The 72,089-nt window shown below is 40.7% G+C and overlaps 2 protein-coding genes and 1 non-coding gene across 9 annotated transcripts; all 3 read right to left on the bottom strand.

The window, feature by feature from the left end:
• Nucleotides 1–31,245: 31,245 nt before the first annotated feature.
• On the bottom strand, nt 31,246–36,046 carry RDH14 (retinol dehydrogenase 14). Of its 2 annotated transcripts, none has more exons than XM_047069535.1 (2): nt 35,607–36,046; nt 31,246–32,326 (listed from the first exon to the last, which is right to left on the bottom strand). In XM_047069535.1, exons 1-2 carry the CDS (start codon nt 35,994–35,996, stop codon nt 31,709–31,711), a joined length of 1,008 nt encoding a protein of 335 aa, XP_046925491.1. In that variant the 5' UTR covers nt 35,997–36,046; the 3' UTR covers nt 31,246–31,708. The 2 variants fall into 2 exon arrangements, with proteins under 2 accessions (XP_046925491.1, XP_046925492.1); XM_047069536.1 differs by having other exon boundaries at nt 35,637–36,046.
• Nucleotides 36,047–39,096: 3,050 nt separating this feature from the next.
• NT5C1B (5'-nucleotidase, cytosolic IB) lies at nt 39,097–58,294 on the bottom strand. 6 transcript variants are annotated; one of them, XM_047069528.1, is made up of 10 exons: nt 58,262–58,294; nt 56,171–56,260; nt 55,600–55,833; nt 54,903–55,040; nt 53,134–53,565; nt 52,626–52,793; nt 51,140–51,269; nt 48,596–48,718; nt 48,023–48,207; nt 39,097–39,429 (listed from the first exon to the last, which is right to left on the bottom strand). In XM_047069528.1, exons 1-10 carry the CDS (start codon nt 58,292–58,294, stop codon nt 39,097–39,099), a joined length of 1,866 nt encoding a protein of 621 aa, XP_046925484.1. The 6 variants fall into 6 exon arrangements, with proteins under 6 accessions (XP_046925484.1, XP_046925485.1, XP_046925487.1 ...); XM_047069529.1 differs by having other exon boundaries at nt 53,134–53,567; nt 54,899–55,040; nt 55,651–55,833; XM_047069531.1 differs by having other exon boundaries at nt 55,651–55,833.
• On the bottom strand, nt 51,651–51,753 carry LOC124504454 (U6 spliceosomal RNA). The gene has a single exon (XR_006960431.1). It is a non-coding gene; the product is annotated as a U6 spliceosomal RNA (small nuclear RNA).
• Nucleotides 58,295–72,089: the final 13,795 nt, after the last annotated feature.

Genomic DNA, 72,089 nt, shown 5'->3' with positions numbered 1-72,089 from the left:
TCTCTAATGTTATTTTTGACTTGAGTTAACGAGTCCCAAGTTCACGTTTGCATGTTAGCTGTGACCCTCACTCTGTGCTCACCCACAGCCCTGCCCTTTCTTTAGAGGGGATGTAGGGAGACGAGCCTTGGGGCCAGACCGCTCCTCTGCCTCCTCCAGCCCTCCCCTCCGGCCGCGGGTCCCATTCTCAGTCATCTACAGTTTGCATTTCTGTTGTGTCTGTATTTACCTCAAGGATTTGGGGCTGCAGATTTCCCCTACTATATTGGAGGTAAACATGCAACGTGATTTCATCCTGGAGCCTAGGGGAGCACACCTAGTGTTGCTTATAAGCAGGTAAAGAGGAGGAGGCTAAAGCCAGCTCTCTCTGCCAGAACCCGGCACTGCTCCCTGCTCTGGTGGACGCACATGCTCAGAGTTATGTTTCCAATAAGAGGCATGGATTTGCACCGCCTAATGATCAAAGTCAAAGTCCTAAGCCTGGAATTCGAGGCTCTCCAAATCTGGCAATATCTCCCTTGCCTTATCCTCCCCCATCTCCTTGTAAGCACCCCGGGCTTCAGGCACCCCGCAGCAGCCCCCTTCCACATACACATTCCACATTTCCTCACATCAAGCCTTTATACATACGATTTCTTCTGCCTGAAATTCTTTTCTGGACTGTCTGCCCACTGCATTCATGAGCATTTTTAGGAAGAAATGCTTATACGCCCCTCATATTTCCACAGAGAAGGAGAGGCAAGGTGGAGAGTTTCAACACGCTCTCCAGGAGAGGAGAAGTAGAGGGACGTTTCTGCCCTTCTCTCCACCTTTCACGGGGAAGGGATGATGGGGGACCAGGACCTAGGCACACTGGCTCAGCTCTCCCTCCCTCTTTGGAGGGCCCCCTTGCCTGCAGATCAATGCCTTCCTGTCTGGTCCCTACCAGCTGCCTCCTAGAAACAGTCACTAGTGCTGTGCATGGCCATCCACTGATCTCTGTGCATGGCCATCCACTGCGGCATGGCTGGCCTGGACTGGTGATGCCCCTGCAGGAGACAGCGTTAACACATCTGCTCTGCAGGCCCAGCTCTGGCCTCACAGGAGCCTCCCAAGCTGCAGACGCCAGGGCAGGGGGAGTGGGCCCTGTTCTCCCATCCAGAGGTAGCAGGAGGAACACTGATGTGTTAGCTCCTTTATCTGACTCGATCCCTCATGCCTGATCCGTTCTGAATCCCGAGGGTGAAGAGAGAAGTTATTAATTATATCCTCAGACCTCAACACCCAAATATCACATCTTCAAAGAGGTCTTCTCTGACTCTCTTACCAGATGGAGCAATCCCCTCTCTTTCTCCTCTTAGCTTATGTCCTACACAGTTTCAATTTTACTTCATTTGCTTATTCTTACGTTCAATGCCTGTTTACAGGTGTTTGCAGAACTGGGATTCTCCTGAATTTCAGAGGTGATGAGAAGTCACATTTTAAGTGATTGCCTCTGAAAGTCCAGTTCTCTCAATCATGTGGTTTAATGAAGACAAAATGGGCAGAAGGCCTAGGTTTGGGTCTCAGATGCAGGCCCATAAAATATCGAGAGCCTGTTCGAGGCCAAGCAGTGCCTCTACTGCTCTGGTGGTGGCTAGGTGCTTTTCGAGACCCAACTTTGAGTTAGCTGAGCAACATTATTATCTCCTTTTTGTAAGAAAAATAACTAAAGCTCAAAGACAGAAATAACACCAAAAAGAGCAATAAGGAAACCGTGGCCTGTAGCCAGCAGATGGCAGAGCCAGGCCGAGAGCCAAGGCTCCTGACTTTGAACGCTATGTCCTTTGTGCCCCACCCCACTCACCCTCTGTGCCCCTTGTCGTCCCTCCACAGTGACAGTACTAATCTATAAAAATTGCCTTTAAATTTTTTTTTAAATGTTTACTTATTTTTGAGAAAGAGAGGGAGACAGAGTGCGGGTGGAGGAGGGGCAGAGAGAGTGGGAGACACAGAAGCGGAAGCAGGCTCCAAGCTCCGAGCTGTCGGCACAGAGCCCGATGTGGGGCTCAAACTCACAAACTGTGAGATCATGACCTGAGCCAAAGTCAGATGCTTAACCCACTGAGCCACCCAGGCGCGCCTATAAAGCATGTCTGTAATGACATAGGCAATAAATGATAACGCCAAAATAAGTATTTCAGGCTTCGAGTGTGTGGAAGCTTCCACACAGAGCCAATCCCGTGGCCTTCCACACTTGAGGCAGGTTCAGTGGAAGTGGCAGGATTGAGCTGAGCCCTGGGAAGAGATCTCTGGAGCAGGCAGAGAACCCTTCGAGGAACACTGCAGGCAGGAGGTCCCACAGGGACAAAGAAGCAGTGGCTGGGTACGACAGGGACACTCAGAACGCAGTGGCTTTACCAGCCCAACCTGACCCATGGCTGACAGGGATGAGATGGGAGGGAGCCAGAAAGGACAACTAGGTTTCTACTTGACCAGATAGCAGTTGTCAGCCTCGGATGAACCACAGGATCACCATTTTGAAAATACATATCCCCAGGCCCCAGACCCACTGAATCCAAATCTCCGGGGATGGTTTGGAGCAGTCATTTTTTTTTTTTTTTTTTTAAATCTCCCACAGAGACCTCTGATGCTGCACAGAAGGGAAGAAAGGACATAAGGCAGATAAAGAGCCCTGGATTTGGATTCACGAATCTGGTTTTGGCATTCACAATGCTCTGGGACGGGGCAAAATACTGCCTGCCACTCAATTTCCTCCTAAGATAGGGGCCATAATAGGGTTGCTTGCCTCCCTCAAAAGATGCTTATGACAAAAAAGCAAAATGGTGCCCTTGAGAGCCCCAAGCAGCGCATGCCCAGAGGAAAACCTGGGTAGACGTGCACAGACGCTGGAAACTGGGAGATTCTGCAGGTTGCTGATAAAAGCACGTGGGGCCGGACGGCGTGCAGGGAGAAATAAGCAATGAGGACTGGAGGGCACTGGATGGCGGCTGATGCAATGATTCAGGTGTGAGCTGATAGAGCACAGCAACGGTGAGGCCTTGGGGACATCTGTGTGGCCACAGGCCCAAAGCATCCAGATTCTCTGTGGGTGAAAGGCAAGGCAGTATCCTCACCTAAAAATAACTCCAGGCTTTCCCAGCACTGCCCTGGGTGCCTGGAAATGACAGGAGGGCAATGAGGTACAATTCTAATTTTGGAAAAGTCGGCTCTTTTAGTACAAACTCAGAAGCAGTTTTGCTCCGGGGGGGGGGGGGGGGCGGGGCAGGGGGATGTCCATGTATTGTATCTTCCAGAGTATTGTCAGCGATCCCAAGCAGATGTTAAGTACAGGAGTCCTGGGAGAGGGGCTGCCCAGGCAGGAGATCTGGGGGTCTCTGGTTCTAGCATCTTTCAGCGGGAGGTAGGAAAGGACAGAGAAACCCAGCTCTGGGAGGTTTAGAAAGGACCGAGCTGTGAAACCACGCTCCCGAAGCTCCACCTTGGTCTGACCTGGAGCCGTTTCCTGCTGATCCTGAAAGAGTTACTACACCCCAGGGTGGGGGCAGGGGCGGCTGCTCCCCTTCCTCCCCCCCTGGCAGCTCCAAGATCCATTATCTCATGAACTTTCCCCATATCCCTTGGAGATAAGTATTTCCTTATGGTAATGATTGTTATTCTCATTTTAACAGCTGAGCACGTGCAGACAGAGGGATGGTCCTGAGAAGAGGGAGACATTTTCTTCCTTTTCTCTGGACTCTGTCAAGTTCAAATCATAAAACAGAAAGCACAAGGAAGGTCTCTGAGCATTTTCGAACCCGAGGTGGCAGGGTCAGCACTGGGAGACGACGGGGGACAATGTGGGTTTGCTGCGCCTTAAAATTTACGTTCAGTCTCATGGGGGGTTGGGGGGGGCGGGCAATAAATAGCATCTTTTTATTTTCATATGCCCATAAAGAAAGATGGAGTTTCAGAAATAATCTCGGGCAGTTTTTCTCTTGCATGTGAGGAAATGGAGGCCAAAAGATGAAACAGGTTAAACATGTTTCAAGGGCAAAGCTGAGACCCATGCTCCGGGTTGCATGTATGCCCCGTTGCTTCCAGCCCTAAACTCTTTCACATGCTCCGAGGGCTGATTCTCCCAGCAGAGGCACATCCAAGGGTAGTGCTGCCTTTCTTCAAGGTCATTTTGAGAGCCTGGCTGGAGGCCGGACTTATCTGTGAAGTTTGAGAAACATATTGAAATTATCAAGACTTGGAGCACAGCCGCCCCTTGCACTGAGCTTTCACCGCCTTATCGAGTTCCTACACTTGAACTTCGCAAGGTTTAGCCAGTCAGTTTTATTTGCCTCATCGGAAGCCCTGCAATCTTAGGCTTGTCCCCCAGGCCCCGGGTGAGGATTCTGGGAGGTATGGGAGCCCTGCTCGTTCCGTGGCCCTCCGACGACTGAGACCGGAGAGGGGCTCTGGGGAGGCTACCCATGCTAGGAACTACCCCAGGCATGAAGATGGGTGGCCAGCACAGAGCCAGGGCCTGGGTTACAAGAACCAACATGGAAGTCAATACTGGATGACACCCTTCTTTGCAAGTCACATATTACTGGAGACTTCCCACAATGACAAATTTGAAAAATCCAAAGCTCATTTTCTCATGGGCATAAGGAAGGAAGGATGTGTCGTTGAGACTTACAAATTTATAATTATGGTAAAAGCTATATTTTTTTTACTTTGAATTTACTTTTAAAATAATAAATCTATAATGTAATATATAAAGACTTTCAGGAAATTTAGAGATGCTTATTTAATACTGCTTTTATTGTCTTGGGGTTAGCATTAGTGTTTCCCTAAATGAATTTTAAATCAACTGCTTGAGTTATCCTGGTGGATATTTGGTCATCTTCATGGTATTTTATCACATCTACATCTATTTCCTAAGGTTTTATTCTCAGGAATGTTTCTCAGCAAAAGCACTCTCCCCGCTGCTTAGTGCACCCTTGGATGACATTGATACAAGAGATGGGGGAAAAATTAAATGATGAGAATACAGAGTACCGAAAGAAATGGCAGCAAGAGTTCCCTTCCCCCACCTTTTTGGGTAAACAGCAGAATGGACAGGGGAGGGACTCGTATGGGCTGACAAATGTAGCGTTGTCATGGGCAATAGTGAGCCCAGCTTACAACTGAGTCAGCGCTATTGATCATCATGCAATTCTCAACGTTTATAAATTTTGGAGATTAGAGTTACTTTGACTTTTGATCATTTGGTGTACTATGTTTAAATTCATCTGACTTCCTACCATACTTTATAATATACAAAATAGTGAAGAAGTTCAGAGAACGGAGTGAGGGGGCGGAGATTAGAATAAGGACTGAAACTTCATATGTGATTTACTCACCAAAGTATCCTCTAATAATGTGCCATTCTTACATTCTTAGCACATTTGACACACCCCATTGCCTATTTGGGGGGATATCACTGCTGAGAAAGCATTGTATTTGGCACACTCATTTTATTCGGTTCTATGACGATACCATGGTATGGGTACCCTTACGGTCAGGTGCCCACAGAGTACTTTCCTTTTGTCTCTGCTGTCTCCAGAATTGTAGCCCCCTAGTGGCCCGGGCTGCTTTGTCAGTTCCAAACTCCAGTGTTCATCTACCTAGGCTGTTAAGATTTCCTCTTAGTAACTCCCCTCCGCCAGGCTTCCCCGTCTCTCTCTCTGCACCAAGAATTGGCAAATGCACCATATCAAAACAGTGTTTAAAATATCATGCACACAACTGAGCCCAAAAAGTCTTGGCTGCTTCAGTAGCTCTCTGCTGCCTTTTTACTTCATCCACTTTTCTTATTCTCGGCTAGAAAGAACAGTGGTTTGCTACAGCTACTGCATCATGACCAGAAGTGGAGGTTAACATATGTTTTTGAGATTTGTATATATATATCTGGATCATTCTTTTTAACAGATGAATAGAATTTACATATATAGTACGTTGTATTTATTTATTTATAGATGGACACTGGGGTGTTCTCCAATTTTTCTCTGTTCAGAACACTGCTGCAATGAGTATTCTTGCACATGTTTTTTTGTGCACATCTTTGAGAATCCCTTTGGAATAAACATCTGGAAATGGAACTGCAGAGCCAAGGAGGATGCTCATTTTTAATTTCGTTACTTATTATTGCCAATTTGCTTTCCAAAGTAGACGAACCACTTTACATTTTCCCCAGCAGTGTGTGAGTGTTTGTATAAAACGTTCCACTAGCTTTGGTGATGTTTGACTATGAGACCACTTCATTCTTGCTCATCAAATGGAAATGGATTTGTATCTTCTTATTTTGATTGTTAGTGGGATCCTCAAGTTCATTGCATTTTAGGCTTGTTTTCTGGAAATGCCTATTCACGTCTCTGGTCTATTTCTCAGTTAGGTGTTTGAGTCCACTGGACCACAGACCTGACCTGTGGGAGCAGTCCCTGCAGTTACAAATGTCAGGGGAGAGTTCCTCAAACAGGCTACATCAAAAGCCCACAAGTGCTCTCACCCCTTCATCCTAAGCAAGAAATAAATAGTGATCATTTCAGGTTTTAGTTTCTTTCTGCGGCTCTCCTATTATCTTTTCCCAACACTCCAACCAAGCTCATTTCTGGTTTACTCCAGGAAGGCTTTCCAGACACATCTCATCCATAAAGACCTCTCCTTCCTCTGACAACCATCCTCCACTATTCTCAGCGCCTGCTGCACATGGTACAGAACTGTATTCTGTCTTCTCACGTCCTCCGAGATCAACTTGAAGCCCCTAGAGGCCAGGACAGTGGAGTGCTACAGAGCTTGGAAGTGGACAGGTCAGACATATGGGCTCGGCCTTTACCAGTGTGTGATCTGGAACAAGTCACATAAACTCGTGGCCTTGTTTCCTCAACCGTACAGTGAAAAAATAGCAATATCAACCTCAGAAATATTGTGAAAACTAATGCCTTTACGCCTTTAGCAGAATGCTTGACTTAATAATCACTCAAAACATCTTTGTCATTGCCACTAGTTAAAAAAAAAATAATATTTATTCATTTCCGAGAGACAGAGAGAAACAGAGTGTGAGCAGGGGTGGGGCAGAGAGAGCGAGGGAGACACAGAATCTGAAGCAGGCTCCAGACTGAGCTGTCCACATAAAGGCTGATGCAGGGCTTGAACCCACAAACCATGAGATCGTGACCTGAGCCAAAGCTGGACGCTCAACCGGCTGAGCCGCCCAGGTGCCCCTTTGTCATTTCCATTATTATCATGACTTTGTATTTCCCTCCACCCTTGTGTAACACTAGGTCCAGAAGGGAATCCCACACACACTCGGTCAGTCCTGACTCCCATGGAATCCTCTTATGTACTGATGTTCACTTTCTCTCCGTTACCTCCTGTCCATTTGGTATTTGTTTGCTCGTACTCTTGCCCCAGACTGCAGGCAGTGAGTTAAGTGTGCCCTAAAATTTGGGCAGTGTGGGACAGCAGATAGGGAGCATGCTTGAGGGTGCCAGTATGCTTACAGGTCCCAGGTAGCACATGGAACCCATTCCATGGCAAAACTAAGATGGAGGTCCCATGACACGCTGCCCCGGTATGAAATATTTTTTAGCTTGGGGGCCCCAGGCTATGAATAGCTCAGTTCTTGGCTGCGACTCTAACTGTGCCAAGTCTACGAAGCATATTTTTCCTTTGTCAGTTTATCCAGATCAAAAGCTTTTGAAAGTACACGGTCTCCATGAGATTATTTGCTTTGTAACAATAGGAATCCCATATATTTATAGAGCACATTTACAACGTGCAAGATACTTGCACATCTATGATGTCACACAGTCTCCCAAATAATGCTTGAAGGTAGTCAGGAATCGCTGACCTCGTGCCACAGATGATTCAGAGAAGAATAACTCGGTCCATAAAACCGAGAAGGGACAGAACAGGGCTTGAGTTCAGGACTTTTAAATCTAAAAGCTTATTAAAACATTTAAATGTTTTTAAATCTAAATCTAGTGGTGCCTGGGTGGCTCAGTCGGTTAAGCGTCGACTTCAGCCCTGCTGAAGTGAGTTCGAGACCTGCATCGGGCTCTGTGCTGACAGCTCAAACCCTGGAGCCTGCTTTGGGTTCTGTGTCTCCCTTTCTCTCTGCCCCTCGCCTGCTCACTCTCTATCTCTCAAAAATAAATAGACATTAAAAAATACAAATTTAAATCTAAATGCTTTTAAATCTAAATGCTAATTGATAGAGTTAATATTCTATGTACTGTGTGCCATGCCTTACATTGAGTTTTTTTCTTATGTCCCACTTACACTCATTTTCACGTCAATGAGATAAGTTTAGAGAGATGATGTGACTGGGCTCCAGCATACAGCTGTGACAGCGGGTTTTACAGCCACTGCTTTTGTCTCCACACCGGGCAGCTTCCAAATACCAAGGTGATGTGTATCAGAAGGCAGGAAGACACCTTACCTCAGGCCCTCTAGGCTGAGCTGACCCTAATGGCCAGCCTTCATTGAGTCACCTCCCACCTGGCCACCTCCCTCCCCTCCAGACCAGGCCCTCTGCAGGCGCTGGCCCAGCTCTTGAGGAATATTTAGCTCACTGAGGGTAGAGACCTGGGCCCGAGGAAAAGGATAAGTTTTCGACAATAATTATGCCAACTTGGGCATAGAACAGTCATTCAGATGCAGGCTTCCTTTTCCCACAAAAGAACTTAACTTCTAAGGAGAATATTGGAGAACTTTTGAATGTGTGATTTATCTAAATGATCTTCATAATGATATTCTTTTCAATGAAATACATTGTAAAACATCATTTGGGTATAAAGGAAAGTAAGAAAAATGTCTCTATGAAAAAGCAAAGAGGGTTCTTGAAGGAAACACAAAAATCCATTCATTCTCAGGGGAATTAGGCTGGGCTGGCTGGGCTGGACTGGACTGGGCTGGGCTGGAGACCTTTCACACATCCACTGGCCATGAACTCTTGGTTACCTAACACCCTGGTCGGAGGATGAGGCAGGGCGGGGCCACTGAGGCATAGACCCTACTAAGTACAGAACATCTGACTGTAGATTCTCAATACACATCCCCACATTCATGGGCTCCAGGCCCTCCATTTACAGTAGGGTCTGAGAGCTCAGACTCCAGTGTCAGAGGAAACAGGGTCCCATCTACTCAGAGCTACTGAGCCTGCTCAAAAGAGCAGTAGCTTCCCACTTCCCTTAATCAAAATCCAAGTCCTTTGAAGGGTCCCCAAGGCTCTACCCAATGTGACCCCTTTGCTCATCCCTGCTGCTTGTGCACTGACCTCTTGGCTGCTGTTCCTTAAATGATGCTGCACACAGTCCCCGCTTTATAACCTTTGAATGCTCTTCCCTCAGCCTGGCTAGCCGCTTCACCTTCTTCCATGTCTTTACCTAAATGTCACCCTCTTAGCGAGATGTGCCCTGTGAACTTCATTTATTATTACCACCATTTCAGCAGGCACCCCTTCATCCTCCTCAGGTTTTTCCTACCACCTTCATAATATATAATTGATTTATTTGTGTTATTCCTACAATTTTATTCTTTGTTGATGTCCTTGTCAACTAGAACTCAAGCTTCATTAGAGTCTTAGTTTCGTTCATTAATTGAGTCCAAGTTCCTAGCACAGTGCTTGGCATATAGTCAGAAATTATGGTTGAGTAAAGTAATAAATGAATAAATAATGCATGGCGTGGAAGCCACGTAACCTCTCAGAATCTGTTCTCTTCTCCAAATAGGAGTGACAATAGTGCTGCAAGGAGCAGCTATTGCTTTCCCCTGCACGGTATTCCTTCTACGTGCAACAACCCAGCTGCTTCTTCCGGTGGTAAAGCCATTCCACGTGGTTTAGATGGTATTGACCACGGGGTTCGTATTGTCACCCAGGCTAGCCTGGCTCAGGAGCACCACTTCCCTGGCTATGGTGGTGCACAGAGGGGGGCATGTGTTTCAAACAGGGCTCGTCTGTGAGATTAGCTCCGTCTGGAGGGACCCAGGCTGGCAGGGCCGTGCGGGCTGGAGGCTGTCAGCAGCCACCTTGCATACACGTGTAGGCAGCTTGCCTGAGGATGAAACCAAGCAGAGGCAGGCAGAGCAGAGCCCGGGGCCTTAAGGAAGATCAGGCTTTGTGTTCTCTCTCTTAGTAATGACTGGCTGAGGGTCCTTTGAGGCAAACAAAACCTTTACAAGGCACCAGAAGACTAACGTGGAGAGAGGTACTGAGAGCCAGAAAGAAGGAATTCCTCTGCCCGTGATGTCATCCTTCAATTTTAGCTTGGCAAACTGAGCACCTCACTGAAGAATTTATTCCTCCCCTAGATCTCCCAGGCTGAATTGATCATGATTCCCTTGTGCCCCATGGTACCAGGTTTATACTTTATCACACTCTTATCATCGTAAATTTCAGTTATCTAGTTTATTAGTCTGCAAGAGCTGCCACAACGAAATACCAAGACAGGGTGGCTTGACCAAAAGAAACTTATCTTCTCACAGTTCTGGAGGCTGAAAGTCCAAGATCAAGGTGTCAGCAGGTTTGAGTTCTTCTGAGGCCTCTCTCCTTGGCTTGCAGATAGGTGGTCTTATTTTCTCTGTGTCCTCACATGGTCTTTTCTCTGTCTGTGATGTCTGTGTGCTGACCTCCTCTTTTTGTGGGGACACCAATCATATTGGATTAGGAAATACCCATATAATCTCATTTTACTTTAATGACTTCATGAAGGGTCCTCTCTTCAAATATAGTCACATTCTAAGGGCCTGGGGGTTAGGCCCTCAGCATGTGAATTTGGTGGGGGGACCCAATTCAGCCCATAACATCCATTTAGCTGCCTGTTTTTTCCAAGTTCATTGAAGTCACATGGAATCTGCAGTGCAAACATTTGTTGAACAAAGGAGTGGGAGAATGAGTGAGTGAATGGAAAACATCATACTTCCCCAGAACAAACAGAGCCTTCATTCATTGGCAATGGCCACTTCCCTAGTCTCTCCTTCTCTGGTGGGTTTGGGAAGATCCTTGTGACCTCACTCAAGTCTACCAGAGAGAGGATTCTACCTGAGGTTATCAGAGTTCCTTTGGTCCCATTTCAGGTGAAAGCAGTGCTGAGGGGATGCTTGTATCTGAATGGTCAAGAATCAAATTAATTATTTTAATCCATTGAAGGACTTTCTCACCACCACTCTCTAGCTCTCTTCCCACATCCAGTAAGTCTCCCCAAGCTGTCAATTCTCCCTCCAAAGTAGCTCTCAGTCCTGACTAGCTCTTTTCCTGGATTAAGAGCTGCAACTTCCAAACTGGTTTGTCTACACCACTTCCCCATTTCAATGACCTTGTCCTTGTGATCACAATCTATCCGAAATACGGAGCTAGCTGTGACATTCATCTGCTTAAAAAACTCCAATGACATCCCATGGTAAAAGCCTAGGTTACCTTTCTGTCCTTCACAGGCCCTTCACGCCAGCCACGACCCTTGCCTCATCCATCTTTCCCGCATCTTCCTTAGTGTCCACCCTCCTGCCACATCATGGCCAAGTCCCCGTGCCTCAGCCTGTGCATCTCCCACTGCCTGTGATCTTCTTCTGTCCCTTCTTCCACAAGGAACCCACGCTTCCAAGGCCAGCCCCAAACCGCATGCTTACCTAAAGCTTTCCCCTTTACTATTGTTAGTTGTCCTGTGAGTTGTCACAGATCCAATCTAGTATTTATTTATTTTGTATGCACATATTCATCTACACCTGCCAGACTGAGAGTATCTTGAGGGGCAAAAATTGGTCTTATGCATCGATGTATTATTTCCAGCACCCAGCACAATACCTGGAATATGATAGATGGTCAAAAACAGGAGAGTTTTTCGGGACGTCTAGTATGTGCCAGGCATAGAGATGCACGTGGGCCTGACCTAGAGGCGGCATGGGATCTGGGGTTCATCACACGGCTAGTGATTTTACAAAGGAAGTGAAAAACAACCCCTGGCCCGTGGAGGGTGAAAACAAGGGGAAGCATTCCCGGCAGAAGTGAGTGGCCCAGTTGGAGGAAAATAAGAAGCAGCCAAAAAAGCTTCAAGAATACGGAGTGGCTGAAGCTAGCTGAGAAGTAAGTTATCGTTTGCTGAAAGTCTTCATGTTGAAGTGAAGGTCCTTGGCTTGCAACGCAGGTCACCTGTTTTCGTGAACTTCCAGAGAGCAGAATAGAAGGCGAGGGCCCACATATGGGGTGACTTACATTGGTGCGAGGGAATGTGTATGTCACTCTGCTCAGGGGTGGTATGTGCTGTGTTATTAGGCCCAGGCTGAGGCCACAGTACAGTCATAAATCAAGAAGCGGGTGTTTAAAAAACAGTGGAAGTGTTAAGGGAACATGAAGTGGCTGACCTGTGGGGCTGGCTGTTACTCCCTACAAGAATTTCGATGACTAATGATGTGGATAAATAAGTGCTTAGCTTTCTCATAACCGCACGTGTAATTTATTTAATTCTGGGGGTATTATGCAGTTCTGGAAGCCCTTTAAGATGATGGTGATCCGTTGAAAAAGGTTTCCCACTCTTCAGAAGAGGCCAGAGCCTTTTTCTCCCGACAAGTTCCCCCCCCCCCGTAACTGGGATTAATGCACAGAAGGATGGGATTTAAGGGTAGCCACCCACCTTTCTAGTTTAATTTATGGTTTTTGAAGTTCTACCAGCAGATAATCATTCACCTGGGTCTTTCAGAGCCTTTTTGGAAAAAAAAAAAAAAAAGAATAACTGAGAAAGAGGTGAGTCTCCCCTTAAGATTTATTGGATCGCATTGACAGAGGTTCATGGATCTGCTGAGCGAAAGGCCTAAATGCTTGTGAGGTCGAAGGATGGCAGGTAGCGGAAACCTGAGACTGCCTGCCCTACCGTTTAGTCGCTGCCACTTCACACCTCCAAGCCTCGATTTCCTCATCTCTAGAAGGGGCTGAGGTGGGGCGCCCGGGTGACTCGGTCGGTGAAGCGTCCGACTTCAGCTCAGGTCATGATCTCACGGTCCGTGGGTTTGAGCCCTGTGTCGGGCTCTGGGCTGACAGCTCGGAGCCTGGAGCCTGCCTGGGATTCTGTGTCTTCTTCTCTCTCTCTTCCCCTCCCCCCACCAGCGCTCTGTCTGTTTCTCTCTCTCAAAAATAAATAAACATCAAAAAAATTTTTAGAAGGGGCTGAGGATACTGGCCTCGCAAAATATTGTGAAGCTCAGAAGACAAAATAAAGTCAGATGGCTATTTCCATATAATATGCTTCTTACAGGTGTATGAAATCCTAATATAGATATAAGGAATGGTTGATCCAGATAATTATAAATGACAAAATCTCACATTGGCCCTGTTGTGGTATAATATTCAATGTAATATTTCTAGTATTTTGTTTATATTTTTTGGTACATTTTGATTTATAACTGGGCACAGAGATAATGAACTTAAGCCCAATGAACATATAACTGATGTTGTAAGTTGTTTGCTTTCATTACACTTATTTCACTCATTCATTCAACAAACACAAATAAATGAGTATCCATTACTGGACAATTTAGTCTCAAATGTGTCAGGATTTTGAGATTTATATTGATTTATCACTTCCTTTTAAAAAAAATCTCGAGCGATTTTTAAAAATGTATTGATAAAATGCAGTCCATATCAAGTAAGTTTGAAAACTTCTAACACTCAACCTTGCTTTTCTTATCTCTTTTTATGAAATAAGCACTGTCCAATAAGCCACTTGCCTGCTTATCTCTCTACTTCAGAATCTGCTTTTCAGGTGATGTGCAAAAGACATATAAAATGGTATTTTGGGGTAGTCAGAAATTGGGGAATGTTAACATAGATGGATTATAAATTTTAGAGACAGAGTCTATAATACTTGTGACCATTCTGATGTATCTCTAAATAAAAATAATCAGAGTTTTAATTTTCAGAATACTATAATTTAGGCTACTCTAGGAAGGCCAGTAGAAAAAATTATTCAGATTAGGCAGAAGGGCTAATATGAATCATTATTTATAAACTAGAAATTCTGTTTCAGGGGCACCTGCGTGGCTGAGTTGGTCAGGCGTATGACTCTTGATTTGATGGTTCAGGTCATGATCTCAGGGTTCATGGGATTGAGCCTTGTGTCAGGCTCTGCACTGACAGCACGTAGCCTGCTTGGGATTCTTTCTCTCCTATCTCTCTGCCCCTCCCCTTGCTCGTGCTCTCTCTTTTTCAAAAATAAATAAATAAAATAAAAAATAAATAAATAAATAAAGACAACATTAAAAAAAAGAAATTCTGTTTCAAATATATACATATCCACCAAAGGCTAATTTTAAATGAAATATGATGATCTTTAGATTTGTCAATTAATAATATGGTTAAAAACAACTTCTCTTGACCAGGTGGTACATTGCATTGCATGTTCATTTGCTTGGGATATGCTTTGTCTTGAGAGAATGTGAAGGCAACTCATTTCATCTTCAAACATGCTATTACAAAATCCCAATTAATTAAGTCACAATAATGAGGTTTTATTTCATTTACAATTACTTTTTTTTTTTTTTTAATTTTTTTATTTCAACGTTTATTTATTTTTGGGACAGAGAGAGACAGAGCATGAATGGGGGAGGGGCAGAGAGAGAGGGAGACACAGAACCGGAAACAGGCTCCAGGCTCTGAGCCATCAGCCCAGAGCCCGACGCGGGGCTCGAACTCACGGACCGCGAGATCGTGACCTGGCTGAAGTCGGACGCTTAACCGACTGCGCCACCCAGGCGCCCCTCATTTACAATTACTTTAAGAAAAGATGCATTTCTAGGGTACAAAATCACAAATGTATTTAGCAATAGTTTTAGTAATTTTAAAGCTATCCGGTAAGCATCTGAAAGCTAACCTTAGTTCTAAATTCAATTACTTTTCTTGTTTATGTTTTATTAAAAAAAAAACCGCGTGTACCAAAAAACAAACAAACAAAAAGAAAGCATAGCACATATGCAAATAGTTTTAAATGCCTGTACCCAATCACCCAAGAGATAGAAAATTCCTAGACACCTGGATCACAATTTCCTCCCTCCCTCCTATAGTTATCCACTATCCTTCCTTCTGTGAGGTTATTTCCCTAGTTTGCTGTATTGTTTTATCACCCACATATCACAGATCATTATGCTCCCTCCCTTGGAATCTGAATGGGATTACAATTAGTGTAACTAATAGGATCCGACAAAACTAATGCTATGCTATGCAGATTTCCAGGCCCAAGTCTTAGGACACAGCAGCTGCCACTTGAAATCCAGATGCCATGCTATAAGAAGTCCAAGCCATCACTCAGAGAGGTCCACAAAGACAGAAACCATGCCCCCCACCCAACCGTCCTATCCGAGCAACCAGCTGACAGCCAGCACCAACTATCCAGCCACGTGAATGAACCATCTTGGAACCGGATCTTCCATTTCAGGCCAGTTGCCCACTTGGGGCTGGCTACTTAATGTGTGGGGCTCAGTGCAACTGAAAATTCAGACACCTTTGTTCTTAAAGTAGGAGAAAAGCTTTTTTCTTTTATTAATGGCCTCTTGGTTGACCTGCCATAGGTTTTTCGGTTGTTGTTTGCTATTTCATATTGTGCACCCTTTGGGACAGGGATACATGCCAAGTGAGTGCCAACCCTCAAAGGTTTCTCAGCACCGTGCAAGAATAGGGATGGTTGAGGCAGGTGCCTGATAAAGGTGGGAGCCAGGCAGCTAGGAATCCCCTCTGGGATGCTAGAAGGTGTCAGAGGGCTAAACTACATGTAACCTTAGGCCCCAAGCCTTTACTGCATGTTCCATTGTCCCATCAGATTTTATTTACAAAACACAGATTCAAAGATAAAATTATTAAAGAGTTGAAGAGACTGTGGGCCCTCTTATGAATATGAGTCCCTCTGCACCTACACATATTGCATACCTCAAACCAGCTCAGGTCCCAGCTAATGTGAAGAGGAAAAGTGATGAGCCCCCCATGCAGAGCCTGGTCCCAAACTGCCAACTCATGAGCAAAATACATGGTTGCTATTATTTTAAGTAACTGCATTCTAGAGTGTTTTGTTTCACAGCAGTGGGGAAGCAGAACAAATTTTGATACCTAGAAGTGGAATAATATTAAATCAATCAATCAGTCAATATAAAGGCAACACGGTTTTCGGACTAGACAGCAGGCAGAAATTGGAAGAGCCTCACAGAGATCATTAGTGAAAGTAGGTAAGATCTTAAAGAAGATTCTGCCATTGAGGGCTTGAAGGTCAGTGAGTGACATTGTCTGTTTATTTGTGCCTTCTCTACAAAAGGTAGGCCCATTTTATAAATCTTTTCAAAGAATCAACATTGTTGATTTTCTCAATTGTAAGTTGATTTTCTATTTCATTAGTATCTGCTCTTATCCTGAAAATTTTTCACTTTTCTCGAGCTAATATTTGCTGTACTTTAACCTCTAGATATGAATGCATGCCTGATTGATTCCCAATGATTTTCTACTTCTAATATATTCATTCAAGGCTATTATTTAATCATCGTATCTTTTAAAATATTTAAACATCTCTGTTTTGCTTTCTGATTTGACCCATTGATATTTTAAAAGTTTATGTTTCAATTTTGAAACATAAGAGAATTTCTGATTATTATTCCTGATGTTTATCTTAACTGCATTGTGATTAGGAAATACATTCTATATGATCTCAAATTCAAGAGATAGTTGAAACTTGGTTTAAAGTCCAATATAAAATCACTTTGAGGGGCTCCTGAATGGCTCCATCAGTTAAGCATCTGACTCCTGAGTTCAGCTCAGGTCATGATCCCATGGTTTGTGAGTTCAGGCCCAGCATTGGGCTCTGAGCTGACAGGGCAAAGCCTGCTTGGGATTCTCTGACTCCCTCTTTCTCTGCCCCTCCCCCGCACTCTCTCTCCCTGTCTCAAAAATAAATAGATAAACATTTAAAAAGTAAATAAAATGAAATCACTTTGAAATTCTTCTGTACAAGCTCGGAAGTTCATGGATTCTTCAGCTGTTGAGTGCAATGTTCTCTGTCTATTAAATTAGCTTTGTTAATCAAATTATGGCTCAGATCTGCTACAGGCTCATTGACATCTGGTCAGCTTTGGGTATCAACTACTGAGAAATGTGTGTTTAAAAAAAAAGATACTGGGGTGCCTGAGTGGCTCAGTCGGTTAAGTGTCCGACTTCGGCTCAGGTCATGATCTCAAGGTCCGTGAGTTTGAGACCCGCGTCGGGCTCTGTGCTGACAGCTCCGAGCCTGGAGCCTGCTTTGGATTCTGTGTCTCTCTCTCTGACCCTCCCCTGTTCATGCCCTGTCTCTCTCTGTCTCAAAAATAAATAAACGCTAAAAAAAAAAAGATACTATGACAGACAGTAGATCTGCTTTTTTGCTTTTTGCTTTATATGTTTTGAGGCTCTATAATGTTTAATTTTCACACAGTTAGGTTCATGGCACATTTGAAAAAAACAAAAAAAAACAAAAAACAAAAAGCAAACTATCATATCTTCCTGGTGGACTAAAAGTGTTACCGCTAGGAAGTGACCTTCTTTATCTACACCAATGTTTTTTGGCTTAAGTTTTACTTTGTCCTAAAAGAGTTATGTCCGTTTTCATTTGGTGACTTGTCCTGATGCAGCCTTTTCCTTTCTTTTGCTTTTAATATCTTCATACTTACATGTAAGGTGTATCTCTTGAAACAATGTACAATTGGGTTTAAAAATTTTTTAAACATTTATTCATTTTTGAGAGACAGAGCACAAGCAGGGAAGAGGCAGAGAAAGAGGGAGACACAGAATCTGAAGCAGGCTCCAGGCTCTGAGCTGTCAGCACAGAGCTCGATGCAGGGCTTGAACTCACGAACTGAGAGATCATGACCTGAGCTGAAGTTGGACACTTAACTGACTGAGCCACCCAGCTGCCCCTACAATTGGGTTTTTAAAAACCAGGGCACGTGGGTGGCTCAGTTAAGCTGCCGACTTCTCAGGTCATGATATCGCAGTCTGTGAGTTCGAGCCCCACATCGGGCCCTGTGCTGACAGCTCAGAGCCTGGAGCCTGCTTCAGACTCCATGTCTCCCTCTCTCCCTGCCCCTCCCCCACTCATGCTCTGTCTCTCTCACTCTAAAAAATAAACATAAAAAAAAAAAGTCCAAAAATCTTTGTCTTTGTTATAGGAGTATTTAATCACTTACATTTATTATAACTATACATTTGGTGTAAGTCTACCATATTATGTTGTGTCCTATGTTTGTCTCATATTACCTACTCTTTTTCTTAGTTTTTATATTCTTTTAGAAATATTTTTTAAAACTTTTTATTTATTTAAGTAATCTCTACGCCCAAGGTGGGGCTCAAACTCACGATCAAGAGTCATATGCTCCTTTGACTGAGGCAGCAAGGTGCCCCTAGAAAGATTATTTTTATTTTTTTTCCTGATGTATTAGTTTGGAGATTATACCTTTTAAAAATTATTTTGGTGATTACTCTATAATACACCATGCATCCTTTACTTAACAAATTTGAGTACCAATCTTGACTTTTTAATCTTACTCCTGGATAATGGAAAACCATTAGAACACTTTAACTCAACTTACCACTTCATGATTTCAATCTACATCTTATCAGGTGTATTAAGTCTATTCTTTCACGTTATTATTTTATATACATTATTTTTATATAATAAGTGTTCATATGATTCTTATTTTCTAATATAATTATCAGTTTTACTTAATATTTTCTTTGGTCTTATCTCCTCAGGACTTCCATCTGGAATTACTTTCCTTATGCTTGAAGTGAATTGTTTAGAATGTCCTTTGATGGGGTTCAGCTGTGGCTGGTTCTCTCCATTTTGGACTGTTTATGTTTGTTAACATTTTTATTTCACTTCCATTCTGGATATATACTTTGATTGAGTATGGAATTCTAGGTTGGCAGTTATTGTCATTCAGTCTATTACTATCTTTCACACGTGTATGTATTTTGTATGCAACCTTTCCAGATTGATTTCTCTCACTAAACAATATTCATTTAAGTTTCCTCCATGTCTTTGCTTGTCTTGATATCTCATTTCTTTTTAGTCCTGAATAACCTTCCAATGTTTGGATGTACCACAGTTTACTTAACCATTTACCTGCTGAAGTGTATCTTGGCTGCTTCAAAGTTTTGGCACTTACAAGTAAGGCTATAAATATCTGCGTGCAGCTTGTTGTGTGTATGTAAGTTTTCAGTGTGTGCCTTTTTAACATTCCTTTAAAATTAGGTTTGTTGAACTTGTGGATTATTGTTTTTTATCAGTTCTGGAAAATTCTCTGTCATTATCTCTTCAAATATTGCCTCTGTCCCTATTCTCCCTTTTTTTCTTTCTATAACTACAATAAAAATATATTATATTCTGGGGTACCTGAGTGGCTCAGTCAGTTTAAGCATCAGACTTCGGTTCAGGTCATGATCTCACAGCATGAGTTCCAGCCTCGCATAGGGCTCTGTCCTGACAGCTCAGAGCCTGGAGCCTACTTCAGATTTTGTGTCTCCCTCTCTCTCTGCCCCTCCTCAGCTCACACTTTGTCTCTCTCTTTCACAAAAATAAACATTTTATATATATATATATATATATATATATGTATATATATATGTATATATATATATACATATATATATATATATATACACACACACATATATATATATACACACACACATATATATATATACACATATATATATACACACACACACACACACACACACATATATATATATAAATTATGTTCTGTCTACAAATTTCTTGATTTCTCCCCTAAAACTTCCATCCTTATGTCACTCTTTGCAACATTCTGCATTATTTCTTCTAATCTGTCTCTAGCTTATTATTTCTCTCTTCTGCTGTGTTCAGTCAGAAGCCAAATCTACCCTCTCACTTTTCATTTGTTACAATGTTGTTATAAATTATATTTGTTATAATTTGCTATAAATTCTATAAATAAATTCATTTCTAGAAATGTTATATAGTTCTAAAAGGTGTCACTTTTGTAGTTTTTCTCTGATGAAATTTTCAAGTTAATTTTTATTTTTTTAAGCATAGTAAACATACTTACTATATCATCTGTGTTTGAGAATTCAACTTACTTGTTATATCATCTATGTCTGAGAATTCTGTATCTGAAATCCTTGGATCAGTGCTGCTGATTCTTACTCATAGTTCCTATGCTTGTACCTTACCTACTTGTTGACTTTGAAAAAAAATATTTATGAAGATTGCTCAAGCCCTTTTATGAAGGTCCCTTCCCTGGAAGAGGATTTGGGTTTTTTTCTGCTGGTCCTCTAGGGTACTACCAGTCCCCCAAAGGACTTTCGGCCAAATTGATGGTTTGAGTTTTTTTTGGGTTGCTCTGGTGAAGTCAATGGGCACTTCTCCCTGGGGGCCAGGGCTTAGTCTTCCTTCCAGGGAGGGGTTTTCTCTTCTTTTATATGTTCCTTCTTCTGTTCAATGTTAAAACAACTCCCCTGTTCCACGGGAGAGTTGGGAGTATAATTCAATGTTAATTCTTTTTCATACTTACCACGAGCGTGGAATGGTTCAGAATCCCAGCTTCATGTGAATTTGTGTGAGTGTGTACCAAATCCCAGATCTTGTGCAGGCTTTCACTTCTATCCTCCTTCAGGCTCTGGGCAGTCAAAACAAAATTTCACATTCATCATTGTTTCTGCTAGGGAGACAAAGGTCCTCTGGGCAAGAGTAATTTTGCCTTCTCTCTTAACTTTTAGGATTCTTACATCATGTTTGCCTGATTTTGATCTAAAAATTTCTCACCACATTGTCCGCATATTTTTTCTATTTTTACCCAGAATTGTCAGTTGTCTTTAAATTAAAGTATTGGTCTAAGTAACCTGTCATTTTCAGCAGCCAAAATTCCCTCAAATAATTTTTTTTTTTGGAAAACGAAACACAAAAAGTATTTTTCTTGTCATCTCTCACTTTATTCAGAAAATTTTACATGAAATAATATTGATATGTCAAGTGTGTTATCAATTGCAAAGTGGGAAAACTATTCTAAGTATTTGGAATCTTTAAAGGGTTTTTGCTAATAGGATATGTATAATCTCTGAATTTTCAGCAGATGTTGGAGAGTTAAAACTGCTTTATTTCAAAAGAAATGGATGCATTTACTATAAAGTACAGTAATACAATTCTTTTGATCATTGTATTATGATTTAACTCAGACATTTCATTGTTTGTGCAATTTCTGCAAAGCCATGAAAGATGATATATATCCCTTTGGCAGGGAACCAACATTCTGGATGGGGCACTGGGTTCTTTAACTGCCCCGATAAATAATTTACACTTAGGGATATTATGCAGAAACCTTTTCAATTAACTTGTGCTGACAGAGAAACTAAATATAGTAGTCAATGAAAAAAAAATTAACACATTCTTGACCTATCAGGCAGAAATAACCTTACTTAAAATATTATCTACTCTAGAAAATGAATATATTAAAGGGACAGATTGGGAGTAATAATGATCATAAATATGAAAATGAAATATCTACTATTGTGTTGGTTTTAGAGAAAATTTTAACTTTTTCTATGTACATTATTTTAGTTCACTAAAAGAAGTGCACACTGGTAGGAAGGAGCCAAAGTCTCTAAAACCTGAAAAATTTTGGTTCAAATCCTGGGCCCGTCACTTTCTAGGCAAGTCACTTAGGCTTTCTGAAACTCTGTTTCCTTATCTGCAAATTAGGAATAAGAATATCTTGCAGTGTTGCTACAAGAATTAGAGATAATATATGTGAAATATCTCTCATAAATAATTATTCTAGAAAGAACTCTCTCTGGTGAGTTTAATCACATCTCAATTGTCCTAATTGAATTGATCATCCGTGGTCTTAGGGATTTGCAAGAATGGTGGCATTATTTTTAAAAAGAACATAAGCCCTCTTTATTTCTTTTCATGCATATATACTTATTTGAAAATGAATTATGAACCAGAGCAAATACATGCTGGTTGTGGCAGAATTAATTGTTTTGGCTTTGGCAAATCCTCTCTCATCAACTGAAGGCAGACTGCTTACTGGAAGGCACTAGTCAATAGTTTGAATGAACTATATAGATGTTTCCAGGGGAATCTGTGGCAAGATTCGTTTTTTTCAGCCTGTGAGCCTTCTTTGTTGACATTCTAGTTTCCCCTCCTACAAATTCCTAATTATTATTGACTATAAGTGTCAAAAATGATGACACACTTACTCAAGACTGTTTCATACGCATCATTCCGTGTTTTGAGTAAGAGTGTATAAGACAATCCAGCATCACTGTCATAAGCCCAAAGAACCCTTTACTCCCCGTGAAGGTTGAGCTTATTTTCCAGGATGTCGGAAGAGACCATCTGCCAGGCCAGTTAAATCAGCTCCATCTATCCTGACCATCAATATGGTGGTAGACACCTTAGTTTTTGGTAATTAAATAACTAATTAAATAATCAGCCTAATATCTTGTGAGTAATTGATATGTTATAGCCCCATGCCATATGTTAGCAGGAAGAAGAAAATGTTCAAACATGTCCTTGCCTTCCATGCACTATAGTCTGGTTCTTAGACACTCACATGTAGCCTCCGCATCCCCCTTACGTCTACTTCTCTGATTTGATTTGCAGCAGATAACTAGAAATAAATAGTCCTAGGGTAGCCAGCGTTTCAGTTATGAACGTCCTTCTAATCCATTCACACTGCCCAAAACACTTATGCAGGATTATCCATCACACGTCATTCTACAATCTTAATCAAATTGCCTGCTGAAGGAAGCCTAGTATTTATTACATTTTTCCTAAATGGAAAACAGCTGTGATAAATTAACCTGTTCCCCAGAAATCTCATATGAGGAAAGATTCGCGGATACTCTCTCATATGTCAGCCTTTCCGACCATGAATAATATATTCCTCTACCCCTACCTGTGTCTTTGAGTGTGGTTAATTCACTTGGCCCCTTTTACTTCTCTGTGATGTATCATAGAAGTGAAATGTTTCCTGAGGCAGACTAGCCATATTTAGGTGATAAGCACAGATTTAAAAAAAGCAAAAAGAAAATGTCACCCAGAAGGTGGAGTAGTCAACAAGAGTCACATCGTTTCAAAGTCACATCGTTTCAAAGCCCCCTTCAAGAGCCATGGCCATCTAGAGCATAAATCTGCTTATGAATTCACCTAATACAGGTATCTAATCGAATTTCTGGTTATAATTTTGTTCCCCAAATGGATTTCCTCACTGTGTGTCACCCAAAGGAAAGAGGTTTCCAGTTCCTTTGGTAGTTTCTCATTGTCTACTGACATCTTGACAAGTTCAAATATGTGAGGCTGCTGAGTGAGGGCCCAAGCATTGTACTTCTGTGATTTTACCAAAGAAATGCCATGTTGGCTGCCTCTCCTTCATCAGCTCCCTCCCTTTCCAGCTGTAACCCTCCATTTCTTTGTGTCTTCTATTATGCCATTGCTTGCTCATTTGCAAGGTGGTTTTTAATTTTTTTTTTCAACGTTTATTTATTTTTGGGACAGAGAGAGACAGAGCATGAACGGGGGAGGGGCAGAGAGAGAGGGAGACACAGAATCGGAAACAGGCTCCAGGCTCTGAGCCATCAGCCCAGAGCCTGACGCGGGGCTCGAACTCACGGACCGCGAGATCGTGACCTGGCTGAAGTCGGACGCTTAACCGACTGCGCCACCCAGGCGCCCCAGCAAGGTGGTTTTTATTTGAAACTTTATGCTTCTTGTCCCTGGTCAGTAATCCTGTTAATCTGCTTTCTTTCTTTCTTTCTTTCTTTCTTTCTTTCTTTCTTTCTTTCAGCAGAAAACAATCCTCCCAGATATTTTAAGGAAAAGGGGATTGAGTAAAGTAGGGAAGTAGGTGCCTACAAAATAATGGGGAGGGCTGAAATACTGGGTTAGGTTATAGTAACAGGAATGAATCCAGAAATACTAAGAACTGACCTGTAAGAGGAAGCTACTACTTCTGTCATGCATGATCAGGAAGGTGGGAGCCTGGGGGATGTTGGCAGAAATACTTATTTACAAGACACAGCTTTGATTCTGGGATCGGGAAACCAGAATCAGGATGCTGCTACTGCTGTAGACCCTGCTCAATACCCACTGAGAAGTGGGTGGACACAGAACTACAGGGTCTACCTCAATTGCCTCTTGTTATCAAAACAAAACAAAACAACAAAAATAAGACTGAATAAAAAGAAGCAACTCTGTTTCCACAACTACCAGAAAATAGCCAAAAACAGTAGGAAGAAGGCCTCCTTTTAATCACTCATTCAAAATCTCACTGTAGAGGCATCTTTTGTTGGAAACTGGTTTTTGTCTGGAATGTGCACAGTGCAGTTGTTTTACTAAAAGGAAAGAAAACTGAATGGCAATTTAACATATCCAAGATAGTTCTGGTTCTATTTGTCTTCTTGTTTTTCTTTTTTTTTTTTTTTTTTAAATTTTTTTTTTTTCAACGTTTTTTTATTTTATTTTTGGGACAGAGAGAGACAGAGCATGAACGGGGGAGGGGCAGAGAGAGAGGGAGACACAGAATCGGAAACAGGCTCCAGGCTCTGAGCCATCAGCTCAGAGCCTGATGCGGGGCTCGAACTCACTGACCGCGAGATCGTGACCTGGCTGAAGTCGGACGCTTAACCGACTGCGCCACCCAGGCGCCCCTGTCTTCTTGTTTTTCTATAAACTGAATGCAAGTTATATTGAAGGTATCCTATCCTGCGCATAGCCCATTGTTCACATGGAATCTCTTAATGCTTGTATATGCATTAGTGGGTAAGATAAGAATTACACACTGGAGTGAGTCATAAATTATACTCGGTGTAAGGTACTGACTTAGATCCTACATTGTCCCACACCCCAAAAGGCTATGGCTAAGTATGTGGTTGGTGCCTTTGAATGTCCCCATATCACACATAGTGAAAAAAAAAAATCCCCACTGAAAATAAGAGCACATTTATTTGATTTCTTCCATCCCGCATTTATTTTAAGGAGGTGGGGACCCTCTAACCTGCTATTCCTTTCCTTTCTACCCTGCTGCATACTTTTCCAATTTAGCTATAGTTACTTCTTTGTGGCTACGATGATTTCTTTTAAAATATTCCAATACGGTTCTTCTCCTCTTTTACAGGTCACAAAGAGAGCTATGGTGTGTTCGGAGAAGAATGAAAAATCTACATTCGAGCCTTCTCCACCCTCCTGCAAAAGACTCCATCGGCTTTTGCAACACCCCCAACTTCATTTATCTATAGGATGGCTCTCGATAGCTTTGTGTGAGCTTTTTAAAGTTCAGCCAAGCCAGCTGCATGATCAACACAAAGACAATAGCTCCCACACACAGGGCTACATGGATTAAAGAACCCGATCCATCAGTAAATCTGCCAGATGGCAGTGGAAGAAAGCTTGTAACTCTCTCACTTTCATTTCAACAGCAGCAAACAATGTTCAATGTTTAAAATAAACTCTTCCAGATGAGCTAAAGATAAACTCTGAGGTGGGTGGACTTGAGCTTGCTAGGCTGCAGCTCTGAAGTGTTTGATTACATTAACACAAAACCCCTGGGTAGGACCCGCTTCTGTCAACAGAATGCTCAGACTCCAACACCTACTACATGAAGCCATTTCCTGTGCTTTCATGGGTTGGTGGCAGAAACTTGCTTTGCTTTTTTCACAAACTAATGATTATGTATTTCTCTGTGCTCAGCATTTCCTCAAACCATGTGTACAACTTCAAGATATTCCTAAAATGTTAACATTGTATGTCGGTCTGTACAGATAAAAATCTCTTGAATATATTTACAACTTAAACTTCTATTTACTCATTCATCTTACTGCTCTCATAGTAGCAGGAAAGGTGCTATTAGGATTTAAAACCGTTCTGCTAATCACTGGATTACTATGTAGACTATAGGGTATACTCCCTCCCAAAAAAAAAAAAAAAAGTATTTTTTAAGTCAGAATTTATAAAGGAAGTTAGCAACTTCTTTTTTGTTGTTTTTTGAATAGATTTTAAAACTTGAGACTTGGAACAGACCAGGCTGTCATACATCATATGTAACATGGCAACTTCTAAAAACCGAAGGACATACTGAAAAAATAACTATTAAATATTAAGGAACTTACCTACTTAACACAATTAGTAGGGGCTTTAAATGAAGAAGAGAAACAAACAGGGTTAATGATGAAAATAAATCTTAGGATGCAAAAACACTCGGGACCAAATAAACCCAATAATCAATTAAGTCTATTGGGGTACTAAAGTATATATATATTTCAATTTAGATTAGAAGTCTTAGGGAAAATATGACTCACTATGCAGAACACATTTATTGCCAATTCCTCCAAATTGAAACTTTCTGGTGTCAGTGATAGCTCTATTTCATACAGTACTAGCCCTCTTCTTTGGAATTGGTTGGTTACATGAACAAGTTGATTAAAGAAGGAAATCATAAAGATGAATCATATGCACCTGGGATTTATTATTTCAACTTGAAACATACAGCATATTCATTTATTTGCCTATCTTCTGATACAAGGCAAAGGGCCCTTATTTGTTGTTTTTCTGAGTATGAGTTCACTTGGAATCCCATCTTATTGCATTATAGTCACTTACACAGTATAGTCTATGATTTCCAGTTTTTGTGTCTTTAAAATGGAGTCAAGGGGCGCCTGGGTGGCTCAGTCAGTTGAGCGTCCGACTTCGGCTCAGGTCATGATCTCACGGTCCGTGGGTTCGAGCCCCGCGTCGGGTTCTGTGCTGACTGCTCGGAGCCTGGAGCCTGCTTCCGATTCTGTGTCTCCCTCTCTCTCTGACCCTCCCCTGTTCATGCTCTGTCTCTCTCTGTCTCAAAAATAAATAAGAATTAAAAAAAAAATAAAATAAAATGGAGTCAAAGTTGAAAGTCACCTGCAAAGCACTAAATATAGACACCTTTTAGATTTTTATAAATATATTTTTAGTATTTGACAGGTGTTTTGAAACTTTATTCAACAGCAAGTTTCTAGCGATCTGCCCTCATTTAATTGTAAGAAAGCACTCAGCTTACCTTTCATAGAAGTTCTTTCTCTTTGTGCTCATATTTCATTGGTTTGTATTATGATGAATAACTTCTATTATGATTAATAATAGTGCACAACTAACCCACACACACAGATTTGGTTGAGTTTTCTTTGTTGCCCCCTGCCTCCCCAAAGCCTAGAATAATGCCTGGCACATAATAGGCATTCAATAAATATCTGTTAAGTGAATACATGAATGCTCTACAACTCACTCTTCCTAAATATATGATAGAACAGGTGGGAGCAGAATTCTGAGCCAGAGGTGCCCTGCCAGCCTAGAGCATTTGCACCCTATGGGTACCAGTCAGTATGTTTTACAAGAGTGGAGTTATTACAGTAAGTCAATGGTCGGTTAAAGGTGCTTCTCTGTACTTTGGTGATATATCTAATTTAGCAAAAACTCTTCCTTACTGGTGGTGCAAAATGGAGCACTCCACCTAACTTGCCTTTAGGAATAAACTACTTCCTCCATGTTAACCTGTAACTAATTTAACTCCCTATTGTCCAGATAAGCTTTGTGAAACATCTGAAGCTGTCTGTAGGGGCCAAGCTCCTGAAGGGTGATTAGTAACATGTTCTCTCTTCAGTGTTCCTTAGGACATTTGGAATCAATTAAATATTCAAATAGAGGTTCCCTCAGATCTCTGGCCAGACTCAGCAGGTTTGTGAGGGGAGAGAGTTGAAGGCGGATAACTATGATTCCTCACACCAGAATCGATAGCTGGAGAGAGGTTTTAAAAAATACACTCTCTAGACTTCCTGGGCTGCAAACAAATAGTCATACAAGGTTAGAAATGATATGAAGAAACAACAGGAGCCACACAAAGAAACTGGTGTTACAGCACCCTCAAGAACCGCTGTCATGCACAGTGTCTCAAAGAGAAGAAGAGTTAGTTAGTCCATTGGGCTGTTGCATAAATATAATGGTCTGGCCTGCATGAGCTAAGAATGGTTTTTACATTTTTTAAAGGATCATAAAAGAAAAAGAACATGTACCACAGATTGTATATGGCCTAGTGACTTTAAATATTTACAGTCTGGCCTTTTGTCAAAAGTTTGCTGACCCTTGGTTTAGTTTTGCTTCCATCATACAAACTCATATAAACATTACTATTATTAATTACTATTACCATTAATAGTAATGATCAGGTGCATTTGGGAAGGGGAAATGGATGAGTGCCTATTATGTGCCAGGCACTTTGCTAAATGCTTTATTTACATACTCTAATATATTCACTGCACAGTCCTTTAAAGGATTATCTGAATGATAGAGCCAAGAAAACAGAAGCTCAAGGAGGTTAAGTGTCTTGCCAGTGTCTCAGGGAGAACTGGATAGTTGAGCTGTTAATCAAATCTGATGTGGTGGTGTCTTTATGCCATGAGATCCCTTTCCCAGTTAAATGCTACTGGGAACCCCCTATACAGAATAGTTACTCTGAGTAGAATCGAGGCAGAAAAGCTAGCAAGTTCACTTCTTTTCAGAACAAGTTGCTTGATGTAGAAGGCAACATTTCAAAAGATGAAGCCAGAAACCAACATGAAAATGGGTTTCTAACTCAATTATTGCATCATCTGGCACACTGCACACTTCTAACAATATTTTGCTAAGGGTGAGAATAAGTATCAGCAGAACAGAATTGCCTTTTGCTCATTTCTTTGCCCAGTGAAATGGTTAGAAGTGAGCAGAACAGAAGAGTTTAATAATAATCTTCAAAATCTAACTAGTCATACTATAGCTATTAGCCCTCGATTCCATACAACACGGGGTGGGAAGGACATCTTCCAAATGGCAGCTCATTTTACCTAAATACTTGGTGTTTCCAGATGAGTTTCTAGTTTTCCATCATGATAAATTAATATATCCTATTTTATTATGGTGCCGCAAACAAGAACTCTGAAAGGCTCAACTCTTACAAAAGGCCCAACTCCCCTGAAAAGCATCAGGTATCAAAATGAAGCCAGAAAAGATGGTATTAACTGGAAGAAAAAAAAATAAAAAAGGCGCTCTTTTTAATGAAGTCGAGGTGTAGGACAGATTTATTAGCTTCCATTTCTCCAAGTTGCATTCTGGTGTATTTCCTGCCATATTTCTAAGTTCAGCAAGTCTCTTTGTGGAGTATTTTTTAAAAATGCATTTCAAAGAACATGATGCAACTATACCCACTACACCTGCAGAGGCACACCTGTGATGATACAAACACTGTGTTCCTCAGATGAACAACCCAGTGCTCTAACGGAAAACAGATCTTCTGTGTAATCTGCCAAGGTCCTGCCATTCTCGAAAAGAATTGATACTGGTAACCAGATAATATAAATAGTCTTGAAAATAATAACCAACCGAGGATTACTCCTGAGCAAAATGGTCCTTAAATTCAGTATTGGGAAATTCCAAATTGGGAATTTTCTGTCCCAATTCCTTTTCCAATAAGAGATGGTTAAGACAAAGAAATACTAATTATTATTTCTGATGTTACCGTACAGATACCTACAATAGCCCTATTCAGACTTATTTTTAGGCACACCACTGACCCATTACTTATTACTCATTCAAACATCATTATTCAATGTTTACTGTGTGTCAAGTACTACACTTGATTCTTGAGGAAGGAACAGTAATAAGAATATAACAAAATAAAAAAAAATTCCTTGAAGAATTCTTATTCTAATTATCTAACTGGATTTTTGAGCAAATAATTAGTAAAGCTCCAAAATCAATTAAAACAAAGCAGAAAAAGGACTGGTTCTGCCTACAGGGATTGAAGGAACGATATAAGGAAAGGCCAAGAAGCAAGTGAACATATGACTGATGTATACTGATGACTGGGTTATACAATGGAATGAAGAGATTCCTGTCTGAGACATTAGTTACTAGGCACCTGTGCCTATTGAAATCTAAATTAATGTTAAATAAGATTAGAAATGCAGGTCTCAGTTATATTTCAAGTACTCAATAACCACACGTATCTAGAGTGTACCTCACAGGACAGCACAGACACAATTATTTCCATCATTGCAGAAAGTTCTATTGGACAACACTAAGAGGACAAGGTAAGCCTGTGGCCAGTTCCTGGATAGTCTCATATGTATATTAAAGAGTTTAAACTTTAAATAGAAGTAGTTTATAAACTACCATATTCTGCTAAGTCCTTTCAGGAATTAGCAAAAGGAACATATTTGGAAGAAGACAATACTAACAAGTATTGTAATTACTTGTTTTATCCATTAAGTTTCTCTACTTAAGACTTTTTTGCTTTGTATTGTTTGTTTTTTTAGAGAGATAACGAAGAGGGTTGGGGGTTGAGGGGCACAGGAAGAGAATCACAAGCAGGCTCCGTGCTTGGAGCCTGACACGGGCTCGATCCCATGACCCTGGGATCATGACCTGAGGTGAAATCAAGAGTTGGATGCTAAACCAACTGAACCACCCAAGCACCCCTTAAGACTTCTTTTGAAGAAAGAATTCTGCAGCTTAACAAAAATGGCTGGAAACCCACTGTTATGGGCAATTGGAAACCACCACATTTTTTTTTAAATTTTTTTTTTTTAGCGTTTATTTATTTTTGAGACAGAGAGAGAGACAAAGCATGAACGGGGGAGGGTCAGAGAGAGGGAGACACAGAATCGGAAGCAGGCTCCAGGCTCTGAGCTGTCAACACAGAGCCCAACGCGGGGCTCGAACTCACGGACCTCGAGATCATGACCTGGGGCTGAAGTCGGCCGCTTAACCGACTGAGCCACCCAGGCGCCCCCCACCACATATTTTTAAGCAGGGATATGACACTGTGACACAGATTTGGGTTTTTGAACTATTACTTCTTTTAAAAAAAATTTTTTTTAACGTTTATTTATTTTTGACACAGAGAGAGACAGACCATGAACGGGGGAGGGGCAGAGAGAGAGGGAGACACAGAATCCGAAGCAGGCTCCAGGCTCTGAGCTGTCAGCACAGAGCCCGACGCGGGGCTCGAACTCACAGACCGCGAGATCATGACCTGAGCCAAAGTCGGCCGCTTAACCGACTGAGCCACCCAGGCGCCCCGAAATATTACTTCTTAATGCAGCACGCAAGATGTGTGGGAAGGGAAGACACTGGGCATACCAAGATCAGTGGAGGCTAATAAGATGATAAAGGACACAATTTAGTGAAACTTGTAAAAAAAAATGCACAATTAAGAATCTGCATCACTGAATTTATTCCAAGTGAGAATGGTGCACACAATAGGCATATTATTTTCACACAAAAACCAGCACTGCAATATAAATATTTAACACTTTGGCCATGAAACTCAGAAAGATATTTGAAAAAACTTCTCAAGGTGTTTAAGTCACTGGATTCTTTAATATTTATAATCCATGCTTGCTCAATCATAATTTATAAAATTGTTCATTATATATTCATTATACTATTGCTCATTACACCACTCATTATGCTTATATTTAAAACTTTTCTGAAATTTTATGTTCTCTAGAAAATAACTTTTTTAGTACCTTCAAAATATCCTTATGTACCTCTCAGCAGTTACTGTAAAACCAAAGCTGTGTTTTCAAGTAGCAAGTACTCAAGCCACACCATTTCTGATTACAGATGTAAGGCATCCAGTTTTATAAATAGCTCTCTTTCACTCCTTGTTCCTATTTTAATATGCCAACCATTACTTCACTGATATCCCAGAGTTTTCTTGCAACAGACTCATCCATAGCTTTGGGCAATAGCGCTTCCTCTTTACAGTCCCCAAAGTACTTTCCCGACACGCCTTCCACCTCAGGTGAAGAGGCTAAATAAACTGAAGTCTGGGCACCTTCTACTGGGGTTTTAAAAAAAGCCCACGACACCAAATTGAAAAGTGGTTTGACCAACAGTGGAATGTGTACGTGCCTGCCAAGATTTGTCCGCACAATACCAGGGTGTAATACGTTGACAGTAACGTTTGTGCCTTCTAAGCGGCGGGCTAGTTCTCTGGTAAAAAGAATGTTAGCCAGTTTGCTCCGACTGTAACAAAAGCTTTTATTATAGCTTTGTTCACTGTTCAAGTCTTCAAAGTTGATGTCTCCATATTTATAAAGTTTGGAGGAGACTACCACAATTCTGCTGGGAGCTGAACTTTTGAGGAGTCCAAGGAGAAGATTGGTGAGTAGGAAGTGCCCCAGATGGTTCACTCCAAACTGCATCTCAAAACCATCTTCGGTCTTCATATAAGGGCACTGGAAGATCCCTGCATTGTTGATTAAGACATCCAGTCTAGGCTCTTCCTTTAAATGTCAAAAAGAGAATGAGGTAATTATGAACACAGGCCTCAAATGAAATTAAAAACAAATTCTTGCAAAGTACTAAAATTCGATACAATGCCTTCAAGGGGTTTCAACAGTCAAGGGTGGGCTGCATGCTTAATGGGGGGCTTGTGCTTCTCACATGTTATCTCATCTACCCTCAACAACTTCAAGAGCAAACTGAAGCACCCGGGTTAGGTGATTTGTGAAGACAGGGCTCCTAAGTGGCAAACAAAAATTGGAAGAGGAAATCTTCTGATAGCAATGCCCTATTTTTTAATGCCCCTATTTTTAATTAGTAAGCTAGCTTGCTTTTCTAATTGGGAGTTTCAAACCATAGCTAAAGGAACGATGTGTGCTAGAAAGTGGAAGTATAGCAGAAGGCAGGTCAGCATCCTTTATTCCCAGAGCTGCTATTAACAATGCCAGGGCCAAATTAGGATTTCTCCATTCTGTAGTTTTCTAAGGGCAAACAGTACCATGGGGACAGAGCAACTTCAAGTGGTTTCCTCAAAATTGGGACAATAGAGAGGGTCAAGGATGCAAAATAAGACTGGAGAGGATATCAAGAATAAACCAAAGAAATATTAAGAAAAAAATAAGTAGGTAATATCAAAATATCAGAAACTACACAATGGGGAAAAAAAACAATGCAATGAAACATAATACTAAGTCTCACAATGACAGCAAAGGACATTTAGAGAGGACTTAGCCCCAACAAACACCTTTAACATCTATTAGGATTCTAGAATACAGTTCTTTTTTCCCTGTATGAAATCTACCTCTTTCAAGCTACAAGAGGCCCGCAGCTTGGAAGATCTATATAGTCAGAATTCTGCACTTTGTACCCTCCTGCATCTCTCCAGAGTAAAATGCTAAAATTTAGACTGTCCTCAGAAGGAAGTCTTTTCATTTTTTAATTCATATTAAGTTAGTTTTCCCCAGCCCTTTCCTGGCTCCCCTCTGTCTCTTCTGATGGGCAGAGAAAAAAATGCACAACATGTTCCAGGTGTAAAGACAGAGTGATGACCTACGATTAAATTAATTTGAGGTCAAATTTCAAATTTCACTGGCCCTTTTGCCAAGTGTAAGTAAAAAGAAAAATGTGTTAAATTTCACAACTGTTATCACAGCCTACCTGTCAGAGGATCAACTATTTATCATTCTGTCTGTCTACGCACCTTTGGCTTTTCCAACAGTCAACTTCAAAAAGAAGGCAAAAGTTCACCCGTGGGGGAAAGAAAGGAGTGTTCTTTTTTCACTAATCCTTTGGAAGAGTTTCCTGTATTAATCATTTCTGAGCCATCATTCTTTGCTGGGCTTGTATTATTTTAAGACTTTATCATTCACTATTTTTTTTTTTAATTCGAGGAGATAAATGATATAAATACCATGAATACCAACCTGTGGGAAATTTACACTTCCACTAAATATATATATATATATATATATATATATATATATATATATATATGGTTATTGTCACTGAACTTCAGAGCCAGGAAGAAACTTAATAAAGTTTATCTCTTTAACTTTTAATTAGTTCTGTCTCAAATGGCCAAAGTGGTTAAATGCTGTAAGTATCAGAAATGAGAAGCATTCCCAGACCCATCCACATTTTAATGAACACGAAGACCCACTTTTTATGCTTCAACATCTTTTATACATCAGTATTGTTAACTGTTTTAGCTGATAATGAAACACTAGTTATTAATACAAACAGACAAAAAAGATCTGCAATAGTTCCCAAACAATGCATCAAAGCGCCCTACAGCCTCATAAGGGACTCCACAGGGTGCTATGGATAATTTTATATTTTCCAGGGAAACGAAGTGATAATCTGTACAACATCTCAAACTACTAGCTGCAGGGGGTTCACAGCTTAAACATTAAATTTTGCTAAATTCCTTTCAATGGTGTCTCATCTCTGCAAAGCTGAGTTTTTACCAAAATGCAAGTACAATTGTTAAAAATCAATGTAGAACAAAAAAAGATGGACATTTCCAGTCTGATCCCAAAGACTGAGAAGTTGGTGCAGTGAACAACAGGTGCACATTTCCCATCACTAGTTATGGTTATTGAACAATGAAATAAAAATTTTTTTCTTTGAATTATGTGTATTACTTTTTCAAACAGCTACTAAGTTGTTAGGATGTAAATACTGGGTTGCTTGGACCTAATTACTTAATAAACTGATAGATCTTTCCTTTGGCTCACCAGCATTATGAAAAAAAATAATTAGTTTGGGAACCTCTGCTGTAGACTCAAGAGGCTCCATTTCATACAGGCACCTTTCCCATGCCAGCTAATTTTAAATTTCACTTTTCTATGTGGCCTTTTGCAAGTTACCCCTGCAGGAAACTCTTCTATCTCAATTTCAACAGAGGACATCCCCTGCAGTGGAATATTTATCAGCTAACCGAAGAAATCCTACACCTCACTGGCAGGCAGCAGGAGTATAGAAGCTAACAGCGAGGGCTTTGGAGACAGATCCTGGGCAAATTACTTGGCCTACCTATGCCTTCATTGCCTAACGTTGTAAAATGGGGATAAAAATGTCTACCAGGGTTGCTGTGAGGCTTCGATGACAGTAATAGCCAAGGGCACTATAAGTGCTTGGAACACCTCCTGGCACACACGAAAGCCATTGTAAGAATGCTTGGAACACCTCCTGGCACATAGGAAACCTTCAATAAATACTAAGTATTATATTTATTTGTCCCCGTTTAGAGCACTTGGCCACTGGGATTCTGAGCTCCAGTCTATTTAGAAATCAGGCCAGATACTGCTTAAGGATGTGGTGCTAATGAGTCCACTGGTGACAGAGAACTAAACTTCCTACCCCAGTAGGGGGGGGGGGAGGGGACATTGTTTCAAGGTCCCTGGCTCGAAGGTTCTCTGAAAGATGGCTTGGTGCAGATTCACTCGGGACACAGAAAAAACAGTCCGTGACCTCGCGGATCTCCTCCAGGGCCGGTCCTCACATAACGAAAGGAAATGTGCAGAAACTGGCTTATTTTCCTCTTGGGGCCATTATTTCCCCAGCATCTTTGGAAGGCAGACGCCTGTCCTACCAATTTTCCCAGCCTGCACTCCCTAGCCTTCTCAAAACCACTGGACTGTTGGGACTCTTAGGCTTGGTCTTTCCCAAGGTCACACCCCCCGGACTCTGGGCGGCCACCCGCCGCTCAGCCCACGCCCCACCCGCTCGCCGAGGCCTGCGCCCGTCCCTGATCTCCAGCTGGCTCCCGGAGCCCCACACCTGGAGCATCTCCTGACAGAAGGCGCGCACCGAACGCAGCGAGGCGAGGTCCAACTCCCTGACGACGAGCTCGCCGGCCTCGCCGGCGTCGGAGCCCGGCCCGGCGCCCCCAGCCTGGCGGAGCTCGCGGCGGAGCTGACCCGCTGCCTCTTCGGCGCGCGCGCGGTCACGGCAGCCCATGATCACCCGCGCCCCTAGGCGCAGCAGCTCGGCGGCCGTGGCGCGGCCCAGGCCGCTGTTCGCCCCTGTGATCAGCACAGTCTTCCCGTGCATGAGGCCGGAGTCCCCTCCTCCGTGCCGGACACTGGGCCCCACGAAGCGCCGGGCCGCCAGCCACACAGTCCCACCCAGTGCAGCCAGGAGTGCCGCTACTGTAGCCACCAGGGCCATAGCCGCGGGGGCCGAGGGCCCACCGGCCCCTACGCGGGACTTCCGGAGTGGTCGCGCGCGCCAGGGACTAAGGCTGCCACCTGCACGCGAAGAATTCTGGGGCGCGGCCTTTCGCCGCCTGACGGGACGGCGTGGGGCATACTGGGACTTGTAGTTTTCCTTCCGAGGGCATCTGATTGGTTGCGGGAGGAGAGCGCCCTGGGTCGTGGTGACTCCGTGGAGAGGTCTCCAGCCTGAGCGTGGAGGGTGAGCACAGGCCCCAGAGTAGCGGGGGTCGACCCCATGGGAATGCCTAATGAATATTTTTAATTTACAAATCCCATACATCGGAGCTTGCTTAGTATATTTTCCGTTAAAGGGCCCTGGGACTTGTTAACCCTCAGTGAAGTTTACTTTCACCCTCAGGAGAATTGTCCCTGCCCACCTGGAGTCTGAGGAAGGGCTCTTTTTTATTATGATGAGGCGAAGAACTCAGCAACAGGAACCACTCGGAAATGGAATGGATCAGTGGTTCTGGTTGGTTTAGCGTTGTATCAGAATCTCCTGGAGGACTCATAAAAAACAATCCCCCCCCCCCCCCAGAAATTGTAGGGTGCCAGTACGAGTTTAGAATTCAATAAGTTCCAGATGGGACCTGAGACTTTGCAATTCTAACAAGTTCCCAGGTGATTCTGATGCTGCTGATTTGTGGACCACAGTTTGAGAACTGAAAACCATTGTCATTGGTCTCTATAGCAAAAGGCATCCTCCAATGGTCTTATTTCATACTGGCAGAGATACAGTGGGAAAAGCCCATTCACTAGTGCCTCCACGCCTCCCTCCAGGAAGCTGTTCAACGTGATAATGGAAGGGAAAGTGCTTTGTACACTGTAAAAATGATACAAAGATGCGAGGTCTTATTGCCACAGGGACCCATCTTCAAGCTGCAGACTTCATAGCTTTAGACCCGACTTTTCTCAAGTTGTCATTCGTTCATCTACTCACCCATCCGGTATGTGCCAGACCCCTGCCCTGGGAGAGTCACAGAGAAATAGGACAACATTTCTTCCCTCAGTGTGCTTATTGTCTTGTACAGAGACCTCCCCTGCCAAAGCCCCCATTCTAGAATCTTTAGGATAAGAGACGAGTCACACAACTTGTACAGTTTGAAATTAACTCCCTAGATTATTTTGGTAAACTCTCCTCCACTCCTGTACATTTGGGAAGGATATAACATGCATTGAACACGCACACAGAAGAGGGTTAGAATGCCAGAAGAAGGTTTCGTGTGAGTGCTGACGGTAGAGCTTGCAGGTGGGAAGGAGAACTGTCCCTGAGGATTCCACAAGGCACCAGAGAAGAAGTCACCAGGGGTGGGCCTTTATTTCTTCCTTTTGGTAATTTGAAGTTGCCTCTCAAGCTCACTGATCCCAGAGCACATCTGTTTCCTCTTTCTTTTTCTACCTATCCATGTCTTTTTCATCCTTAAAAGCTCACCTCGGTTCTCTCCATATTCTGACCACATCCAGCCCACACAGATCTCTTCCTCAACTTCCATGTGCGACCCTCTCTTGGCACTGAGGACAAACAGCTTTTTGGGGTTGACTATATCAGTTTGCATGCTTGACTTACTCTAAGGGATTGTTCAAGGTTTTAAATTTCCCAAAGGGCAGGATTATGTCTGAGTTTCTCTTGTGGTCTTCACACTGGGGAATGCATAGAAAACAGTAGGTACTCAGTGTCATGACTGGTATATTTTGGACTAGCTTATATCAAATTAAGAAAGAGAGCAAAAGCTATATGTCAGCAGCAGTCTTCTTTACCTAGAGCCGGGCCAGAATATGTATACATGGGTGCAGTAGAGTTAGAAGTGGGGGTAGAAGAAGCAGGAGAGGGCATGAAGAGGAGAGGAGGCGGCAAATCCTCAGACCTGTTTATGTAACTGCTATGTAACTGAAGCATAGAACGTAATGGAATGACTATCTGTTCAGGATGGGTCCTATGGCCATGGAATTAATAACAACTTGAAGTGGAAGGCTGTATATTCACAGAGAAAACAGAATGTAGCTTTTGAAGGAATCTCAGTCCTACCATTTATTAGCTGCACGTTATTGGACAAGCGACTTTTTCTTTGTGAGTCTTAAGTCCTCCATTGGTAAAAATGAGGGTAATAACAATGTTCTGTTACAAACATTTGGTTTGATGAGAAAATGAGGTAACTTGAAAATAACCAGCTCACTGTGCCTATTATGCAGTAGATTATGGTTAATAACCAATAGATGTTTCTTGAAATCAAAAGAAAAATAACAAAATAATAATAACAACGAAAGGCTAGGTTATTACACTTCATGTCACATTTTGAAGTGGTAGCCAAAGATTTTTTTTTTTTATGTAAACATTGGACCTACCTGCCAGGCCCAGAGCCAGAGACTTCAAATATGAAGCCTTGTAGTCCAGAGGTAATGCACCCTCGGGTAAGCTTCAAAGAACCTTCCCCAGGTTCTTCAGGTTCTCCAGACCTTCTGTTTGGAGCTCATCTTAGATGGAAAGTGCCCTCTATGAATAACCTGCTGATTTATTTCTCAATGAGCAGTGTCAAACTTGGTGCAGGAGTCAAAATTGCAGGTGGAGTGACCTTTTCATTTTGCATTGATTAAAAGCCTGGTCACAGAGGCAACAGAATAAAAAGCTCCAATTTTCAAGAGTGTATCTAACCCTACTCTTTCCTTCTTTGAAGACCAATATTCTACAATGATGGTGGGTAACAATTCAATCAACCAACATCCAAAAATGAGCAATGCTTTGTAAAAATAACTAGACACCTGAGATAGCCCGTTAAGTATTCAAGCATTCAGGTTCTAAACTTATCCTAAAGAGTCATCAATATGACTTACACATAAAGGTAAGTGCAGTGGTATTCAACAGCATTGATAGCTCAAAGAGAAGTAGCTTGAAGGTAACTTGAAGGTTCAAAATATTTTCAAAATATCAAGAGGAAACCTTTCCAAATGAACTAAGTTCTGAGGTCCAATCATCTGAAATACCTATCTAATTACCCTAGAGATCCACAAAAGTGGCTTCTATAATACCAGACTCACTGCTTTATTTCTCCTCCCCATCCCTAATTGTTCATTTTTTGATTAATGCCATAAGGTACATGAGCTGTGATGGTGCCGAATTTCTGTGCCCCTTCAATGTGGAACATGTGGTCATCAAAGAAAATGTGGGGCCTTATCTTTACCAAGATGGGACCTTTGGGGGCTCCAGCAAGGAAAAGAGCTTCGTCTATCTCTAGACCCCAGCGGCGAAGGGTTTTCAGCACTCGGGCGCCTGAACTGGCTGCACTCCTGGCTGTAACCAGGTAGGTCCTCATAGGGCAAAGTAACCGTTCGTCTTTGGCATAAAACTTCTTTTGCAGTCTGCCTAAATCTTCCAGAAAGCCTTTTAAGGGACCCTGTAAAAGGAACATATGTCATAGCTGTGATCCAGTGAGCTAAAGGAAGTGAATGCTGAAAAAGCAGAGGCTTATAAGAGCTTATAAAAGGATATAATACTGCATTAGACTGTCAGTATTCTAAGGCCGATGGCAAAGTCCTGAAACTCCTTGCGTTTATGTGAATATGTTTCCTTTTGTGGAACTATCCTTGCATTGCTGGAATAAATATAGGATAACCATATAATTTATCATCTAAACATAGATGTTTTAAGAGTGAAAGAAGTTTCTATACAAAGTTAAACCGGGGCAACAGACATAAATTATCCATGGCAAAATGGGATACTCTAAATAAAGTCTGATTAATCACTGAAGCACTATTTTGGTTTGCTTTTTGTGAATTGCACGTTTTATTATTATAATTTATGCTATATTATAATATATGCTAGTTAAGTGACTTCTTGGCTTGAATCTAACCTTGTCTTATATTTACAATTACCTTTGTATATCTTCACACTTACTTTTATCTTCATCTTTCTGAACACTTAGTTCTAGCTGTTTCTCTGGAATAGAGCAAGAATTGGATTCTGCTATAGGATCCAATATGGAAGTCTTAATTTTTTAAAACAAAGTTGAGTTTTAGGCCATTTATATTTATTGGCATTACTAATATATGCGATAATGGTTCTGTCTTAGGATTTTTATTGTATTTTCCTTGTTCATTGAGTATCTTTTTTCTTTGTGAATGTGTGTATGTGTGTTTCTTCTAACATTTAGGAAGGTTTGTAGTATTTCCTTATATTGGTTACCTTTGTAACTTTAACTTTCTATAGTACTTTTAGTCCTTTATTTTTTAAATATCAGACCTAATGTTTTTTTATAATGAGAAATAATGAAATTACAGTCCTTTTTTACCTCTCTTTCATCTTCTGTTTCTTTGCAAGCATCCAATTTTACTTGTTCCCTCTTCCTCATTTTCATTATTAAAGATTCCTATATTTCTATTTATCAGTTTTACATCTTATCCTTTGATCATTATTGTAACTGAAGATATCAACATACTTATTCTTCCTTGGATTTTTTTCCTCCGCATTTTTCTTGTTTTCATTAGTGATATAATTTCTACATCGTTAGGACATATAATGTGTACTTTCTTTTCTGTCACCCTAATCCCTACAATTGTTTTAGTTTTGGCTCTATGGTTAAATATATTCTGCATCCATTTGTGCCTCCGTGTTTTTATTCATCTACATGTGGGCCAATATGTGTCTTCTAGACTAATTTTCCCAAGAAAATCTTATGGAAATAACAATCTCTGAGAATATAGTATGTTTTCAACTGTTGATCTATTTTCTTTACTTGAATAAACTTTTGGCTAGATATAGAATCTGTGATATATATTTTCTCTCCAAGTGATTTTATAAGTAGTGCACCACTGTCTTTTGCTATTGAGTGCTGCTGTGGAGAAAACTGAAGACAGCTTGATTTTTTTCCCCCACTCATATGTGCAGACTGCCTAAAGAATTACTTTTTCATCTTTGATGTCAAAATATTTTACTAGGGAATGTCTTGGTGATGATAATTTTGTTCTAGTTCCCAATTACATAATGTCACCTTTAATCTTTATTCTTTTAATAGTTTACTTTTTAAATGTTTTTATTTACTTTTTTTTTGAGAGACAGAGAGAAAGAGAGAGAGAGAGAGAGGAAGAGAGGGAGAGGAAGGGAGGGAGAGAATGAGCTGGGGAAGGGCAGAGAGAGACAGAGGGAGACACAGAATCCAAGCAGGCTCCAGGCTCTGAGCTGTCAGCACAGAGCCTGATGCGGGGCTCGAACTCATGACTGTGAGATCATGACCTGAATCAAAGTTGGACACTTAACTGACTGAGCCACCCAGGTGCCCCTAATCTTTTAATAAATCTGACAGTTTCAGATATTTTATTGATTTATATTTTGATATAATTTTGCATCTTTGTATTTACCACACACAATCCTCTCCTCCTCCCTTCAAAACATAATTTCAGTGTTTTCTTCAGGGATTCCACTTATGCATATGTTGGATTTTCTTTACCTATGATACATTTCTGTCATTGTTTTCTCTGTAAAATCCTATTTTTCAATTTTACTCATTTCCAGAGTTCTACCATTTAACATTTTATTATCTCTCCCTTGATTCTTGCATTTCCACTTTATGACCCTGACCCTGCTTTATTATGTTTTTAAAAGTCATAGTAAATGTTTAGTCACAATTTTTACCTATGCTTTGGCCACTATTTCTAGTGAGAGATCTACATCTGTTATTAGATTTTGCCCTTTTTTGCCTTTGTCTCAGTATCTTTGTGTATGTTCTGTGCTGCTTCTGTTTTTATTACTCATCACTGAAGCAGACTGGTTTTTCTGGGAACAATTAGAGAGTTTATGGGGGAAGGACAAGGATAGTATTGTAAGACTGACTTGTTTTCAATTCAAAAGATCCCTTCCCTGCTGTCCTGGAAACAAACTGTTTATTTATAAACATGACTTAACAGATGATCTTTTGTCTATTTAGATCTAAACATTATTTAGATCACTGTTTCTCTAAGGCTGCAAATATCAGGAAAAAGAAAACATGTAAAATTCATTTTCTAAAGGTGTTCTAAAACTATTAACTATTTCTAAAATTGGCAACAGCAGCAAAGAGGGTATGGTGACTGTTGGCAGGATCCACCCTACTAATAACTAGTTTGGCTTTGAAACATAGAGGAATACAGTTCTCCTACTGCTTTTGAGTAGTTTCCAAAGGGAATAAATAGGGACCAGTTTATGTCACCATATTCAGAACGGGTGTCCGTATCATCCTTTCTAGAGACAATTTAAATGTAAAAGCATAGGGATGCCTGGGTGGCTCAGTCAGTTGAGTGTCTAACTTCAGCTCAGGTCATGATCTTGTGGTTTGTGAGTTTGAGCCCTGCATTGGGCTCTGTGTTGACACCTCAGAGCCTGGAGCGTGCTTCGGATTCTATGTCTCCCTCTCTCTGCCCCTGCCCCATTCACGCTCTGTCTCTCTTTCTCTCAAAAACAAGTAAACATTAAAAAAAAATGTAAAAACATAAATCGGTTAAAAGTAAAAATTATAGAAAAGATATGCCATGCAAACACCAGTGAAAAAACCCAAACCAAAACAAATAAAAAAGCTGGAGTGGTTATATGACTATGAGACAGAGAGACATTACATAATGAAAAGGGATTATTTCACCAAGAAGACATAACAATCCTAAATATTTAGGCAGTAAGCAGAAGAGATTAAAAATACATGAAGCAAACACATATAATTGAAAGGAGAAATAGATTAATCCCCAAACATACTTGAAGGCTTCATCCCTGCCTCCTCAATAATGGATACAAGAAGTAGGTAGAAACCTACTGACAATATGGAAAACTTGGGCAATATTACCTAATACACTGTCAATTTAATCTAATTGACATTTTTGACTACTCAACTTAACAATACAGAATCAACATTCTTCTCAAGTACACGTGAAACATTAACCAAGATAGACCATATTCTGGGCATAAAACACTCCTCAATAAATTTAAAGAATTGAAATCATATAAAATGTATTCTTTGATTACAACAAAATTCTATGTGGAATCGATAAGAATGAGATATCTAGTAAAATTCTAAATACTTGACAGATAACCAACTTCTAAATGACCCATAAGTCAAAGAGGAAGTCAGAGGAAAATTAAAAAATACTTAGAATTGAATGAAAATTACAACCTATCGACATTTGTGGGATGCCATCACAGCATCATTTAGAAGAAATTTTAATGTATTAAATGCTTATTTTAGAAGTCTTAAATCAGTGTCCTCAACTTCCATCTTTAGAAACTTAGAGCTGGCTATTGAGAAGATAAATAAAATTGTTGTCTAGCTAGACTAAGAACAGGGGAGAACCACAGAGAAGACAAATATTACTAATATCAGGAATGAAAAGGTATATATCACTACAATCCTAAAGATAGTAAAAGCAAAATAAGAACATATGAAAACTTTATGCTGATGAATTCAGTGACTTCAATGAAACAGGCAAATTACTTTAAAGATACAAACTCATAAACTGCTGGAAAGTAGGACAAAAAGAGAAAATCTGAGTAATAGTTTATTAAAAATAATTGAATTTTTAGTTAAAGCCTTCCTACACAGAAAAGTCCAAGCCCAGATGATTTCTCTGTGAAAGTCTACCTAATAGTTGAAGAAGAAATAATACGAACTATACACAAAGTCTTCCAAAAATTTGACAGGAAGAAAATATTTCCCACATGATTCTGTGAAGTTAGCATTATTCTGTAAGATATTACCAGAAAGGAACACTATAGAGTTATATATCCTTCAGGAGCATAAAGGCAAAAAAAAAAAATCCTAAATTATATTTTTATAAATTGAATTTAGCAAGATATAAAAAGGGTACTACAACATGACCAAGTTGAATTTATACCAGCAGTGCAAAGCTGCCTCAACATTTTTAAATACATCATTGTAATTTAGCTATCAACACACTAGAAAAGCCACATGCTTTTTTCAATACATGCAGGAAAGAAATTTGACAAAATTCAACATGCATTTATCATAAAAGCTCTCAAAAAATAGGACTAGAAAGTAATTCCCTTACTTGGCAAAGGGCATCTTGAAGAAAACAATAGATAATATACTTAGGAGTCAAAGATTGAATGATCTGTTCCTAAGATCAGGGATAAGGCAAGGATGTCCCCTCTTATCACTCTTATTGAGCATTCCACTGAATTCACAAGCAAGGGTAATAAGGCAAGAAAGATAATTAAAAGACATACAAAATGGAAACATAGAAATAAAAGTGTTTTTATTCAGTCAATATTGTCTATGTAGAAAATCTCAAGTCATCTATGAAAATTTTACTATACTAACTAGTGAATTTAACAAAGTTGCAACATACGAAGTCAATATGCAAAATCTGTGATAACAGATTGGAAATCAAAATTTTAAAGTACCAATCACAATAGCACCAAAATTATGAAATACTTAGGTATAAATCTAACAAAGTATGTACAATATCTATATACAAAAACATTTGAAACACTGAAAGAAATCAAAGATGACCTAAATGAATGGAGAGATGTACTATACCCATGGACTGAAAGACTTGATATTAGGACATCCCCCTGCCTCCCCCAAGTTTAAGCTATAAATTCAACATAATCATAATAAAAATTCCAGCAGAATTTTTTTTTCAGGAATGGACAACCTAGTTGTTAAATCTATATAAGAATGCAAAAAAAAAATTCAGAATATCCAAAAGAATTTTAAAAAATAACAAATTTGAAGGATTCACACTACCTGATCTCAAGACTTACTATAAAACTACACTTATCAAGACAGTGTGATATTGGTAAAAGCATGGATACCTACATTAAAGGAACAGAAAGCCAGTCTTTTTCACAAATAGTGCTGGAACAATTAGGATATCCATAGGCAGTAAAAGTGAACTTAACCAATACTTTGCACAAATACAAAAGTTGATTAGAAGTAGGTCATAATCCTAAAAGAAAAAAAACCCTAAAATTATAAAATTATGTGCAAAAACATAGGGAATTTATGTGACTTTGGCAAACAGTTTTTACATATGACATTAAAAGCATGATTCATAAAAGAACTAACTGATAATTTAAACTTCATCAAAATTGTAAAATTTTGATCATTGAAAGACAATGAATGGTATAAAGAGAATAGAAAGACATGTTTGTCTTGAGACTGAGCGAAAATATTTGCAAAACATATCTAATAGAGGACTTGTATCTCGAATATGTTAAGAACTCTCAAACTTAAATAATAAACCCAATACAAATGAGCAAGAGATTTGAGCAGATATTTTTGCTAAAGAGCATATATGATGGCATATGTTCAATATGATTTATTGTTAGAGAAATGCAAATTAAAACTACAGTGAGATCCGGAACAACTTAAAAGAAGTAAACAAAAAAAAACAATTACCAGTACAAAATACTGGTAAGTATGTACTGCAACAAAATCTCGTATATAGTGCTATTGGGAATGCAAAGTGTATGGTCACTTAGGAAAATAGTTTCACAGTATCTTATAAAATTAAACATATACTTAACATGTGACCTAGAAATCCTACTCATAGGTGTTTACCCAAGAGAAATGCAATCTTATGTTTGCACAGAATGCTGTATGCAAATGCTTAAAGTGGCTTTATTTATAAATGCCAAAAAATGGAAACAGTCTAAATCTCTTCCAACAGGTAAATGGATAAAGAAAATGTGGTACATCCATAGAAGAGAATATGACTCAGCAATAAAAAGGAACAGACGCTACTGATACATGGAATGGCATGGATGTATTTCAAATGCATTATGCTAAATGAAAGAAGTCAGATTCAAAAGATTGTATACTGTGTGGTTCCATTTATGTGACATCTGGAAATGGCAAAACTATAGGGACAGAAATTATATTAGTAGTTGCAGATCCTGGAGATAGCAGGGTAGGATGACTACACAGAGGTATGAGGGAATTTTGTGAGTATATTGAGTATTTTGAATTTGGTCATGGTTTCACAACGGTATACATTTGTCAAAACTCAGAAGCATCCAATAAAAATTATGAATTTTACTGTATATAAATTATTCATCAAATGTTATGATTAAAACACACAGAGACACACACAGACGCATACATACACACAGAGTTGGAGACCACTGTTTGAGAATGGTGAGACTAAGTAGGGATCAAATCAGGAAATGTCTGTTCATTGTTATAGTGCCACACTGGAAGCTTATAAGCCACCAGAGAGTGGCCAAGTTAATCTTCTCTAGGTGTTTCATTTTCTGGGGACTCTCAGCTCTCCTCTATTTGAGACAAGTGGGACATTGTCATGACCAAGCTGCAAGTCCCATGACCAACATACTTGAAAGGCTTGGGTAGGAATTGTACCTCAGTTGTACTTCTTTCTCATCAGTGGAACACATTGGCAATACCTGATATTTATAGAAAAGCTACGTTTACTATGTAAAAAATAGCATCTTTATGGGGTGCTTGGGTGGCTCAGTTGGTTAAGTGTCTAACTTCGGTATGATCTCACAATTTGTGGGTTCTAGCTCCGCATCAGGCTCTGTGCTAACAGCTCAGAGCCTGGAGCCTGTTTCCGATTATGTGTCTCCCTCTCTCCCTGCTCCTTCCCTGCTTGTGCTCTATTTCTCAAAAATAAACATCAAAAATAAGTAAGTAAGTAAGTAAGTAAGTAAGTAGGTAAAATAGCATCTTTATCCACTGCCAGAAGGACTGCATAATGAAAACAAGTATCTTCAGTTGAAATTTGTTGGGTATTCCAGCAATAACTAGCGTTGGGCTTCACAATTTCAATGTTTAATGGGAAGAACAAGTTCTTTAACACGGAAAAGGGAAGTGATTAATGCAAAATTTAAAATAAATTTGATTTACCTGAGATGAGAAAATGGTATTTTAAGATTATCTTGAAATAATTATGATTTTGAATATTTTAAGTGTTCTTTTTTTGGAAATTTCCAAATTTCAGTAATAGACTACTATACAATGGACTCTGAATTTCAGCAGACTTACTAAAATATAACAAAGGATTTTCCTCTCAATTTCTTAACAATGAACAACTTCATAACATAAGATCAAGTTTTCCAAAGAAGCTGTTAAGGCAGGGACCATGAAGTTATGTGCACATGTGTGCACACGTACACACACACACACACACACACACACACACACACACAGTTTAAATATCGCTTGCTATCACAAGGCAAATTAGTGAAACTTTTCAGCTTTCTGTTAGTCTATTTATACTTTTACAAGTATAATAAAAATAACAATATTTGTTTATTTTAAGTTCAAGAAAAGCTGAAAAAAAGACCAATTAAATAATTAAATTCTTTGGTAAAATTCTTAGATTAAAACTAAATGGTCCATCAGTTTAGATTCAGTTTAGAGAATAGCTTGATGTTTCAGATTTCCTTTGGTTCAGGAGTTGTAAGTTTTGTTTATTTCAGACTGTGACTTTAACATTTCAGTTCATGGGTTGATTAAAAAAACTTAAATATTCAGTTTCATTTTGATTCAGTGTTCATAGCTTGCACTTACTTGAGGCTCATTGTTTGATTCAATCTGAGCTCACACTTGTGCAGATTTTCTCAAATAATGCCTTTATTGAGTTTGAGGTCTATGGTCAAAGAGGTCCATAAATGTTTACTGAACCTATTGGAAATCACTTTACTATTCTGAGAACTTATTATGTAGAAATGGTTTACTGGTAAGCCATATTACCTCTATTACTTGTAATTTGGAGGTGAACTCATTATCATGAGAAGATCATAGAAACATTTCCAAAACAGGATAGATAAAAGAACGCTAAAACAAAACAAAACTAAAAACAAAACAAACCAAAAACAAAAAGTACCCAACTCGGCAGCAGATGTTTCAAAATGAGGAGTTCATGAAAGAAAGGGAGCAAAGTGTGAAGGATACGAAGTGAGGAATAGCCTGCCTAAAATAATTCAAAACATTTATATGTTGGAAAATAAGTAGATCAAAATTAATTAGAAATCACTGAACCTACCTGAGCAAGAGGCTTATTCTCAAATAGTGCTTCATGTTGAAAGAACTTGTCCAGCCCGTGCTCCTTGGTAATATGTTCAGATTCATCCGAGAAGAGCACGGCATCCCCATCAAAGGCCACGCGGAGCTGTGTGTCACAGTAAGCCATGTCTTTGGCTCCATCAAACATAGTTGCAGAGGCGATCCCTGGCAGACCGTGGAGATTTATTAATAGTCTTCCCAGAAGCGTCAGTTTCTTCTACCATTTTAATGATTAAAAAAAGAAAAAAACCTTTGCAGTATTTTTTTTTCAAGCTATTACCTGACGACTCAACTGCTCTTTATAACCACGCATCCCCAAACTATTGTTTACACACTGCCTCCATTTCTATAAGGGATGGGAAAGTGTAAAAGCAGTTGTAGGACAATCACTGAGGATGTCCACCTCTAGAAGGTCAGAGCTCTAAAAGACAGCCTTAGGGGCTGCCACTCGTTGGAAACGGCTTACCAGAAAATTTAACAAGCCACATAATCATATCTGAAGCCCAATGAAAGTCAACACTAGCGCAAACCTTTGATAAAACCAAATGAATACCTTCTTGTATGGCTTCTTGTACTTTTTCAGAATCTGCCGAAAGATATAAGTTGGTAAGATATGCCTTCAAATAGCCAATGGGGCTTTTTCCACCAGTCAGACAGAAGCGGTCAATTAGTAAGCCTATTATTGGGCAAGAAAGACTTTGTTATGTCAGAGACTAAAGACAATCTACCTACTATAAATGTAAATCAAAGTTATCATAGGAATAATTGAGTGTCTATTGAAGTTTTAAAATTCATAGCACTAATATTGAAAAACTGCTATATTACATTTAAAAAGCTATTTTATATAATAGTGGATGGGTTTGGTACATGATAATTCGTTAAGTATGTCCACGTAGACCATGCCAATTTACCCTCACAACAACTGTATGACGGGCATTATTCTCATTGTGACACAAAAGGAAACTGAGACATAAAGACTTGTCTAAGCCCATTGGTTCATAAGGACTCTTGTCTAGACTAGAGCATAGTTCTTTTCCTTCAACCACAGGCTCTTCACTTGTTGAAAGAGATAGTTAATGTGTGGCTCTATTTTAAGTACCATTTCTGTATTTCTTCAGTAACAGTACAATAGTAATGACAAGCAGTGCCAGGATTTAAACTGTTTTCTAAAAACAACAACAAAAGGTCTGAAAGTGTCTCCTTCTTCACTTGGAATTTTAAATGTAATTATTTAGCAGACTAAATATTAAAATACCACTAAATGTCTTTCAAATCAACAACAATTAAAAAGCAAATGCTAGATGTTGGTGAAAGTTTTGTAAAACAGGTACCCATATTCACTTTAGATGAGGGTATAAACTGCTATAAGCTCTCTAGAAAGTAACCTGACAATATGTCTCAAGAGCTTTTATTAGTTTATAGCTTTTGACCTTTTCATAGTTTATTCTAAGGGAATAATCTGAGGCTCTGATAAAGATTTATGTGGAAAGGTCTCAGCTCAGGATTATTTATAAAAGCAGAACACCGTTTAATGATATGAGAATAGCTGAATAAAGTATAACATTATGCATATGAGATAGTACATACCCATTCAAAGTATTTTTTAGGTACATGATGAATGGGTACCTGCATGTGATACAAAGCAGAATTTTGAGTCTAGTCGTTGTGTTTCATCTGTATGGACCAACAGAGTAGATAGAGTCCATTGACAGTTGAGGTGGAAGTGTTTGCTACTGTATGAACAAAATACTCTTGTTTTTCACTTAAGCCAACATTGGGCATAAGTGGCACCGAAGTATACTCTACAATCCCTTAAATAATATTAATTTAAAGGTCAGAAATTATTTGGTGGCATGGGGGACTTCAGAAATGATTAAAACACCATCCCAATTCGCAAGTAAATCATAGTTCCCTGAGCAGCCAGGCACGTAAAACAGATAATTGTAATCTAACAGGCCATACGTAGCAGAAGGAGACACAGATTGCATTCAATACTCAGAGAAGAGAAATGATGCTTCCAGGTGAAAGGTTGTTATTTCATGAGTAAGGCTGTGTGAAGAGATGGAGCTCAGTCAGTTCATTAGCAGAACTGTTAGGTCAATAACCATGATTCCTTATGCTACTAGCCATGATGGACCCAGTTTGGCAAGGGTCAAGAGACCTAAATCACCTACTAAATCAAATAAGATTGCTGTAAAGTTAATAGCTGCCATAACTGAGTGATTATGCTGCTCATCTATACCAAACCTTTTATATACGTTCTCTTTTCATGTCATAACACCATGAAAGCTCCTTTTTTGAAAGGCAAACATTTTTTAAAGTACGTCTCAGACATCAGCCTTATAATTAGGATAATGTAAAACTCATAATTTGTAAAATACATCTTGATTATTTATAAGTATGCCCACTTTAAACCCACTTTAAACCTTGAATATACCAAAGTTCAACCTTACTCTGACTTCACATACCCATAAGACTGGATATGTCACTTAAAGATAGGCTAAAGGTCCTCAGATAACAAGTCAGGTAATTCCATAACAGGAAAATGAGGATTTTTCTCTTAAAGTATCCAACACATTGATGGAAATGCTATGAGAAGACTAGAGTCAATCCAAATTTCCATGTAAAGGAACAAAGACATTTTTGCTGGCATGGATCTGATGTGCAGGGAAAGCAGTCAAGGAGAATCAAATTGTTAAGAGTCGAAAGGAAAGGGGAAAACCTGTAAACCTTAGACATGGATGTGTGGTGAACAAGAAGTGTGATCACCCAGAGAAAGCCTCTGGGTTGATGGCTCCTTGAAGTCAAGTTCAGAAGTGAAAAACATAAAACAGAGAAATATGTCGCAGGAGCTGGGATTAAGTCTTTGAAATTCACACTTGACAAGTTAAGTCCGGAGCTTTGGGCCCAACTCTGCTGAAGTTAAAAATGAACATGGCCTCTCTTTTTCTGACATAGGCAAATAAACATTCCTCACGCAGAAGGGGGTGTCAGTATCAAAGACGTTGCATTGGTTAGGCCACAGTGAGCAAAATGACATGGCTTCTCCCTTCCAGAGCAGCTAGCTGTTCTTCCACATGTTGTTTATTTTACTTACCATAGTGATTGACGCTGTTTATAAGCCGCACTCCCACTTGGGCATGGTTATTAGTCATCAGTACAATATCAAATAAGTCCTGTTCATTAGGATACAGCTCACGGAGTCTAGCATTGACATGCTGCAGTGCCTGCAGGTTACAAACATGAATGCATGTAAAGAGGGCCAGGCAAGGTGGGCATTGGAGTCTGGAGTCTGGAGAGAAAGGATAGCATCAGTGTCAAATTCAAACTCTGAAGACTCTTCACTGAGAGATTATGGCTCCGTTAAGGCAGGGTTATGTCATTCATTCCTGTATTTCCAGCCTCTGCTACACAGGACGTCAGTTAATGTTTGCTGAGTAGATAGGGAAAGTTTGTTGAAAACCGTTACATTTGATTTCTTAGAATTATCTCTGTGGGGTAGGTAGAGGGAAGGATCAGGTTAACCCTTTTATGCTTTGTCTATTTTTTTTTTTTTTGGATTCATAAAATCTGCTTTTCCAGATCATCTGGTGATTATTTTTTATTGTGAAAATATAGAATGCTTCATGAATTTGCAGGTTACCCTTGCATAAGAGCCATGTTAATGGCTTCTGTATTGTTTGAATTTTAGGATATGTGCTACCAAAGCGCTTTGTCTATTTTTCAAACATGAGTCTTTAAAATAGGTTAGTGGACGGGGCGCCTGGGTGGCGCAGTCGGTTAAGCGTCCGACTTCAGCCAGGTCACGATCTCGCGGTCCGTGAGTTTGAGCCCCGCGTCAGGCTCTGGGCTGATTGCTCAGAGCCTGGAGCCTGTTTCCGATTCTGTGTCTCCCTCTCTCTCTGACCCTCCCCAATTCATGCTCTGTCTCTCTCTGTCCCAAAAATAAAATAAAAACGTTGAAAAAAAAAATTTAAAAAAAAAAAATAAAAATAAAATAGGTTAGTGGTTTCCTCTGATGCATCTACCACGCCCCACAAATACCTTCTACTCACAACTTGTGGAGATGTCGTTTATTTCTGTCTGGTTATAATGTTATGGTGTAAAATTTTATAAGTTATATAGGGGATCACAAGTGCTATACATTTCAGTGTGAGTTCAGACAACTTTACTTTCTCTATTAAAATCATGCCTCTAAGCACCAACCAAGATCATCTCAATATTATGTTTGGGGCAGCTAAAGTGAATTTCATTTTGTTTCTAATGCTGGGATTGTAACTCATTATCGTTTCCGGTTACCACTCCTTCTAGGAAGGGAACAAAGGTGTCTCTTACACATGTCATCATTAGAACTCGGCTGAGGGCCATCTCAGCATCCCAAATCTAGAACTGGAGACTCTTTCTCACCAGTCTAGGAGCCTCTGTGAAAGCATAAGTTGACCTGAGGTCAACTTGAAAAGGGCAAGAATTACAAAGGTAGACCAGTAATTATAAAGAAACCTCGATGAGTTCCCAAGGACCTGCCTGGGTCCTTCCGTCTCCATCCAGGATTCTGACAGGAGGAGCACAGCTTTGGAGAGTACCTTGACAAAGCGGAATGCAGGCCCTGGGGTCAGGATGACATTCTCATTGGTGAGCTGATATTCCATGTACTTTTCTAGACCCTCTTCCTCGAAGATTTTCCTGCCGTCCACCATGTTGAAAAGTGCCCGGGATGACACAGCGATGGTGATGGCATGCTTGGGTTTGGGCTGCATAAAAGGGGTGCCAATGCGAGGACAGTCACACAGAAGGAAGGGATCAGCAAAGGGGCTCATGCCAGGGCAAGGTGGAAAGGTGGAAAGAAAACACCTAGGCGTCCGCTTGGAGCACTGAGATGCTGGAGACAGCAAAGGGCTGAGATTCCACAATCCAACGCCCGCCCCCCCTCCAACTCCGGAACCTACAGGGGTGGGGGTTTAGGGGGAGGAGAAGCAGGAGGCTGGGCAGGACTTCTCTACACATTGGAGAGGAGGAAGGTTGGGGGAGATTCAGGCTGTAGGGTTGCAGAGAGGGGGAGTCCCGGGTTCCAGGTCGGTGGGCCACTCTCACCGGTCGGGGGCGAGAGCAGCTGGGGGTCTTCTCATACAGAGTTCTCACGGATGCCCAATAGGCCTCATCCTCTTCCTCCTCTTCCTCCAGCTGCTGCTGCCGGGGCAGTTCTGACAGGCAGTCGCGGTCCAGCTGGGTGGAGTAGGTCGTCTTGCGCTGGGCATAGGACTTCCATTCAGTGGGGGGCGTGCGAGGAGGGTATTCCCGTAGCTGCATGGAGTCCCGCGCGATGCCATGAGCCCAGGCTTCTGGATTCTCCTGCATCTTGCTGCTGCGCCGGGACTGGGAATAGGACTCCGGGGGAGTGGGAGGGCTCGAGTCGAGAGGCATGGGTGGCGTGGGCGGCGAGGGCTGCGCCGACAGCTCTTTCTGGGAGTCTTGCTGGCTGGGGGAGGTGGATGAAGTCCGGGAGGTTGTGGAGCTAGCGGGGAGCTGGAGCGAGAAAGTGGGAGTCTGAATTAGATGCTCGCCTTTCCCCCTATCTCTGCCTAGCAGGAGTAAAGGACCCTTGCCCTTCCCTTTGTTACATTTTTAGCCCTCAGTTGGATCCCGGTCATCCCAGCTCCTTTAAGTAGGGCTTGGAGGGGCTCACATGTTTCAAGAACCCAGTTTTTAGGTATTTCTGTTAAACAGACACAGAGACAGACTGCTTTTATTTTCCCCTCCTTCCTCCCCCCCCCCCCATCCCATCAGCACCTCACACTGTTTTTTGTTTGTTTTGTTTTGTTTTAGTTTGGAGTAGATATTACAGGTCTTCTTGCCCTTAGGCAGCTGGCACATAGTTCCAAAGTTCTATGGCTTGCTTTCATTTTAACTGCTCATTCAGAGACCTCCAGGTAGGATGGAGGGCTTGAGTAAGGGACCTTGCTCAACACTGCCTTCATCTGTGACCTCCAGTTAACTATGAGCGACTAGACCAGATGCTCCCACCAGCAGACTCTACAAAACATCTGGAGGCATCTCTCTCTCTATTTGCCCTGTGATTAATGCAGCAATTGCTGGGAGGGTTGGTAGTCTAGAAAACCAAGGGCCTCCCTGTTGCCTTCAGAACTTTGTGCCAGTGGAGCTCATTTGGAGAGAATCATCTAATTAGAAAGGAAGTATACCTGTGCAGTAAATTATTAAGCACCTATATCTTATTTCAATTTTGATGATTGTTTCACGTGTTTCAAAAGACATTCTTGGTTAGATTATTGAGCCACTTTTCAAACAGGAATAGATGGATTGTAGGGATACATATTCTCCATCTAGGTCTGTGTCACTCTCTCTGTACTCAAAAACTCAATCTCAAAACTAATGTTTTCTTCTCATGGGACAAGGCTTCCATAAGGGCCCAAAGCACCACACAATCTAACACTTTTCAACAACTTATCTCCTTTGTGGATTTTTCCACCCCATCTTCTAAAGCTTCGGTACTCAGTTATTGAAGGAAGGAAAGATGGAAGGAGAAGTCAAAGAGCGTAATCATTAAGTGTACAGTTTATAGACCTGGTAACCCTGGGTTTTAATCTAGCTCTATTAGTGTTATTAATGTGAGATCTTAGGCAAGTTACTCTGTGTTTCAATTTTCTCCACCATAAAATAGGGCTTATAGGTTTGTTTGTTTTTTTTTAATGATGACTGAATTAGCTAAAACATGTAAAATGAATAGAATAGGGCCTGGCACATAGAAAGCATCAATAAAAAATTATTATCGTCATCATCATCATCATCATCATCGCCATTATCATTATTATATCATGTTCCCTTCATTTCATCTCCATCTCTACCTTAAGACTGGCACTCTTGCTTCTGGTTTCGTCTACTGATGGAGCTCTGGTGGATGGGCTCCGTGAAGTTCGTGACCACTGATTTCGCACAACGTACCCCCGAGAATCAGTCTTCGGCAATGGTGATTCTTGTGATTCCTTTGGAGGAGAGAAGAGACCCAGGAGTATGATGCCCATCACCCACTCCTGCCATGCGTGTACCTACAGAACAGCCATGTCAAGCTAAATATAGCAGAGTCCAGTGAGAAGGTCCCTGGCCTATATGATTAATTCAACCTTGACCCTTATGTACTATTCTAGCTCTGGCCCAATCCTAAACTCTGTGAGGGACAAACAGTGGGGATCCACCTGGAGAAGAATCCAAAACTAAGAAACAAATCTGATGTCTCCTATTTTTTTCACCTGTGACTCCTCTTATATGGAACATAGTAGAGTTGACCGTTTTTCCTCCCTTTTCCCCACTTGTTCCCTTAAGGGTAAGCCTGTTAGCTGAAACTAAGAAGATGTGATTCACCATTTTTGACCCTACTACAAAGATGAGGGCAGGTGCCTCCTAAATGGGGCTGCAGCATGGCTCCAAAGCAGCTACCGAAGAGGGAATAGAGCACTGTGGCATTTCCTTTGGGAAGAGTAAGAATGGAGGACACCATGGAGAGGCAAGCGGAAGAGTTTTTATTCCCCATATCCTGCCCCTCACCCAGACTGCCTGTGGCTCCCCTCCAAAATCAGTTGTTTGATCTCTGCTCACCCTGATCATGGTGATCTGCCGGCCCTGCTCCCACAAGAGGCACATGTGAATATAAACACGTATTGTGTGGCAGGGGCCAAGAAGTACTGTTCCCTCTGCTGCACAAAGGCAGCGTCTACACGACGAGTGACCTCGCATGGGGCAACATCTCAGCAAGTGATTCGGATTGACTGCACGCCTCATCTGAAAGATTGTGCAGAAAATGGTCAATGCGATGGCCAGACTCCCCTTCCCTCCCTGATTTGAACAATGACCAGTCTCCTCCCATAGGCTGAGCAGAGAATATGGCTGTAGTTTCTACACCATATATTCTATATGAACATGGGGATGTGTACTGGTGGGGAAGGCAGGGACCAGCTTCTCCTAGTCTGTCCTTAACCTCTCATGAGAACATTAGGTTTCCCTTAGTAGAAATCTCGGCAGCTCAGTCTTCTCTCCCGGAACTCCCCTGCTGCTTTACATTTTCTGTTATGCTTTCTACTCTATAATTCACTCATCATATCTAAAGAGGTCAGCTCACCTGCGTGCTCAGACGAACTCCTGATTTCTCAGAATCCTTTCTTTTCTCTGTGTCTATGCTGTCTTTTGAGTTCTTCGATCCAGTATCATTCTTAATATGAAAACAAAGTGTATTTATTAATTTTTTAATCCTAGGGGCATTAGAAACCTTGGGTTTAGGAGTGGGAGGATAAATAAAAATTAGAATTTGTCTCTTTCCCAATTTAAAAGTATATATAAATTTTAGACATTTTCCCTCTGTTATAACAGGCATGGGTAAAAATAACACCTATCAGAGAACTATATAAGCAATTTTTTAATTTAGAAATTTGTTGGCTTATATATTGAGGCATGAGGTATTTATCATTTAAAAAATGATAACAAGGGAAATGCTATGGCAGAATTTTCTAGGGCTCAGCCAGACTTCAATTTAATGTGAAATTGCTCACACAGAATAATTTTTTTTTCTCTCCATTCCTCTGAAGATTGCTGCATGAGGAACTTTTCCTTTTGCCACGTAGAATTAAAACTTCTCTTGTTTGTTTTCTTAACAAACCAGAACTCCAATCTTCTGTGCATCTAAGCCTCACCAATATTAGCTTGATTTTTAAAATCAAGGTTCTTGGGGCGCCTGGGTGGCGCAGTCGGTTGAGCGTCCGACTTCAGCCAGGTCACGATCTCGCGGTCCGTGAGTTCGAGCCCCGCGTCAGGCTCTGGGCTGATGGCTCAGAGCCTGGAGCCTGTTTCCGATTCTGTGTCTCCCTCTCTCTCTGCCCCTCCCCCGTTCATGCTCTGTCTCTCCCTGTCCCAAAAATAAATAAACGTTGAAAAAAAAAAAAAAAATTTTAAAATCAAGGTTCTTAATCCCATGCAGATCTAATGACCGGCCTGTCTTCAGTACATATTTTCTAATTACTCATACCAGCTACAGTGAAAGGATGGACATTTCTTAATTAACAAACTTGTAGGGAAGTCTGTGTAGGAGAGCACAGGGAGATAATTCATGTCATGGACAGCTAGTCAAATATTTTCATTTTCAATTGCGGAACATACCATTGTGTGTGTTTGTATTGTTTCATACTAATTCGGCAGCTGTAATGCAATCAAGATTAGCATTATTTCTGTTTTAAGAGCTCATCTTCTAGCTTAGACCACGGTGCTCAGGCGCAGTCTAGGCATAAAGCTCTCTGTGCATCTGTGTTAGTTGAATGATGGAGACTGTGACTGCAGAGAATGGCAGAGCTGTGTGGTCCTAGAACTGATCTTAAAATCCTCCTATCCATTCTCCACACCACCACCCTAAAATCCCGTCAAAAGATATTTTAAACCCAATCCTTCGTCTCTATCCCTAGTATCATTGCCTTGTTCCAGATCTCAGATCGGTATAGGACTGCATTCTCAGAATTATAGACTTTTGGTCAGGTTTCATAACTTTAAATCCTCCCAACTTCTAGATCTACCCCATCAATTTAAAGTGACCTTTATCAAACATAAATCTAATTATGCTTCATTTCCAGGTACACCCTTCATTTGCTTGGTTTTACAGACCAGGAGCCTCATGGTGCATCCTGTCTGCCTCCAACTCGCCCTCCACCGTACACTTTTATCTCTGTGTTTGCTTGTGCTAAATGACTTGCATTTGCCTCCATATCACCCTATTTCCTTGTAACCTCCTCTTCTCTTTAATGTTCTTCAAAACCCAGCTCAGCATGACCTGGGAGAAGTTCCCAGAGTTAAACATTCTTTTATGTTGCCTGTGTCTTTTATACATATTTTCACTGAGCACTGAATTGTATTTTGTTTATATATTCTCTTTCCTACTAGGCTGTGCATTCTTCACAGATAGCAACAGTGTTTCCACCTCTTGCCACTGACATAGAAGCATGAGCCCAATAAAGGCTAAATAATTCAATTGATTGCTACTGTATGCTCTAATCTGATTCTTCTCCATTCTTCATTTCCTTTATTTTCCGTCCCTTTTCTCCACATGCAGTCATTATCTGAAATGATTTAATTGTTGCCGAACATTCCCAGAGGTAATGCTATCTACATTTGTTGATATCTACATTTCCTTAGCTCTTTGGCAAGATTCTAGGACATTCAACTCACTCACCTTCTTTTTCTGTTTCAGAGATGTTTGACTCATTTCTTTTAACTGGAATTTCTTTTGTTGTTACGCAGGTTTTCCTCTCCCCAGCTCCATTTCCTGTTGTTTCTGTTGCTCTGCCTAGGTTTGCGCTTAGAATGTCAAATTTATGACATCATATGTGATTCCATAGTAACAAACTGACTCTATATATATGACTATAAAAAAAGCAATAGTATTTCTTGAAATTGGAGTACATCTACTCATAACCATTCTTAGAGTTTTTAGGAAGTGATGTCTAAACAATGTTAAAATGTTTTATACGTAGCAATATCAATATTACTGCTTCCTTCTTTTTAAACATTACTATATTACTCATCAGGTAAACCCCACTGTGGATGTACATTTTCTGGTACTGCAAAATTGAATGGCAAACTCATTTGCGGCCCCGATCATTTATTATTGTTTACCCCAAAAGATTTTGGAGAACTTTGTGCAATCTGGAGATGATTTTTGACAGCTGAGGTTTTGTTCTCACGGAGAACAATGGAGTTTAGACCTGTTTTTAGTTTCATGTTGGGTGTTTCTTTCACAATGGCAAGGTCATTTCCATTTTACAAAGTCAAAGCACCTTCCCTTGGGCCAGACAGTGTAGGAGAATGATACCTGCACTGTCGTTTTGCTATTTGCCCCATCCTCGAAACTTTAAGCACATATTTGTCCCTCTTGTGTACACAGAAAATATACAGTCCAGTCCCCAGCTGTAGTTTACAGGGTCTGCTAATGTAATGCATCTAATGGTTCTGGTTTTATCTTCACCCAGGCTCTAGGAAAGAGACTCACACACCAGCCTGAGTTGGTCAAACCAGCAAGGACTAAGGCAGATTTCCTCCTCTCTTAATTGGAGTTAATAATTTAATTTGAATATCAGAGGAAGTTTTTGAAAGCTTTAATCAAAGTTCTCCAAGGAGTCTTCTAGATAGTAAAACACACTGGCTCAAGTTTAGAGGCTCTCGGTTTGAATTCTTTCCCCACTGTCACCCTGTACCTCACCCCCACCCAGTATCTCTCTGAGATTCTGAACAAGTGGTTTAATCTTCCTAAATCTCAACTTCCTTATTTGTAAAATGGAGAAAATGATGGTATCAACATCAAAATGCACACAATGATAGTAATTGTGATAGTTGAAATAGTGTGAAGTACTTAAGACAGTTCTTGGCATTTATAAGTGATTAATCAATGTTAGCTATTACTGTGTTATTCATAATTATGCTATAGCTATACTAGAGAGTTCAAACAGAAAATCTCTAATCTCCAATGCAATCTGGTTGTAGGAACAGAAGTTTAAAAATACCTATTGTTCATATACATGTATAATCAATCAAATATCAGTTTGGTTGTTCTTCCCGTATTCTAGACTCTCTAGCCCCACTGGTGAGACAGAGCAAGGAGGGCAGGCTGGGAGGGAGCAGTTGTTAAAGTAGCAGGAGCAAAAGCTGGAGCGCTCTGAGACTTGCTTTCTATAACACACAGGAGGAAGATTTTGCAGAGATGAAGGACTGAAGAGTCTGGTTTCTGACTGGTTCTTGTAGCCAGGATCAGCCTTTGCTTCTTGTCCTTTCCATGACTCTTCCATGTAAATCAGCATCCATATGTTCAATAAGTTCCTTGATTATTGCTCCTTTCCCGTAGCACACAGCCTCAGATAGACTATGAGCTTCATGAGTGTTTTGAATTTTTTTGTGTACCAAGATTTAAATATGTCATTTTGTTTTGAGTGCTGAGGATGATGTTAAAGAATTATTCGTATTTTTTCAGATTTCCTCATTTGTCTTTCTTTATTATCTGCTGATTATTAACTTTGTTATTGAACACTGAAAACTATGCATACATGTAGGCAGTTGTGCTAGTCAGGATTCTCTAGAGAAACAGAACCAATAGGAGATATATAGATATGTAGGAAGACATTTATTGTGGGAACCAATTCATGTGACTGTGAAGGTTCTTCTGATTGCCATCTGCAAGCTGGAGAATGAGGAAAGCCAGTGGTATGAGTCAGTATCAATCTGAAGGCCTGGAAACTAGGGTAGCCAATGGTGAACTCCCAAACCAAGGGCAAAGGCCAGAGAGCTTGAAAGACCCCTGGTTTAAGCTCTAGGGTCTGAAGGTCTCAGTATCAGGAGCTCTGATGTCCAAGGGCAGGAGAAAAAGGTAGATGTTATGGCTCAAGAAGAGAGAGAATTCACCCTTCCTCCACCTTTTTTGTTCCCTTTGAAGCCTTAATGGATTGGATGATGCTTGCCCACATTGATGAGGGTGGATCTTCTTTGCTTAGTCTACTGATTCACATGCTAATCTCTTCCAGAAACATCCTCATATGTACACCCAAAATCATGTTTAACCTGATATCTGGGCATTCCTTAGCCTAGTCCAGTTGTTACATAAAATTAACCATCACAGCAGCATATCTCTTGTTTGTCTTGGGTTCATTTCCCCATGAGTTCAACCTTGGTAATAAAGCCAAGACACTACAAAGTTATGACACTGTCATGTACACTTTCCAGATCAACCAAAATCATTTTCTATAGTGAAATTTTCATTATAGTTGTGGATGAAATTTTTTTATTTAAAAGAGTTCCATAAAAGGACTCTAAAAGACATTTTAGAATACCACAAATGTGTATAACTAGGCCTTTCCCATCTATTTTTGGCTAATGAATTTTGATTCTTGCCATGGTTATCGACAGGAATATACCCATTCCCTTGACAGAGCTAAGAGGATTTTGCATAGTCATTTGTGGGACGTGACTCCTACTGGGTCATCCTTCTGCTATTTCTTATTTTCTTGTGAAGCTGTGATATTATGCAAAATTTCTGGGGACACCAGGAGACTCTGCTTTCGCCAGGAGATTTTCGTAACGTAGGAGGCATATTGCTTAATACAACTAGGCACTAGTGCACTGGGAAGACTCCGAAGAATCTTTTTTTTCCACTATGTCCATCCAGGTATATTGAAATAAATATGGTGGAAAGTGGCTCTATTGCTCTCATAGCTTTTCTTCTCTGAGTCTAAAGACACACAAGTAACTAGCATGTCAGAATGTCAACAACATTTATTAATATTTTAAACTGTTTGTACGTATGCATATAAATAAGTCCAAAGATAATGAAATTTAGTGAAAATTAGAGAGTTCAAAAAAAGGCACCTGTGAACTCAGTATCCTAAGATAGTCATAATTATATTCTCCCAAAATTTTTTCACCCATTTGTCTGACATTTAATTTTTCTTCCTTTGTAAAATATTATTAGAATTATATAGTGTATACAGTTCAGTATCTTGATTTTTTTCTATATAATATTAAACACATCTATTTTCATGATATTACTTGGTCTGAGTAATCATTAATTTAATGACTCCATATGCTCTACAGTGGGTCTGCTACAATTTGCATAAGTATTTCCCTATTATTGAATATTTGGAGTATCTCCAGTATTTTGCTATTATGAATAATATTTTCCTGAGTATCTTCTTTCTCAGCTAACATAAAGTTCTTAGTACAAAATCTTTCTTTCCATAGTGACTAGTACATTCAGACATGTATTCAGAATCCAAGTGCTCTTGATGGAGTGTTACTTGTGTTCAAGAGGGCCACATTGGGTTGGTTGGGATTTAAGCAGATGGCATTTATTTTGACCTGACTTTGTTTATTGTCTCCTTTGGCCTCACTGTCCTGAAAATTTTTCATGAGCAGAGACCTATATACCTTGTCCACTGCTGTTTTCCTGGTGCCTAGAACAGTTACTAGGAGGTACCACAATAAATATTTCTTAAATAAATACATCATTCCCTTAAGAAATGCATAGCAGTAATAAGCAGGATACAGAGTGCTGTGATAACAGTAGTGGTGAAGATGAGAGGAGACCCACAAGGTCAGTGAGTAGGAAGGAGAAGTACAAAAACACCTTATTTTTTCCCTGTCTTTTTAAGTTCTTTTTCTAGATATCAGTGGTTCTCAAAAACAAACATGCATCAGAATGACCTGGATGGCTTATTGAAACAAGACTGTAGTAGGTGAATGGTTACACAAACGTCCATACCATGGAACGCTACTCAACAGCAGAGAAAACATTGATTCTCACAACAACTAGGTGACTCTCCAGAGAATTATACTGAGTAAAAAAATCCAGTCCCCCAAAGCTATATTTTGTTTGATTCTATTTATATAACATTATTGAATGACAAAATTATAGAAATGGGGACAGTAGTGGCCAAGGTTTAAGAAGTACATGAGGCCAAGATGGAAGTGAACGTGGCTATAAAAGGGCAACATGAGGGGTGCCTGGATGGCTCAAGTGTCTGATTTTGGCTCAGGTGATGATCTTGCGGTTTATGGTTCAAGCCCTGTGTGGGGCTCTGTACTGACAGCTTGGACTATGGAGCCAGCTTCAGATTCTGTATCTCCTCTTTCTCTGCCCTTCCCCTGCTTATTCTCTGTCTGTCTGTCTGTCTGTCTGTCTGTCTCTCTCTCTCAAAAATAAATAAGCATTAAAAAATTTTAAACGAAAAAGGGCAACATGAGAGATCCTTATGATGGTGTAAATATTCTATATTTTTAACTTAATTGTATCAGTCTCGATATACTGACTGTGATATTGTACTATAGTTTTGCAAGATGTTGCCATTGGCATATATTGGGCAAAGGGTGATGGTGATGAAGTTTTGGGGTGATGGTGGGGTTTGGGGGGTTCAGAGCTGATGGCTAGGAAAGAATTCTTGAAGACGTTTTTGGTGTAAAAGGATGATTTTATTAAAGCACAGGGACAGGACCCGTGGGCAGGAAGAGCTGGACTGGGGTTGTGTGGAATGGCTGGTTATATACCAAGGACTTGGAGTAGGTAAAATCAAAAGGGAAGTTTCCAAAGAGACTTTCACATGCTAAAGACTTGCTGGAAACCTAACTATTGTCAAAGCTAAGGTTGTTTTTCCCTCTAGCAAACAATTAACATTAAGACAGTAGGGAGTTCCTGGACTTTAGGCCATTGATGGGGTTGCCTTTTTCTTGTCAACTGGTGGAGACTTATTTATTTTGTTTTTGGGTAGTGGGGGTGTCCAAAGAATATCATACAGGTCCCACCTGGCAGGGGTGGGGTGCATGGGGGAGGCTGGGGGTGTGGGGGGTGGGTAGTGGTGCTGTTAGCCTGAACTTGACCCTCAGCTGGCCCACACTCTCTTATTAATGGGATGGTTCTGTATTATTTCTTATAATTTCCTATGAATCTATTATTATTTCAAAATTTGTAAAGGTTTACTTTATTTAAAAAAATATACATTGATTGTTGGGCCTCCTTCCCAAGGTTTGTGATCATGAGGTTGGGATTAAAGCCCAAGAAACTGAATTTGTAATGAGTACCCAGATGAAGTTGGTGTTGCTTGTCTGAGAACTACACTTTGATAATCACTGAACAAGAGTAATTAGGAATTCTTACCACTCAGAGTAGAGCTCTAGCTAGCCCACACTTAACCAGTTCAAATAGTCTTCTCCTTACCTTAAATTTTATCTGTTGTGGTAAAATCCACCCTCAGTGAAACTGCTTCTTGGATGGGCCCAAGAAACCCCATTACTCATGATGGGGCTTTATCTTGATAGGGAAAAATCTGTTATAAGATGGCCGACAGGACTGATAGGGGAATTCCAGTCCCTGCCTGAAGACTCCCCTTCCGGGTTCTTCCCGGAAGAACTGCTTGCCCCTGGCACCAAATTTCTACTAATGAGGAATGCAGAAGTAACAGACTACAAATTGTCCCCTCTGTTGATGTTCTGGGCTCAGACCTCTGGGGAATGAACTCCTCGGAACCCACCAGTGTACAATAAACCTCCTGCCTTCCAAGATCTGCAAGTGCCACTTGGTTCTTCTGCCGGGTGATCCAGACCAGTTTCTGTAACAATCTCTGTTCAGTAGGGCCAAGTCTTGTAGGCTAGGCTGTAAGCATTGGTAAGCAACGGATGGGCCCTCTTCTGCCAGCCTCACCTGGAAAGGAGCTATCCAAGCTAGAGGTTCACAGGCTTGGCTGTGTGTTAGAATGACTTAGGATCTCTTAAAAATTTCACTGCCCAGACCACAATCACAAGAAGACCTAATCGGTATCATTTGTGTTTGGCTAGAGGGCAGAGCCCCAGGATCTAAGTAGAAATTTCTAGGTACCTAATGCACATCCCCACCCACCACCTCCCACAATTGCCTTGGGTCCAGTTCCCCAGACTCTAAAAAAGGCCAGGCAGGCACCATCATCCTTACAAAGCTGGACTCTCAAACTAGAAACCCCAGTGGTCTTGAGCTTCTTCCTTATCTTAAAAAGTTACATCTTTTTTTCTGTCTCCATTGTTTCTCAAACATTAGGCCTTCTTCCAGTCCTTTTGCCTTAGGCCAAGTCTATCTTTTCAGTGAGTTAATCTCTTTACCAACCTCCTAGTCTGCAGTATATGTCTCTCTTCTCAAATTCATCCCTATAGAGCCACTAGAGGTATCTTTCTAAAACAATAATAGGACTTTTCACTCCCTTATTTAAAACCCTTTGTAGGGAACCATTATTTTTGGAGGAACACATTCCAGTCAGATTAGCTTGATATGCAAGGCTTTCCATGACTTAGCCTCGCCCTCCTTCCTCACCTGCTTCCCTAGCCTTATATACCTCACTTTCTCCTACAAAACTTTTCTTACTTTTCTTTTTAGAAAACAGCTTTACTGATAGGCACCTGGGTGTCTCAGTCAGTTGAGCATCCAATGAGTTCAAGTCCTGCATCGGGCTCACTGCTGTCAGTGCAGAACTGGCTTTGGATATCCTGTCCCATTCTCTCTCTGCCCCTTCCCCGCTTGCACTCTTTCTCTGAAAAATAAGATCTTTAAAATAAATCTTAAAAAACCTCTTTTACTGAGATATAATTAACATGCCAAACAATCCATTTAAAGTGTATAATTCAATTGTTTTTAGTGTATTCACAGAGTTGTACAACCATTTGGGTTCTCTGCTCAAGGTCTCCTAAGGCTGGAATCAAGGTATCAGCCAGGCTGGGCTCTTATCTGGAAACTCTGGGGAAAAATCTGCTTCTAAGCCCATTCATGTTGTTATAAAATCTAGTATCTTGTGACTGCAGGACTGAAGTGCAAGTTGTTGGATTGGCCAATCCTTGGCCAAGGATTACCTGCAGCTCCTAGGGGCCATTCTCAGATTTTGCCCCACATTCTTCATCTCATTATTGGAGAACTTGCCTTGGATGAATTTCTCTCATTGTTTGTTTGTTTGTTTGATGATGTTTATTTATTTATCTTGAGAGAGAGAAAGAGAGAGGGGGAGAGGGAGAGAGAGAGAGAGAGAGAGAGAGCGCGCGCTCGCGCGCCCATGAGCAGGGGCGGGGCAGAGGGAGTGGAAAAAAGAGAATCCCCACCAGGCTCATCGCTGTCAGTGCAGAGCCCTATGCAGGGCTCAATCTCACAAACCTGGTGAGATCATGACCTGAGCCAAGATCAATAGTTGGATGCTTAACCGACTGAGCCACGCAGGCACCCCAAATTCCTTTCCCTTTAAATCTCTCTGCCTTTCTCTTCTGTTGCCAGACAGAGAAAACTCTGTTTTTAAAGAAGTCACAAGATTAGGTTACCCCTACCTGGATAATCTCCTTTTCAATGAACTCAGAGTCAACTGATGAGTGACCTTAATTATAATTACAAAATCCCTTTTGTCAGGTACAGTAACATAATCATGGGAGTGATGTTCCATTGTATTCACAGGGGAGGAAATTATTCAAGGGTGAGGGATTTTTTTGGAGGGGGTCATCTTAGAATATTGCCTACAACATTCATTTAACTGACTTGATGTTAGTGATCTTTCAAAACAGGGAGTTAGATGAATAAAACCTAGGCTTGCAAATTGATGATCACCATCATCTATCTCTGGGAATATGGGCTAACTAGGTAGGGCTGCTCTTGGCACTTGATTTAAAAACATTTCCTGTTTTTTGAGAATATGGGCTGGGAAAAGTAATATGTGATGAATTGTTTGAGCCTGTTCTAAGTCCCTTGGATTCATGTGTTTGGACATTTTTGGAGGAGTAGTAGACCCTTCCCTGTAGATTGTCGAGGCTGGCATGGAACAGACTTGGAAGCACCTTGACATCTAAAAGGAGAGTTTATGTACTTAAGTTTTCTTGGGGTGCCGGGGTGGCTAAGTCAATTAAGCATCCAACTTCAGCTCAAGTCATAATCTCATGGTTCATGAGTTTGAGCCTTGCATCGGGCTCTGTGCTGACAGCTCAGAGCCTGGAGCCTGCTTCAGATTCTGTGTCCTCCTCTCTCTGCCCCTCCCACTCACACTCTGTCTCTCAATCTCTCTCTAAAATAAACATTGACAAAATTAAAAAAAAAAGTTTTCTTTGGAATAGTCTTAAAAACATAAATGTGAGGATAAAGTAGTGTATTTTTCTTAGCTCCTTTCTATAGAAATGTAAGCATTGCTCATGCTTGGCCTTTAAAGCATATATTTGAGTTATCAGTGTTGGTTTTGGAATAAAAACTGAGTTTAAAGAGCATACCTGCTCTTTATTAACTACTTCGTTAATCTCAGATAAATTCTTAATGTTTGTGAGCCTGTTTTTCATGTCTATAAAATGGGTGTATAACACCTAGTTTGAGGGTTTCTTTTTTAGGAAGAAATACATGAGTAATGCATGTTGTATGTTTAACTCAGAGTACCGGGTTCTGTGGCCAGCTAAGCCATGCACAATATTTTGTAGCCATTTCCATCAGGAAGTGAAGTCTGTTTCCCACCCCTTGAATTCAGGTTTGCCTGTGACTTGCTGTATCTAATATAATGCTGGGGAAGTAACATTCTGTAAATGCCAAAACCAAGCAGGTCTTCAAAGGTTTGCAGTGACTACTTTTTTTTTTTTTCTTTCTCTTTTGGGATGCTGCTGCCATAAGGAGGATTTGAAATCTTTATGAATTAAACAGTTCACACATTTTATATTATTTATTACATTTCAACTACCAAGCAGAGTGAAGCAACCTGTCCAAAGTCAAAAAATTGAAAATTAGTAAAATCAAGATTATCAGTCCTACCTGCCTCTAAAGCTTCAGTGGCTACTCAATTCGACTTCCTCTTGAAGGAGCCTCTCCAATGGCCCATTCTTCTATACCCAGATTAACAACGGGCCAATCTGAAATTCTATGCAGGTAATTGAATAGTCCAAAGAACAAGTCTTCATATTTCCAAATATAAACCCTATTGGATGAGACCATGTCTTTACCAGCCTGAGAGCATGATTACGGAGCAGCTTCTCATATCGACCCTGTTCATAGTGCATATGCAGAGTACTCTTGCCGAAAGTTGATAAGTGGAAATTCCTTGTTCAAAGGAGTGACTAGAGGCCAGTGTACATATGGACTAGGCTCTGTCCACATGACTTTTATATCAGCCTTCCACTTGCATAGGTCATGACTGCAACGAACAAGTTCTGGGAAGTATCCAGAGAGGAGAGTAAGCCATTCAGAATTCACTAGTGAAGAATATGCTGTTTTGGCAGTTCATATTTCTTGGGTCAGTCCATCTTGATTACCCACATGACTCAGGGGTTACCATGAAGTCAAACGGCCAGAGAGCTCTTTCTGTGGGACACTGGAATGGAATGTATCTGATGGATTGGGAAAGAATTAAAAGAAAAGGAAAACATTTGTACTTTAGAAAATGAGTTTTAAAGGTTATCCTGGGGGAGTCTTAAAGGTAAAGATGCTCTATAAAACATAAGGCCCTGGAAAATAAAAGTGCCACTTAGTTGTGTAGATTAGGGCTTTGAGCTTCGATTTTTTCATCTGTAAAATGGGAATTAGATGCATATACATATCTCACAATTGTGTTGTCAAACTTGAATGAAATCATACAAGTCAAAGCACAGAGCATAGTTCATGGTAAGTTCTTAATAACACATGCCTCCCAAGACAACTTCCATTTAAGAAGTTATGCATGTTGCACTGGGAGGAAAGGTCAATTGGAAGGTCAACAAAGGGCCTGAAAAGCCAGCAGGCTAAGTAGGAATGGGTGACCACTGTCTTCTAAAGGCAAGGGAGCATGGTGCACGTGTGAAATTGGGGTCTTGCTTTTTTAAAGAAACTCGTGAGGCATTTTTTCCACTTTTCATTTGGCTTAGCCAAAATGGGCCATGTTCACCTTTTTTTTTTCTCCATTCTGCCTTCAACACTCACTTTCCTAAGTAAAGTTAACAAATGATCCCATTTCTCCCATTAGTAACAGCCATTAGCGGGAATGTTCGACACTCACCAGCATTAACCAAACCCTAATTAGCTAAACACTGCCTGCCACCCCCTTACAAAGCACACCTTTCTTTCCCTGTGCCGGCTGTGGCTCTCCGAAAGGAAACTTTTGTAGAACTCCCCTCCTTAGCCCACTCTCCCTCACATCATTAATCAGCTTGCTATGCCTCATCCGAGGGAAAAAAAAAAAAAAAATTATCCAGTTTCCTGCTGCATGCCGGTCAGATGAACCAAGTGCTAAATAGGACTTAAATATGTGCCCTCCCCATGTTCATGGCATGGAAGCTTCTGCACCTGGAACTCCAGTGTGTTAAGGAGGACGTGTCCTGGGGTTCCCAGAGGCCATCTAAGCTGTCTGGTTCTGTATGGCATTCTGATGCTTCTGATTCCCAGAGTCAAGTCTCGAGTAGAACAAAGCAGGGAAACAACTCCTGGCCTGAGACTTTCAGGACTTTATCAACTTGCTCAGAGAACCCATAATCTGAGTGGAACTGTGGAGACTAAGGGGCTCTCTCCTTATTAGGTAGCTTTAAAAACAAAAACCAAAAAAGAATAACAACAAAAAAAGGAGTGTTGAGAGGAGTGCTACACGTACACACGTTCAGCACACTGGGCCTGCATTGTTACCAGGTTGTTTTCTGTGTGGACGTGGCAGCGATAGGCACCTCACCTCCGGCCCCGACAAGCTCCCGGAAAGCACGCTTACTTCCTCGAGACAGGCGATGCATTGCTGAGAAAAGAAACAGCTTTGGCATCTGCAGGCTTGGCTCTGAACATTAGCGCGGCCACTGTCCAGCGGCCTCTGAGAGTCGCTTACCCTCACAGCCTGTTTCCTCATTTGTGAAATAGGAATGATAATAACACTGACTTCATAGACAGGAAACAAGGAATGTGAGGGACGAAGCACAGTGCCTGGCACGGAACAGGCACGCCGTAACCATCCTCTTCCCAGGTCCCCTGCCTTCTGATTCACCTGCACAAACAAATTTCAGAGGCTCTGGGAAGGATTTTATCTGGACCCTGTGACCACCTAGAGAGGGCCTTGCCCTGAACTTCAGTGCCCCATGAACAGGAGACTAGGAGGCTTGTCTCTTTGTTTTCCTTTGGCTTGTTTTTTATTTGGGGTCTGTGTGATTTCCTGGCAATAGCCCCGCTGGTGGTGAGAACATATGTGTGTTTGCTATTTAAGGAGCAAGCAGCTTGTTTCTGGAGGTGCTCCCCCTCGATACTGTTGCAAAATATGGGTCAGCGATGCATGTCCCTCAGTGCAGCGCGGAGTGCCAAGTCCAGTCCAGCATGCATTCGGTATTTTTGTGGATGAGCTTGGCGTTGGTGACATTTTTCGGGGTTTTTTTGGAGTTTGGCTTTGAGATTGATGGCCTCTCCTTTCTTTTCCAGTTAGTCACTGCTGCTAGCCTCTTCCTCCTCCCCATCAAAACAAAAAAAGCTTGCCTTCGACTCTTGTGTTCTCATCCCTATGAATGGCACCAACACCTTCCTGGTAGCTCAGGTAAAATCCATCCTGAATTTATCCTAGACCCCTGTATCTGCTTCCCTATCACATTCAGGCACTTCTTAGCATGCTTTAGCTTGATTTCCTTAATATCTTTCAAAACCAGCCACACCCCTGATTGCATGTTCACTGTCATACTCTTGTCCCTTCTACATAATCCTGTGCAGCCTCTACCCTAAGCACACTGATTTATAATTATTTTTCTTTTCCACTAATCCGTGAAAACCTTGGGGGCAAGGCCAATGAATTAATCATCTCTGTATCTCCAGTGCCTTGTACAGTGTTTGAAGTAAATATTTCCTGGATGAATAAAAAGATAAGTATAAAGACAATGTGTCCCCTGGAAAGACTATCTGTGTCAGAGGTCAGGCGAGGGTTTGAGGAGGTGCTTTCTATGACTCTAAATTTAATCAGATCCCAATCCTATTTCCACCAAGCCTAGGCTTGAATGACATTATACCCATTTGTGGTTTTCTAATTTCAGCCAAATGCCCTCAGTGATTAGTCTACTTGATACCTTGAGAGACTATTCTAAGTAAATAAAGGTATCATTGCTGCCTGATGATGCGTGGTTATCTACAACTTGTCATGTTCAAATTTGGATTTATTCTCTCCCTCTAATATCTTTTCTTCATCCTGTGTTTCTTATCCCAGTGAGCTCTGTTACCTGAGCAGGGACACAAGAGTCATGCCAAGCTTCTCCTAGCTCCACCATCCTGCCATTCGTTTGATCACTGAATTCTACTGATTCAACTTCCATAACATCTCTTGAATCTGTCTCCTCTGTCATTGTCTGGTTCCAGCCCTCATCACTTCTGATAGGAACTTCTGGACTAGGTTCATTGATTTCCCCAAGCAGAGGTGGCCACTTCCTATTCTGAGTCACCTCTTTGCCAGTATATCTTTCTGCCAGAACAAGGTGTTTCATGTAGTTGTTTAAATTCTCCCTACTCTACTGTGAACTGATTGAGAGCAAGAATTATGTTCACTGAATAAATGCATGTTATAGTTGATTTAAATGTAATTTAAAACTTATAGACAAATAAATAGTAAAAGGAGCTCTTGGATTTCTTTTATTCAGATTCACTGATTGTTTATATTTTATCCCATTTAATTCTCTCTCCCTTTATTCCTCTTCCTGGATGGATGGATGGATGGATGGATAGATAGATAATTTTTTTGACACTTTGAGAGTTGGTGACATTGTGCCCCTTATACCCCTAAGTATTTCAGTGTGCATTTGCTAAGATAGGGTGTTCTCTTGCATAAGTATAATGCCATTATTAAAATCAGGAAGGTTAACATTGATATAATATTATTATCTAATCCTGGGCCTCTATTCACATTTGGCAGCTGTTACAATATACTGTTTCTTATAGTTATTGTTTTTCTTGTTCAGGATCTAATCCAGGACCACACACTACATTAGTTTTTATTTCTCTTTAATCTTCTATCTCGGGTACAATTCTTTAGCCCTTCTCTTTTGTTTTTGTTTTGTTTTGTTTGTTTGTTTTGACTTAGGCCTTTTTGAAAATTATTAGTAAAATATTCTCTAAAATGCCCCTCAATTTGGGTCTTTGTGACAGTTCCTTATCATTAGATTCAGGTTACTTATTTTTGGGATAGTGTCACTGAAACAATATTGTGTCCTTCTCAGTGCATCTCGTTAGGAGGGCCACAATGTCAGTTTGTCCCAGTATTGGTGATTTTAGTTGGAAGATTTGGTCGAATCTGTGTCTTTCAGGTTTCTCCATAGTGAAGTTCCTAATTGTCCCTTTGTATGTAATGTGTAATTGTGAAGAGGTGTATTGAGAGCCTCTGCACTTACCCCATCCTTCAAACTTTCACCTCTAGTTTTAGCTTCATTGATGATTTTCTAGCTCCGTTCCTTCTGTACTCAGGTGGCATTCTACTTTAATGAAGTACATTCTCTTCTCACACATTACTCATTTCTGTAATTATGGACTCATAGATTTTTATTTTATTCATTGTGTGTAATTCAATTGTTACCATATTTTT

The sequence above is a fragment of the Lynx rufus genome, unplaced genomic scaffold, assembly GCF_022079265.1.
Source record: "Lynx rufus isolate CCGP_SWC_20201006 ecotype Redwood Valley unplaced genomic scaffold, mLynRuf1.p SCAF_8, whole genome shotgun sequence".
Lineage (NCBI taxonomy): Eukaryota > Metazoa > Chordata > Mammalia > Carnivora > Felidae > Lynx > Lynx rufus.
This window is presented reverse-complemented; position numbering and strand designations above follow the sequence as displayed.

Excerpts from the sequence above, each read along its gene's own strand:
- RDH14 (XM_047069535.1), bottom strand. The coding sequence starts at position 35,996 with ATGGCCCTGGTGGCTACAGTAGCGGCACTCCTGGCTGCACTGGGTGGG. Across the intron at positions 32,327-35,606 it reads TCTGTCAGGAGATGCTCCAG|GAAGAGCCTAGACTGGATGT; the intron begins GTGTGGGGCTCC and ends TGACATTTAAAG.
- NT5C1B (XM_047069528.1), bottom strand. The coding sequence starts at position 58,294 with ATGAGTCAAACATCTCTGAAACAGAAAAAGAAG. Across the intron at positions 52,794-53,133 it reads GCTGCTCTCGCCCCCGACCG|CCCAAACCCAAGCATGCCAT; the intron begins GTGAGAGTGGCC and ends CCTTTTATGCAG. Across the intron at positions 51,270-52,625 it reads CTGCATTCCGCTTTGTCAAG|GCACTGCAGCATGTCAATGC; the intron begins GTACTCTCCAAA and ends TGTAACCTGCAG.